At 35.1% G+C, this 71,480-nt stretch overlaps 5 protein-coding genes and 1 long non-coding RNA gene across 21 annotated transcripts in view; 1 reads left to right on the top strand and 5 right to left on the bottom strand.

The window, feature by feature from the left end:
* LOC127801881 (uncharacterized) overlaps window positions 1–8,260 on the bottom strand; it is an 11,439-nt gene extending 3,179 nt beyond the window's left edge. The window contains exons 1-2 of one of the 5 annotated variants that reach the window (XR_008023219.1): window positions 6,842–8,260; window positions 6,531–6,633 (exon numbers count right to left, since the gene is read on the bottom strand). This is a non-coding gene — a long non-coding RNA (uncharacterized LOC127801881). Of the gene's footprint in view, window positions 1–99; window positions 1,194–6,530; window positions 6,634–6,841 lie in introns of those variants that run through there. The other 4 variants (XR_008023220.1, XR_008023222.1, XR_008023221.1 and 1 more) reach the window with 4 other exon arrangements.
* Window positions 8,261–12,452: 4,192 nt separating this feature from the next.
* On the bottom strand, window positions 12,453–37,767 carry LOC127801876 (uncharacterized). Of its 11 annotated transcripts, none has more exons than XR_008023213.1 (6): window positions 37,617–37,767; window positions 37,209–37,259; window positions 32,190–32,277; window positions 26,212–26,542; window positions 25,867–25,923; window positions 12,453–12,465 (listed from the first exon to the last, which is right to left on the bottom strand). XR_008023213.1 is itself a non-coding variant. In XM_052337369.1 (6 exons), the coding sequence occupies exons 3-6, from the start codon at window positions 32,275–32,277 to the stop codon at window positions 25,755–25,757; spliced, it is 537 nt and encodes a 178-aa protein (XP_052193329.1). In that variant the 5' UTR covers window positions 37,209–37,259; window positions 37,617–37,767; the 3' UTR covers window positions 25,556–25,754. The 11 variants fall into 11 exon arrangements, 7 of the variants coding, with proteins under 7 accessions (XP_052193329.1, XP_052193328.1, XP_052193331.1 ...); XM_052337369.1 differs by lacking the exons at window positions 12,453–12,465; window positions 25,867–25,923; window positions 26,212–26,542 and adding exons at window positions 25,556–25,783; window positions 28,596–28,658; window positions 28,948–29,304; XR_008023215.1 differs by lacking the exons at window positions 12,453–12,465; window positions 25,867–25,923; window positions 26,212–26,542; window positions 37,209–37,259; window positions 37,617–37,767 and adding exons at window positions 27,741–28,512; window positions 28,596–28,658; window positions 28,948–29,264; window positions 32,355–32,402; window positions 32,698–32,907.
* A 4,201-nt stretch (window positions 37,768–41,968) lies between these two features.
* On the bottom strand, window positions 41,969–43,002 carry LOC127801873 (uncharacterized). Its single transcript, XM_052337365.1, has 2 exons — window positions 42,627–43,002; window positions 41,969–42,532 (listed from the first exon to the last, which is right to left on the bottom strand). Exons 1-2 carry the CDS (start codon window positions 42,849–42,851, stop codon window positions 42,278–42,280), a joined length of 480 nt encoding a protein of 159 aa, XP_052193325.1. The 5' UTR covers window positions 42,852–43,002; the 3' UTR covers window positions 41,969–42,277.
* A 3,739-nt stretch (window positions 43,003–46,741) lies between these two features.
* On the bottom strand, window positions 46,742–50,044 carry LOC127801872 (uncharacterized). 2 transcript variants are annotated; one of them, XM_052337362.1, is made up of 2 exons: window positions 49,839–50,044; window positions 46,742–49,724 (listed from the first exon to the last, which is right to left on the bottom strand). In XM_052337362.1, the coding sequence occupies exon 2, from the start codon at window positions 49,525–49,527 to the stop codon at window positions 48,214–48,216; it is 1,314 nt and encodes a 437-aa protein (XP_052193322.1). In that variant the 5' UTR covers window positions 49,528–49,724; window positions 49,839–50,044; the 3' UTR covers window positions 46,742–48,213. The 2 variants fall into 2 exon arrangements, with proteins under 2 accessions (XP_052193322.1, XP_052193323.1); XM_052337363.1 differs by having other exon boundaries at window positions 46,742–49,601.
* Window positions 50,045–52,820: 2,776 nt separating this feature from the next.
* Window positions 52,821–56,370, bottom strand: LOC127801871 (actin-7-like). Its single transcript, XM_052337361.1, has 5 exons — window positions 56,227–56,370; window positions 54,995–55,064; window positions 54,284–54,677; window positions 53,586–54,199; window positions 52,821–53,421 (listed from the first exon to the last, which is right to left on the bottom strand). Exons 2-5 carry the CDS (start codon window positions 55,052–55,054, stop codon window positions 53,356–53,358), a joined length of 1,134 nt encoding a protein of 377 aa, XP_052193321.1. The 5' UTR covers window positions 55,055–55,064; window positions 56,227–56,370; the 3' UTR covers window positions 52,821–53,355.
* A 1,925-nt stretch (window positions 56,371–58,295) lies between these two features.
* On the top strand, window positions 58,296–66,827 carry LOC127801870 (cytochrome b-c1 complex subunit 6-1, mitochondrial-like). Its single transcript, XM_052337360.1, has 5 exons — window positions 58,296–58,445; window positions 58,684–58,739; window positions 64,630–64,714; window positions 66,210–66,299; window positions 66,403–66,827. Coding segments are annotated over exons 2-5 (210 nt in total). The 5' UTR covers window positions 58,296–58,445; window positions 58,684–58,737; the 3' UTR covers window positions 66,436–66,827.
* The last annotated feature ends 4,653 nt before the right edge of the window (window positions 66,828–71,480 follow it).

The raw sequence follows: 71,480 nt of genomic DNA, 5'->3' as shown, positions 1-71,480 counted from the left end.
ACAAATCTAGATTAAATATTTCTAAAAATATTTTCTCGAATCTTTCACTACGAAAATTCATAAAATAATATTCTGGAATTTCTAGGAAATTTTACTTACCTTAACTTAGCATCTCTGACTTCCTCGGTATGTGTGCCTTGATCTCGAAAAGCGTGCCTGAGCCGTTTTCTCGCCAAAATCTTTAGGATGTTATCGAAATATAATTTCCTATCTTTTGAGATTTTTCTGGGATTTTTCTTTTTTTTTTCGATATTTTTCCCATTTTCTTTTCTTTTTCTTCCTTTTCTTTCTTTTTCTTTTTCTCTTTTCCTTTTTTTCTCTTATTTCTTCCTTCCTTCTTCTTCAACCTCTCGCTCCCCTGCTCCCGCGCACTGCTCCCTCTTCTATATATTTTTTTCTCCTTTCTTCTTCTTCTTCTTCTTCTTCTTCTTCCTTCTCTTCTTCTTCTTCCTCTTCTTCTTCTTCTTCTTCTTCTTCCTCCATTCCCTGGTTCTTTTCCTTCCGCCATGGGCGCACGGCCAGCTTCAGCCAGCCGCCGAACTGCCTTGCTGCCGGCCTATCACCGCCCTCGCCGGCTCCCGTTGGCCTCATTGACATTGCTGAAAGCTGCTCGCGCAGCATGCCGGCGCCGCGCCCAGTCGCTGCTCGCGGCTCTACTCACTGCGCGTCGGCCATGGCTGCGCTGAGCTTGCTGCCATGGCCGTTCGCTGCTGCAACGGTCACTTTTGTTGCTTCCTTGCACCGCCGCAAGCCGCCCGGACCTTGCCGCCATCCTCCGTTGCGCCTTCCCGCTGCTGCTTCTCCTTCCTTGACCACCATGGCCGAGCATCGAAGCTTTGCTTCTCGGCCATGGCTGCTGGAAATGGCCATTCCTCGGCCACTTACTCTCTCACCCGATCTCTCTCTCTCTCTCTCTCTCGCAAGCTCGAGCTCGAGCTTCCTATGCCTTTCCCTCAGCCGAATGCATCCCTTCTCTTCTTCCTTCCCTCCCGATCTCTCTCTTCCTACCTCTTGGATCCCTGCTTCCATTCGGCCAAGATTACTGCCCATTTATAGGCAAATGTGGCTTGGGCATTACTCAACTTGGCGTGCAAGATCTTCTAAACTTTTGCAGAGGTGAGCTTCGATTGCAGACGCGTGGCTGATTTGCGCAAATCGCGGATGCAAATGGCTGATTTACAAGGCATGGGTGGATTTGCAGGGAGCCTGCTACGCATATGCATATATGTACATAATTATATACTATTTTAATGTATAAAAATTGCATAATTAATTTACAAAATTATATATTAAACTTCAAATTTTATCCCTATTACACTAATACAATTCCCTAATTGCAACTACGGCCTTAAATCCCAATTTAATTTGCATTACAATACCGAAAACTCTAAATTAATAATTCAAAACTTAGTCAAAAAGGACGATTCGCCCCAGTGTCCTTACCGGGCTGTTGTTTCCTCCTGAAACCACTGAAGGGTTGTTCGTTACGCAAAACCAAGGCCCCCCTAAGGTTTCGTTGATTTTTCGGGAGCCTCCTACGATGATTCGGTTTTACAGTCTAAATAGCAGCTGTATTTTATCTGTACCGAAAATTATTCCTGATCCGATTTCTTTCGACTCCATAAATCCTAACTCGATATGCTCATCGAGACTATATACTTTTCCTTAGACAATTTCACTCCAAGACATTCCTTGCAGTTGATTTGGTACCTGAAATTGTTATCAAAATTACGTGGCATCCTCATACGAACATGGGGTATTACATTCTCCCCTCCTTACAAAAATTTCGTCCTCGAAATTTGCCACATATTCTAAATCTCAAAATTTCATCATTGAAATCAACACTTGACTGATCAAATAACTAGAGAAAATCTTACTCGAAACTTGTGAATGCCAATGCACATATCAAAATCTAAACCCTTGTGCTAACCATGCTCATCAACCAGTACACTCGGCAACCACGCATACCTTTCGAATTTCATTTTCCAAAAATCATAATCACATAACTCGGTCCTTGGGCCAAGAATCTCCGCTCGAGCTCCTATCTAAGTCGGTACTCACATCATCATAATGAGCCTACAACTCTCATATCATCAATTTTCAATCTACTTTTCACTAAGTCATCCATTCGTTATCACGACACTTTCCTAATTACCGATTTTTCATGACATTAATTCTCTTATACTAATCAATTATGCTTTGATAGTCTCCCAACCTTAGTATAAAAGTCCCTGATCTCGATACATCTTAATTTTTATCCACTGATCCTTCAAGAATTTATTTATTTATTTATTTATTTTTTTATTTTTTTTTGTTATCAAACGTTTTCATGAACCCTTGGATCCAAAAACATCACAGTTATACATTATCACCTATTCTTGAAACTAGTTATGCCTTAGTTTAGGTCATATCAAACCTAATCATTGCTTGATCCTTATACGAAATTTCTTATAACTGTTATTTTCTCATTCTCGTAGGAATTCATTACCTGATATAACCTCAAGTTTCTGACAATTGACTACAATCATCTTCTAATCATGTAATGTAACTTCAAGAAATCTTTGTTAATAGATTCTATCTATCTCCAAAACTTTGATCAAAATTTAACGTTGTCTTTTAAGTCTAGCAATACTAATATCCTTGCATGCTTGTTCCTTGTTACTTGGTCGCCAAACTTATACCCATTTATCCATATACCCATAACTTAAATAACTCCTCGAATTTTTCGAAGTGATCCTCAAATAACATTTTATATCATCAAATCAATCATTTAATCCTCAAATTACTCTTTTTATATCAACTAACTTTAATCATGCTCGATCCTTTTTCGGAACTACATACTCAAGTTACCGACCTTTGCTTGAACCAACCTCTACTCAAAACATTTGGCTCATCTCTCGAAATCTACTGGGTTATCTGACTTTTTGGAACTATCAATCCTCGACCTTGACTTCACAGAGCCTCGTGCTCTCATCGTTTCTTTCTCGATTGGCTCATGACCTAGCAAGCAAGTTTGACCTATCGCGACGTTCCCTAACATTATCCTCAATGTTTCTCATGCGTCTTCCCTATCTGAGGAGTACACCAATATATCCTCGATAAACACAATCACTAAAGCGTCTTTAATGCAGACTGTACTTGGTCAAATCATCTAATCATGACTCTATTGCCGATTTTCGAAATGCCTCATTCCTCAACCGCACATCAATCGTAATTATCCTAGCCTCTTGCAATTGTTTATAATTTATCAAATTTGAGGTAAAGATATCGACTCTTAATTATCACTTCATTGATAATTTACGTCCTCAATCAAGCTACTTATAACTAAGCGTCTAATAACCTCAAGCTATTTATTGGCAATTTCATCATTAAGAAATAATTCTATTAAATCTTCCGAGAAATCTTCCGAGAATATCTCATGGTATTTTTTGTTTTTTTTCTTATGACTTTTCACTAACAGTAAGTGCTTGTACAATAAATTAATAGGCTCCTTGTAATCATAACTTGCTAACATCACTTTAATGATTATCTAGTTATACATCCCCCAATTTGCCTACCAGGCTACTTAAACTAACCATTTAGTCATACGAGGGTTTTATTTTTCCAAAATTGAAAATCTCAGGTTTCTAATCGATCTAGGTCTGCAACTTTTCCTACTGTGACCCATTATCCTGGTACATTTGCCATCACTTGATTCTCTCAACCACATCTCAGTTTTTCACAATCTTCGAGACGACAATCCATAACTATATTGTCAGCTAGAGCAAGTGGGTACTTATGTTATCCACGGTACTTCAATCTTCGCTGGATTTTTTTTTTTTTTTTTTACTCATTGACATCATTTTAATCATCGCCCAACTACACATCTTCGATTTGCCCACCAGGGCTATCTTAGACTAATCGTCTATCCTAACAAGACCTTTATTTTTCAATAATCAAAAATTCTAGATTTCCAATAAATTTTGATCTATTAAGAACGCGACATTTCATATGGTAATCTGACACCCTGGCACATTTGCCATTACTTGTCTCTCTCAAGCATGCCAAAACTCTCAAAGACATCTATTCGTAACCATCCCGCTAACTGGAGTGGGTAAGTACCTATGTCTCCCATGGTACTCCAATCCCTTAGGAAATTCCTTGCAAATCTAAAATCGATTCATCTTTGAAGATCTCTATTTAGATCACGTTACCTGGTTCCAATTAAAAACAACTGAATCTTAAACTTGCAAGAACTCTTTACCGAATGATACTTTAAAGCTCAAATAACGATTTAGGTCCACATACTGATGCACAAGGCATAACTTATTCGCGAATCTTCTTTTACAGACTTTCGAATCCTTAAGCCCACTCGGCACACCAAACCGTAATCACAACCTCTATTGACTAGGTCTCCTTATCATTCCTTTAGGGTTGATATGACCTATTAAGAAACTCTTTCATTTTTTTTTTTTTTTTTTTTTTTTTTGATACCTGAACTCTACTCGAACCAATGTTGCTATCTCACTATTTATCGCCAAGGTCTTGAACTGGTCATAGTCTCGTTTACTGAGAATTTCATTGACTCTCACATTTCGATCTTTAGATCCAGCTGACTACCGGCACACGACCATTCATGACCCTATTGTCATACTAGATACCGAGGTATTCTACGTCTTGAGCTTCGCACCGTTCTTTGTGTCACTTACTCCCAAGATGACTGCGAACCCCGATACAATTCTTTAAATATGACACTCGATTTTATTTCGGGTTGACTCCCTAGGTTTCTGACCTCGATTAATCATAGCTAGTGGCACACATTGCATCCTAGGCCATTGGGACTTAGACTCCATACAAGGTACAGACCCTACTGGGCTGTCCTAGATTTTCATCATCTGATCGTCTCCCAGGCAGTCTGACATGATGCTTCGATCGACGGGCTTCCCGTACCTTATCGCAAGCCATTCCTCAACCATCTGCATGTGGGTCCCTAGATCTAGATCTGTCACTACGAACACCGAACCAGTAGTGTCGTTACGCTTGCTAGAGTTCCTTATCCCCTTTCTGCGAGTCACATCGGTTGCACTACAATCACTGATTAATTGTCACAACTCATACGCCATCATTTGACCATCTTTGGCCTCTTGCTTGACCTAATCCGTTGGATCCCTGATCTTTACATCTCATTACCAAGACACTAAATGACCCTCGAAAAATATTTATCATTTGATCCTAACTCTTTAGCTAGGCCATGTCACATTAGACTAATCATCCATGATTCGATAACCACAGTTATCCTATCATTTCTTGTAATGATTTTGACTGATGACCTCAAATCAATAGTCTCTAAATCTCTCAGATCCATAATCATGATTACCGAGTCAACCTTATACCCGAATCATATTATCGGCTTCTAACTTCAATAGCTAGATCATTGTATTAGCTTTCCACGAGGCTTTTACATTTCACCGAGAATAGGAATAATGTTTATACGTGAATAGTACACCAGGTAAGTTCCCAGGAAAGAGAGGTGGGTCACAAATGGACACACCAAGTCTTTCCTTAGCCAGAACTTGCCTAGACATGCACTTCCACTACTCAACACTGAAATCCAGTAACCTCTAAGCCTTCAACCGACAATCCCTGAATCTCCTAAATAGGGATTTCGTCTTACGAACCCTTGTCTCTTTTCCCTAAGCCTTCACTTGGGGTTCCTACTAACTGCTTCCATCAATACCGGATACCCTTAAGTCCTCAAATTGATATTTCCTAATCTTCAAATAGGATTTAACTCCGATATCAACTATATTCGAGTCACTTAGGGCTTCCAATACTCTTAAGCTCTGATACCAACTGTAACAGCCCACTTTCTCGGGCGTGTTATACCTTAGGAAAATTGGGTCTTTTTTTTTTTTTTTTTTATCTTTACATTATCCCGAAATTTCCTAAGGCCTATCTAGTGTTTAATTTACACACCAGAGATAAATATGATTTACAAAGCGGAAGCTGAATCGAACCTGGTCATAAGATAATAACTAGACATGATATTCATTACAAAGTTAATTCATAAGCGTCTGACAATACAATGTACATAATTCTTAAACTACTCATATTACAACATAACATGATACATTTACTCACTTCTTGACGTCTCACGTCACTACATATCACCATTCTCGGAATCATCTCTGCAAGTCCCGACTGGAACGTTGAATGTTCCAGGGGCGAACCCAAGTTAGATGATGAACCATCTAAGTAAGGGTACATAATGCTATGTCATGAGTGTATGCAATGTCTTTCATCGTAGGTGTCAACTGCACCCCTCATGCTACCTACCATTTTAGCGGCCACCTCTTTCGAAACCGGGGTGTATGGGTGCACCCTTGGTAAGGCAGTGGTGCCAGTTCGTACCCCCTACGGCCTCATATACGTGTGATCGATGATATCAACGTGTATTTATGCATTTCATAATCATGTATGCAGTCTACGTGATGGATACATATCAGGGCATGTCAATATGATGAAATCATTATCAAGGAAGTACCACTTACTTTCTAGAGCTTATCGAGCTACTTCGAAATTCGTGCCTTGCCTCGATTTGCGTGCCAACCTCAAAATTTGCACGAGTCTCTTCAACTTCAGCCTCGAAGTATCCTAATCACCATAATTATTTAAATAAACATTAAAACCTATTTTTTTTATAATTACTGGCATTTTCTATAATTTTCTCTCTATTTCTTCCTATTTTTCCTCAACAAATCTAGATTAAATATTTCTAAAAATATTTTCTCGAATCTTTCACTGCGAAAATTCATAAAATAATATTCTGGAATTTCTGGAATTTCTAGGAAATTTTACTTACCTTAACTTAGCATCTCTGACTTCCTCGGTATGTGTGTCTTGATCTCGAAAAGCGTGCCTGAGCCGTTTTCTCGCCAAAATCTTTAGGATGTTATCGAAATATAATTTCCTATCTTTTGAGATTTTTCTGGGATTTTTCTTTTTTTTTTTCGACATTTTTCCCATTTTCTTTTCTTTTTCTTCCTTTTCTTTCTTTTTCTTTTTCTTTTCTTTTTCTCTTTTCCTTTTTTTCTTTTATTTCTTCCTTCCTTCTTCTTCAACCTCTCGCTCCCCTGCTCCCGCGCACTGCTCCCTCTTCTATATATTTTTTTCTCCTTTCTTCTTCTTCTTCTTCTTCTTCTTCCTTCTCTTCTTCTTCTTCTTCCTCTTCTTCTTCTTCTTCTTCTTCTTCCTCCCTTCCCTGGTTCTTTTCCTTCCGCCATGGGCGCACGGCCAGCTTCAGCCAGCCGCCGAACTGCCTTGCTGCCGGCCTATCACCGCCCTCGCCGGCTCCCGTTGGCCTCATTGACATTGCTGAAAGCTGCTCGCGCAGCATGCCGGCGCCGCGCCCAGTCGCTGCTCGCGGCTCTGCTCACTGCGCGTCGGCCATGGCTGCGCTGAGCTTGCTACCATGGCCGTTCGCTGCTGCAACGGTCACTTCTGTTGCTTCCTTGCACCGCCGCAAGCCGCCCGGACCTTGCCGCCATCCTCCGTTGCGCCTTCCCGCTGCTGCTTCTCCTTCCTTGACCACCATGGCCGAGCATCGAAGCTTTGCTTCTCGGCCATGGCTGCTGGAAATGGCCATTCCTCGGCCACTTACTCTCTCACCCGATCTCTCTCTCTCTCTCTCTCTCTCTCTCTCGCAAGCTCGAGCTCGAGCTTCCTATGCCTTTCCCTCGGCCGAATGCATCCCTTCTCTTCTTCCTTCCCTCCCGATCTCTCTCTTCCTACCTCTTGGATCCCTGCTTCCATTCGGCCAAGATTACTGCCCATTTATAGGCAAATGTGGCTTGGGCATTACTCAACTTGGCGTGCAAGATCTTCTAAACTTTTGCAGAGGTGAGCTTCGATTGCAGACGCGTGGCTGATTTGCGCAAATCGCGGATGCAAATGGCTGATTTACAAGGCATGGGTGGATTTGCAGGGAGCCTGCTACGCATATGCATATATGTACATAATTATATACTATTTTAATGTATAAAAATTGCATAATTAATTTACAAAATTATATATTAAACTTCAAATTTTATCCCTATTACACTAATACAATTCCCTAATTGCAACTACGGCCTTAAATCCCAATTTAATTTGCATTACAATACCGAAAACTCAAAATTAATAATTCAAAACTTAGTCAAAAAGGACGATTCGCCCCAGTGTCCTTACCGGGCTGTTGTTTCCTCCTGAAACCACTGAAGGGTTGTTCGTTACGCAAAACCAAGGCCCCCCTAAGATTTCGTTGATTTTTCGGGAGCCTCCTACGATGATTCGGTTTTACAGTCTAAATAGCAGCTGTATTTTATCTGTACCGAAAATTATTCCTGATCCGATTTCTTTCGACTCCATAAATCCTAACTCGATATGCTCATCGAGACTATATACTTTTCCTTAGACAATTTCACTCCGAGACATTCCTTGCAGTTGATTTGGTACCTGAAATTGTTATCAAAATTACGTGGCATCCTCATACGAACATGGGGTATTACACAAATTATAAAAAAAAAAGTAGAAATGTTATTTAGTTGCTTAACTTTTTTAATGTAAAAATAGAGAAACCTCGCCATACAACTTTGGTTCGAAGCATCCCTTCCTTATAAAGCACGAATCTAGCCGTAACTCCTTATAAACCACGAATTTAGTTGGGTCACACATACATTGATAGAACAAATAATAGAACAAAGTGATATAAAATATCACCTCAAGTGTTTAATTTAAATTTGAGTATACAAGTAATATTTTTAAAAAATATATATATTTATACATAATTAAAATCAATACCATATCATTTTTCTTAGACATCTAAACTTCAAAACACTCCATGCAGTCGATTCGGTATTGATCAAGCCAATTTTTCGATATTCTAAATTTGCTTAAATTATGTGGCAACTTCAAGAAAATATGGGTTCTTACAATTAATATTTATTCTTAATCAACTAATGATACAAGTATAGAGACTTGTCTTTTTTTATCCAAATTTATTATTCGATTAAATGTTGTAGTCACTCGACTAATGTACCACTTAGTCGATCAACTCTTTGATTATTCAAGTAATATTTTTTTATCATATATTCAAATAAAATAAATATATAATCAATTAAATCCTTAAATGTTTAGATCTTAGTTGATTAAAAGAAAAAATTAATCGAGAACAATTCTTATTAGTTGTTACTCAACTAAACATTTCCTTACTCGATTAAAACAATAATTACTCTATTAAACTTATACATTAGTTAATTAATTTTGAATTCACAACATATTTTATTATCCACATATTCTAATAGAGAAAGTATAGTAAAGTTTTGCCTTTAATTTCTCATCGTCAAAAAATTATCAAAATTACACTCAACAAAATTTAATGATATTATTATAATAATTTTAAAATAAATAATATTTTTATAAAATTATAAATAAATTTATTAATATATTTATAAACGACCTACTCACGAGCCTATAACCGAACCTGCTCACAAGTCTTTAATCGAGTTTGCTCGCAAACTTTTAATTGAGCTAGTTCGCCAACTAACAAGTCGAATTTTACTAAACTCAATCTTGAATTGTTTACAAATTGAACTTTAAAATTAGACTTCAAATTCAATTTGTTTACTTTAACATATATATTTTTAATCAACCCAACATTGAGCGATTCGACTCATTTATAAAATAAAAAAAATCCAATTATATTAATTATTGACGGCTGTTGACAATTTCCAGCCTCCACTTTCATTGGAGGTCTTAACACACTAATTATTAAAATATATATATATATTATTTAGGTGCTTAAGTTATTTTAATGTAAAAATGGAAAAGCCCCGGCCCATCATACGACTTTCGTCCGAAGCATCCCTTCCTTATAAAGCACGAATCTAGCCGGTAACTCCTTATAAACCACGAATTTAGTCATCACCTATCCTTTCCAAAAGGAAGACAATACAACAAAAAAAATATCAGATTCAATGCAACCGAAAATAAAAAAAATAGATAAAAATATAACAATAGAATAGCACACATACATACACAAATACATATGTATATATACACACATATACATTAACAGTTGCATGAAATTAAGAAAACAAAAGCATAAAACTTTGACTCCACTCCAACTTATCATTAAAGCTTTTGACTGCATTTACATTTCCATTTCCATCGATCTCACATCAAACAAAATTCCTTAGAAACTACCCAATTCCTAATTCTACAACAAATGCATGACTTTAGATGCTTTCATGTTCACCAAATTGAACCTTACACACACACAAATGTCAAATGTCATAACTAGGGCCACACACACACAAATGTCAAATGTCGTAATATGGATCACCCTCTAGTGTATCGTAATGTCAAATGTCACTTAACAAATTTTTATCTAAATCTTTTTATTATTTTTACATGTGCACACTACAAAAAAAATTAAAAACCATCGCAAAATATGGGATTTTATTGCAATTTGTAAGCCGTCGCAAAATACGCTTTTTGAGGCGATTTTACAAAATCGTCTCAAAATTTAAAAAAAAATTAAATTTTACAATGATTTTTGAAAAATTTCCATTAAATTTAAAAAATAATTTAATAATTTAAACATTAAATTAAATTAACATTTGAGGCGATTTGAAAAATTGCTGCAAAATTTTAGAAAATAAACAAATATTCATATTAAAAATATATAAAATTTTGATAATTTATAAAAAGAAATTTTAAAAAAATATGTTAACTCTTCTTTTTATTTTTTAATCAATTAATTTATTTAATTTAATTCAATTAATATATTTTTAATTTATTCCATTATTCTTTTAAAAAAATACATATTTAATTTAATCAATTAATTTATTTTTGAATTTATATTAAAAAATATTAAATATAATTATGAAGAATAGTGATTGGATTAATATATAATTAATATGTACAGGTATATAATAAGGAGGCTTCGCAAATCAAATGGATTCGTGCGCGTACAGGAGGTCCTTTGTTTGAAATCGGGGAAGACATTTGGAATAAAATTCCAACATTGTCACATGGCGAGCGGACATGCGGGCAAGAGGCGTGCAGGGCAGCCAGGCGAGCACGCGCGGGGGAAACAGCTTTGGCATTTTTTAGCGACAATTCTAAAACTGCCCCTAAATATTTTAAAAATCACTACAAAAAAATATAATTTAAGGCGGTTACTTTAGCAGTTGCTCAAAATTGCCGTTAAATGCTCCGTGACAACTATATCTGCATTAATTTCTAAGTCCCAATTGAAGAAAGAGAGGAAGAAGAAGAATGCTCTCGAGCGAGCGAAAAAAGATTTTAGTGTAACAAGTCTAGTTATTATTGATCCAGGTTGATAGTGCTAATTTTTTATATATTTTTTATAAATATGTTGTTAGTTTAACATTGTGTGTTATATTATTTTAATTTTTTTATGTTTGCTCAAAAGATATTCCAACGTGAATTGTTGACGCTTTACGTTTATTTTTGTATAGCAACCAACAATACCCGTAAGCTTTAATTACTTAATATTTTAGATAAAACAATTCATAGAATACATGCATTACATTAGGGATGCATTCTGATTTGACTTGGGAAAGGGTTGCAAGCGGGCTCTTATATGGCACTTATAGTCCCTCTAGGCTATAGCATTTAAAGAACAAAAAGATTTACTGGGTAGAGTGGCGGAACAAAAAAAGAATTTTAGTCCAAGTTAAATTATAATTTTAGTTTTATCTAAATTATAAAAATTATAATTATCTATAATAATATATATAAAACATCAAAAAAATAAAAAAGTCAGCCATTGACTGGGTAGCTATGGTTTGAGTACATTTTTTTTTTTACCTCACATAATAAAAAATAAAATGATATGACAGATAGTGAATCACTACTCGAATTACTTTTTTTAAGTGAATAATATCTAGGGTCGGCTCAAGCCACAGACTGCCCCTAAAAAAAGAAAGGCCCAAAAAATAAGGTCTCATCTCCTTTAAAATTTTATTTCATGATAGTTTTTTGTTTGAATTTAGATTTTATTTATTTTGTTGTTTTATTTAGACAAGAAAACTCCAAACTCTCTAAGTTTATGAATTATTTTTTAATATTAAGTAATGAATAATGAGATGTAAATTTATAACACAAAAAAAAAAAAAAAACAAGAAGTGACGTTACTTTCTAAACTTGAATACAAAAATTTTATCAGTGATTTTGCATCTTAAAAGATAAAAAAAATAAATTTAAATAACTTTTAATATTTATTTATATTATTAAATAGCAACCTATATAAATCTTGTCTAGAATCACAAATATGCAGTGGTATTATCTTTTATTGTAGACATATATATATACGGTTGCTACAATTGCAAATGGAAGAACACCAAGCTGCTGCTGCTGAAGTTTCCATGCAATCCAAAGACTGGAATGGTCATCACTTATGGTGGCCTTTAGCTTGAAGATCTGCATCAGCAAGTTTAGAGAGATAAATGTGAAGCTCACGATGAAGCCACAGTGTTGTACTTTGATGAAGCTTCAAAACACTGCGTTTGGCATAGGGGTTGGAGGGTCATTTCAGCAACCCTCAAAGCCACCCAAAACGGCAGCATTTTGAGCCTCTGAGTGGATGGCTGAAATGGCAACCAGCTATGCCGTTTTGCTTGGCGTACTTCATTGTCGTCTTGCCTGTTGCTTGCCCGATCGTTGATGTTCTGTTGTGCCTTTATTCATCCCGATCGCCACCATTGGAGCCTTCTTTATATCTTCTACAGTGGCCTCGAGATCGGCAGCACGCATAGCCTCTGATTACCTTTCTTTTGTTTGGTTTGATCTGATTATTCTCTGTATTTTCTTTTCTCTCTCTGTATAGTTTATATATGTTTTCTCTCTAGGGTTTGGCCTCTGACCTTTAGTTTCTGTGGTTATGGGCCCGATTTAAAAGGTGAGAATCGTTTTTGTATAGTGTAGGTTGAGAATCAATCTGTGTAAACCGAGGTTGTAATCGTTTTTGATCCGATAGTGGAGTGAGCTTTCTTTGCCGGAGCTCAACGTGGATGTAGCCCTCATTAACGGGTGAACCACAGTAAATCTTTGGTGTTTGTGTATTTGATTTATTCTTAATTATCTGCATGCTTACAGTATTGAATATTATGTGTCTTCTGCTTTGAGTGTTTGGTCGAGGCTTATTTTTTGTAACACACAGAGATAAAGACACAGCGATAGTGGGAACTCACCTAGCCTGCATTTTGATGCGCAAATGAGATCGCATGGCGCGGACGGCGGGACCGGCGCTTGCGGCACCCGATTCGGTACGACTGAATGTAAATAGGATCGAGATTGTTAATATTGTCTTGAAGTTACAACATATCGGAGGACAATTGGGACATCAATTAAATTGCAGTCGAGAGTAAAAATTAGGTGAATTAGCTAGGGTTCGGAGACGAGAGTGCATTAATATTATTTATCTCTTCTGCACCTCTGATCTCTATATTCTCGTAACAATTATTTGTTTCTCATTCAAATATATAACTGAACAGAGATTTACACCACCTCGGTGGGGGCCTCCAATACAGTGTTCCACACAGATGTTGTACATAAGGGTCGTTGTAATTGTATAGAGTTTTAATACAAAAAGTTGTATATTTCTCTCTACGTTCATTTATCGATTTTCCCTTTCATTCTGCTTAGAAGCACTTAAGTAGTGCTTGTGTAAGGATGAGGTTGACTGTCTCTTGCGAATTTATGGAGGTAAGAAAATTTATGGATTTCAGAGAGCAGAAGGCCCTTCCGTGCTCTCTTGGATGTTGGTCTTATAAGGATAACAACCGAAAATCATGTTTTTGGTGCTCTCAAGATATTGTGATTCCTCTTTTATAATCCTAAGAGTAAAGTGTGAGAAAATTTAAGAAGCATCTTGATTGGGATGTTATTTTTTGTGTGTTTATAGTTTTTCTTTTTATCTGTCTTTCTATTTGTCTTTTCTCCTCCTTTGATACAAACAACATTTGGTCTCACTTTGAATGCATTTTCTATACCTTGAATTCATATGGTTTCATAAACATTTAATCTCAGAGAGCCTTAGATGGTGGGCTTGATATTCCTCATAGTGAAAAGAGGTTTGCTGGATTCAGTAAAAACAGTAAGCAACTCGATGCTGAGGTTCACCACAAATACATCTACAGGAGCCATGTTGCTGAATACACGAGGCTGAGTCTTGAAATTTGCTACTTGTTCATGGTCTTTTGAGTGCTTTCATTGCTAACATATTAGTTTGTTCTAAATGTAAAATATCACTAAATCATGTGAATGTTATTCCTTTCCAAGTTGGATTCTAGAGAATGTTTGTTCAATTTTGGTAATTTTCATGTTAACACCTAGTAATTTTATATCTTCCGTATTTGTTTTTCCTTTGTAGGTATAACCTGAAGAAAGCTAACCTATGAGAGGAGAGAGGAAGGCTAGGTTGATTGAGAGGTTAAATGCTCTCAATTCAACGGCTTGCAGTGACGATGATGATGAGGATGAAGACGACAAGTGAAAGGAGCAATAGAAATTTTTCTATAATTTCTATTTTTGGGGTCTAGTTTATTATTTAGTACTTAAGCAACTCAAGTTTTGTTTGTTTCTATGGTTTGTTTCTCGACATGACAGTATTGAGCCAACAGTTTGTAGCATTATAGAATTGAGGATCTATTCGTATTATACAAACCTGTTATGGTTTATCTTCTAAAAATTGCAGTATTTTGTATTTTATTCATACAATCTATTCCTGATCATATATAGTTTACTATTTTTGGTTTCTACAATCGTGTGTGGAGTGAGTGCCACGTGCATGTGTACCAATTAAAGGGTGAACTTTTTATTTGTTTGCTTTTGGCAGTCATAGATCCATAATATTTCTTATCTGTTTTCTTTGAAGTTGTAAAATTATAGCTAGGCTAATGAAATAAAATTTTCACTCTTTTTATGCCCCTCCCATGATGCTTTAACACATAAATCAATTTAGAGCATATACGTTGTTGTGTCTAATAAGCTTGGAGGAACTTTGTGATATTTCGAAAGCAATGTAAGTGGTTTAGTTCATTAGTTGACATACATATTCCTTAACTCTCATTCCTTCGAATGACTCGTGTAGTTCGAGAAAATATTAAATATAATTCATTATTGGTAGGTTGTTTATTATAATTTTTAATTTGTATACAATCATTAATTGATCCTATTTTTACAATATGAAAATGATTGGACTAAGAATCACCGGTCAACAGTATGATTTAGGATTTAAATTCAATTTGGACAATTTGTGAGATGCCAAATTTATAATGCAGGTAGAGGAGTAGAAGATTGGGGAAACGAACAAAGAGGTAATGTAATTGACAAACCAATGGCAACGGTATTCTGTATAACAATCAATCAACATAACTTTTTGAAATTTGAATCTCTCTAATGTAAATATATATACACATACACACAAAAGAGACAGAATCCAACTAAACTCCTAATTAGATGATAAGTATCCTTTTGATAAATCAAATCAGATAAAATATTAAATAGATTATAATTCCCAAAATATTAGGCTCCTTGCTTCCTCATTTTTCTGCTCTATAATATGTATGAAACTATAGCCATTGTCCCCATCAAAAAGCAATACATACACCGACTTGCTTAATGGCTCACCAACTCATTCTACGCTTCGTAAACTTCTCATATGGTGGGGCAATGCTCTTAATCAACTCTTGTAATACCTCAAGAGCCCAGAGAAGGGTTGTAATACCCGAGAACTTTTGGTTAATTAAAAAATAAATATTTTATTAGAAAAATGAGATTTGAGAAAAATAGGTATTAGAATAGCCTGATAGATAGACCGAATCGACTGCAGGGAGTACCCTGGAGCCGAGATGTCTAAAGAGAATGATATGAAAATGTCGAGTATATCAAGGAGTAATTTATGGTATTGAAAGAAATTGAATCGGAAACAATTTTCGGTATAGTTTCGATGCGGCTGAAAAATTGAATTATCGTAAGGGACTTTCGAAATGTCAACGAAACCCTTGAGAGACCTTGATTTTGTAAGTAAAACAACCTTTGAATGATTTCAGGTTGAATCGAGAGAGTTTGCAGTAGCACTACAAAAAAACGGGTTTTTTGCGGCGATTTTTTTGCAACGGTTTTCAAAATCGCCACAAAATATGTTTTCTACGGCGATTTATCTAATATTTTGCGGTGGTTTCCAAAAATAATCGCAAAATTAATTAATTAAAATTATAAAATTAAATTTAGCGACGGTTTTGTTGAAACTGCCGCAAAATTCAATAATAAAAAAAAATCAAAAATTAATTTTATCGGCGATTTTGTCAAAACCGCAGCAAAATTCAATAATAAAAAAATCAAAAACAGCTGCTAAATGTTGCGCGATGGCTGTATCAGTGGCGATTTTCAAGACTGCCGCTAAATCACTTTGCAGCGGTTAAAAACCACTGCTAAATGCCAAAAACATCGCCGCTAAAAATCAATTTTTTTGTAGTGTAGAAATGAAAATTTGGGCCTAAGTGTAATTTCTTAAAATTGCCTGAGGGAGGTCTAAAGGACAATTTTTCGGAGTCTTTGGGATTGAAATGAGGATTTTAGAACATGATCATCTTAATGGAAATAATAGAAAGTTTAGGGGATGATGTGAAGGGGCAAAGTGTAAAAAGTCAGGATTTGAGGGGTAAAAGTGCAAATCTACGAAAATGGAAGCTGTCATGGCCAACCATCACTGTCAGTCGCTGACCAGGGGAATCTGACCATTGGGGTCTCGAGAGCTCGGGTCGGGGAAGCTCAAGGACCAAGCCATGACCATCGGCGTGCATTGAGGTGGCCGAAAAATATAGAAATTCGATCGAGTTCGGTCGGTTGGTTGCGGCCTTTAAATGGCCTTTCGAGGTGTTTTTTCAGCGGATTTTGGTTGCCCAAAGGATGCTTGAGGCGTTTAAGGCATTAGGTTGATGTTTTGCAATTTGATATAATTTTGATGATAAAAAACAATTATATTTTGATGATGAAATAAAGTTATGAGATTTCAATGTTAAAGAATTTTATGATTCAAAATATTCTTTTTCATGTTATCATTTATCGTTTCAGTTTTTATAAAAAGAATAGTCGACTATGTGTTTATGTTCTGTTGACTATGTCTGTGGATAGTCGACTATGTGGTTTAGTGCTGTCGACTATGTCTGAAAATAATCGACTATGCTGGTTTGATCTGTTGACTATTTGAGACTTCTGTGGACTATTTTTGCATCTGTCGACTATGTTTATGTGTTTGTCGACTATGGAAAATTTGTGTTATAAGATAGTCGACTATGCCTTCTTGTCTGTCGACTATGTTTTGTTTTACTTATAAAGATAGTCAACTATACATTTTCTTTTGTCGACTATATCTTTTGCAAAAAGCTTCCAACGACTAGTTTTTCAAACTCCAATGGTCACAAACGGCTACATTTCTCTTCAATCTTTTGGGAAGCCTATATATACAACTCAAGCAAGATCAAGAGTCGACTAATGGATGGAAAGAAAATGAGTTGAGCTTACATCGTATACACATTTGTATTTATATTGTCTGTGCTTTAATTTTCTCTCTTCAAGGTTTTGATTTTAACTTGTATTATTTCATTCAAGCCTTGTATCATTTTTGAGAGACATTGTAACTAAGAGATTCATCTCTTAGATTCTCTCCAATTGTATACTTCTTGTATTTCCTAACTTGTATAGCTAGAGGGCCTACTTGGTTTAAGTAGGAGGTTGTATTTCCTAGCTTGTGTAGGTAGAGGGCCTACTTGTATAAATAGGAGGTTTTAGTGAATTGGTTTAAAATCCTTAGTGGGAGCTAAGGTAGTGGACTAGGCTTGGTTTAAGCCGAACCACTATAAATCATGTGTCATTTATTCTTCTTACTTTACATTTTTCATTTCATATGTTTTATGTTTTAAATCACTAAATCCTCAATTGGGTCAAAAAGTTTTCAAGTTCTATCAAGTTTTTTTAAAATATCCAATTCACCCCTCTCTTGGTGTGTGTCATAGCACCTCCCGTTCTAGCATAGGTAAGGCACTCATTGCCGTTTCGAGTTCCAATTTGGCTTATAAATAGAGTTAGGGCTCGGCCAAACACTTTGTATATTTGAGCTTCAAATCGAGGGTTCAAACGAACGAATTGAGGGATGAGACCATAGGGCTTTTGTTTCCCATAGCCTAAGGGTGATTTCTAGAGAATTTCATGCATTTTGGTTGAGGTTTTGAAGGGGTTTCAGGGCTGGCCGGAGTTAGGAGGCTGTAGCGATGACCGAGGATTTAAGCCTCCAGTTGGGGGTCTTCCAATCGTCATTTCGAGGCACAAGATATGCCATATTGATCGATTGAAGAAGGAGATCAAGGTGGTGTGGAGATCCAGCATCACCGGCTAACCGGCGTCGGAGAAGACGACCGGTGCGTGGCAAGCATGCACAGGGGCATGGCCGAACCCGTGGGTGGCGCGTGAGGGCACGTCCGGATGAGGAAAAATTGGGAAAAAATTTGTAAAATCCTGAAAAATCAAGATCTTGAGGTGTGTGCAATTAGTTTTGAAGTTGGGCTTTTTGGTGTCTTAATTTTAGCATCAAATAGCCTCGTTTTGAGTGAAAATGTAGCATCTTAGTAAGTTCAGTAATTTTCTCTTGATGTTCATAGCTTATTATGGTTTGTTGTGAAGAAATATTGGAGAAAATAGTTTGATAGCTATTTATTGGGAATTTTTAGAGAGAAAATGGAGAAAATAAAGAAATTGGGAGAAAAATAGATTTTTGATGGATGAAATGATGATTAGGATACTTTAAGGCTTGAGGTATAGCAACTTGTGCAAAGTTTGAGGTTGACATGAAAATCGAGGTTGGGCACGTAAATCGAGGCACTGTGCGTTTGTCAAGGTATCTTGAAAGTTGTCGAATATGAGTTTTCTACCCTCATAAAGACTTGGTTTTGATTCTCCTAAAACTCGATTTGTTTCCGTGCAAATGGTTTTGTTGCATGTGATCGATTTTTAACCTATGATGGTTTATTTCATGTAGGTTCGTCCCGAAATGTTTTAAGCATGCGCATTGAATTTTACGTGATAAATTATGTGCATGAGATGTGGTTTTATATGTTTATGGCAGTGGCATGGTCTTGTGGGATGTCAACTTAGGTTGTTACACCGATAGTGTAGCCGTAATTCCCCAAGGGTGTTAATGGAATAACGTGCAGGGGTATCTCGGCTGTGTGTTGGGATGACTACCTGGGGTTCCGTGCTGGGCTTGGTGGCCAAGGAAGTTACACTAGGGTGACGACTTATACATATGGGATGGGATGTCAACTTTTGATGTAGCACTTGAAGTGACAACACTAAGGAAACTTGCCAAGGGAAAATACCCATTTCCATCTTGGGCTGAGTGTGGGCACCACCTAGGTGAATCATCAAATGGCGGGGCTGAGAATGGACACCAACCCGGACTGACAAGAAGAGGCTGCGAGTGGTCACCACCCCAGATGCCTTGCGCAGTAGTATTGTTTTCAATGTGGACGTGGATTCCCATGATGGTGTTGATGATCATTTGGCCAGGATTGATGTTGACAGTGCTCCGTAAGCTTTTAAGTGGGGACATAATGATGACGGGGTGGTTCTCGAGTTGCCTTGATATTGCTCTCTCCTAAGCTAGGATTATGTTATGCCAATGTCTCGATGTCATTGTGTTGCCTTTAGAGAGATTGCATTTTCCCTAGTTAGGGTTAAGTGTTGTGTGGGATTCTCTTGAGCTAGGATTGTCGTGATGTTTCTGTTGTTTCATGTCTTGCATACATTCATGAAAATATTTTTGAATTCTCACTTAGATGATTCAGCATCTAATTTTGGACTATGTCCCTAGAATATTCAAACATTTCAGGTGAAAGCAGTGGTGCCAAAGGGAAAGGAATTGTCTAGGATTGACGGTAACTTGTAGGTGGGGTTCGTAGTATGTACTTTGGTTTATGATGTATTTTTATTTCTATGATGTAATGTTAAACAATGGTATGATTTTGAGGATATGTATAAGATGATTTCGGTTATGTACCATCTCAGATTTCGATCTAACTTCCGCATTTATGATGATATTACCTATCTTACCTTGATGATTTTAAGTTGATGTGCTGAGAAGGTAATCGGGATTGTTGGGGAAGTTATGGATTTAAGTGTTGTGTAGTGAAAGTACAAGTTTAGGAAAGTTCTGGCTAAGGAAAGACTTGATATTTAACTGTGTCTGTTTGTGACCCACATCTCTTTCTTGGGAGCTTACTTGGTGTACTATTCACGTACAAACGCTATTCCAGTATTATTCATGGAAAAAAAAATATAGCCCCGAAATCCTTGAGTTATTCATTTATTTATTATAACACGTGTTTTAGGAAAACGGGGCATTACAAGAGTAGTATATATCGAGGATAAGTAAATAAGAAAACAATACCAACTAGATATCTTTTAAGCTGAATGTTGACAAAGAACTCCCGGGTTAAACATGCTTGAGCTGGGGAAGCTCAAGGATAGGTGACCCCCCTAGGAAGTTCGCGTAGGCCCATCAGGATAAGTTGTTCCGGTCTTTCCTATCGCTCAATGCGAAACGTTACAGGTAGAATCATAACCGACCCTTGGTGAAGGTGGTCCGATGAGGGCAAGGAGTGGCGCTGGGGCTCGAGGGTCTGTTCAAGGAGCGATTTTTGATAGGCTTCTAGGATGGCAGCTCCCAAAGAGGAGAAAACTCAGAACCAGTTGTAAGGTCGCATAACAAGGACGTCATGTGCTTAAGGGGGGAGAATGTAATACTCCAAGAGTCCAGAGAAGGGCAGTATATATCGAGGACAAGTAAAGAAAGAAATAACACAAGTTGCATACATTTTGGCTTAATGTTGGCAAAAAACTCCCGAGTTAAGCGTGTTTGAGATGGGGAAGTTCAAGGATAGGTGACCCCCTGGGAAGTTTGCGTAAGCCATTAAGGTAATTTGTTTCGATCCTTCTTATCACTCAATACGGGACGTTACAACTCTGGGAGTAAAATTAGAGGTCGAGGCTTTTGATTTAAGTAGCTGGAAATGACAAAAGTCACCAAAAAAAAAAAAAAATCGGATGCAAATTAGATGAGAGCATACAAAATAGAGGGCAATTAAATGTCGTTGGTCTTATAGGCCACATTTGGATGGATGAGAGGCCAAATGACAACATAGCAAAGCAAAGTTATAGTGATGGCATCCCGCTGAGAACAAATTAAAGAACAACATAAATAACAAAAATCCAAAACCAGATCATCCGTTGTAGGAAGATATATAATTATGCCAACATGAAACACAAAACTTTAAGTAGATGGGAATATTCCGATTAATTAAATAATGCCTCAGCTTCCTAATTTCCACAATTAAGACAACAATTAATAGGCACAAATGAAATTCAATCAAAACTTTAAGTTTTGGAAACATCACAGAATGTTTTCAAGAATATTTCCTTCAAAATTTACTAGTTCTCTATCAATTTTGGGTATGAAAACAGATGAATCATTAGGTAAAGAGAGTTCTCTAATAAGTATAGCTCCATTCCTTGAGCTAGTCTAATACACCTTAAATAGATAGCACTAAATTTTCACATTGAATTGGTTAAAGTCATAATCACCTTTACCTTTTCACATATTTACTTGATAGGAAACCAAAATGCCCAGCTTCCAATTTCCCATCAATTAAAATAAACAAAACCTCCCAAACATGGCTCAAAATCTATGCCCCAAGAAAGGCTTGAACTCAATCAAGATAAGAGTTAATTGTGCCAAGTTAGAAACTAAAGCTTTCTATAGCTATGGTATCAGTTGATCCACCCGTTCTTTAAGTAATTTAAAATCTTCAATGTATCAGTTTATCTTACAAGCAAACTTGCTGTCAATTACTCACTATCCTTAAAGTGGTCAATTCCTCTGGGAAAATGCTCCACGAACCGAAGGTTAGACAACTTAGTGGACAATTCTATGCTAAGATTACAAATTTACCCCTTACTTTCCCCCCGCAAAGTTTGTTGCTTCCTCTCTTCTTCCTCATACTCTCACTCTCTCTCTCTCTTCCTCCACCATTGTTCGTCGTTGTGGCTATTCTCACTATCGCAGCCGCTTCCACCGTCGTTGAAGCCGCTGTTCACCTTCGCCTTTCCAGCCGCCACTGACACCTCCATCTCCTCTCTCTCTCTCTCTCTCTCATTGTTGTGGACAAAAATATATGTTAGTTTTAGCGAACGTCCGCTAGCTCTTCAGTCTTCTCTAACCTGCCGGACTCTGATTAACCCCCCAAATCCTCGTAACACTTTGATCAGTCTCACCTATGGGAGATTACAGATCAAAGTCATACATCGGTGGCAGGATGTAGATGGAGAGCCACTACGGGTCCAGACCCTACTTCAACCCTTACTATTTTCGCTCTTACAACGCTTCCTATCCGCAGCTGCCCCACCTGCCCAGATGGGTGGCCATGTGAGAGTCTTCAAGGTAAAGAAAGGCAAGGGCACCGAGGCGTCTTCTTCAAAATCTTGGAGCTTCAACGATCCTGAGTTCCAGAGGAAGAAGAGGGTTGCGAGCTACAAGGTTTACCCGGTCGAGGGGAAGGTCAAAGGGTCCCTCAAGAAGAGCTTCAGGTGGCTCAAGGATAGGTACACCCAGGTGGTCAATGGCTGGTGGTGATCTTTTGTGCTTTCCATCTCTTGTGCTTGCAAACTGGTTGATAAATTGCTTCTGTGGATTTAATTTCCAGAGAATAGAACTAGTTTCTTATTTTGTAGGTTTTGGGTTTTGTGATCCTTTTGGCTTTTACCATTCTTGATGCTGATGTATACGTATATGGTGTAATATGTGTGTGTGGATGATAAAACTCAAAATTCAAAGTCAAGGGCTTTCTTTCATCATGTATTCGTACAGTTGATTTTTCCAGTGATGAATTACTAGTTTTCACCTTTTATACCAATAAGCTGATCTAATTTATTACATTTTCCCAATTGTAATGTTTGCTGGATTGACTTGGATTAAGTATATTGGCTACATATTACTTCCACCCCCCATTTTGCTAGCAGTCTCATAGCTTTGCTTCTCAATGGAGTAAGATGGCGGAAACGGCTACGACAGTGTGAACAGCCACGACGACAAACAACAGTGGAGGAAAAGAGAGAGAAGAGAGGCAACTGCGTCCATGGCAAAAGACTGCGAAAATGGCTGTAGCGGTGAGAACAGCCACGACGTCAAACAACGGTGAAGGAAAAGAGAGAGAGACAGAGAGAAAGAGAGAATAGAATAAGAGTATATGAGGAAGAAGCAGAGGAAGTAGCAAATTTGGGGGGAAAAGTAAGGGATGAATTTGTAATTTTAGCATAGAGTTGTCCACCAAGTTGTCTAACCTTCGGTTCGTGTAACATTTTTCATTCCTCTGACTATGTAATACTTCGAGAGCCCAATGTTAGGTTTAAAAATGGACTCTAGAAAATATAATATATATATTAAGGAGAGTAAAAAATGAAAACAACACCAATTGAATACTATATACATGGCTTTTGACTTTGAGTATATTCATGGATTTTAATTGTGGCCATTCCTATCGAGTCAAATGAGGTGGAATCGTACATGGAAAATCGATTTAGTTCTCTCATAAAAGCATATCATTATGAGACATATATGAATGTGGAAAATAAGGGCAAAAGAGATTGTATGGAGGATTAGGACTCTGCATCTGATAGGACAAATGGCTTTGACTTTGAGTATATTCATGTGAAATTCAAGTTGCAATTGAAGAAGGAGATGAATAAGAAGAATGCCCTCAAGTTAGCAAAAAAGAATTTCAGTGCAACAGGTCTAGTTATTATTAATCCAGCTTGTGCTAGTTTTTTACATATTTGCTGTAAATATGTTGTTAGTTTAGCATTGTGTTAGATTATTTTGATTACTTTTGTGTATTTGCTGAAAAGATGCTCTAACGTAAGTTGTAAGTTGTAAGTTGTAAGTTGTAAGTTGTAGACTCTTTATATTTTTTCTATTAAAAAAAATCTAGCCAAACATATCCATTCATCACATTGCTATCGGACCTACCACCTTCCACGTGCAATGGAGGTCTAAGGCATCCACCGTGAAGACATTTAGACATAATAATTTAAGTCAAAACCTATTTTTGTATAGCAACCAACAATCCCCATAAGCTTTAACTATTTAATATTTTAGATGAAACAATTCATAGAATACATTACATTGGGGATGCATTCTGATATGACTTGTGAAAGGGTTGCAAGCAGGCCATTATATGGAACTTATAGTCCCTCTAGCTAGGCTCTAGCATTTAAAAAACAAAAAGATTACTGGGTAGCTATAGTTTGAGTTTTTTTTTTTCCCCTCATATAATAAGAAATGAATGATAAAGAGTGTAAAAAAATCTGAATATGTGACTAGGAGAGAGTCACTACTCGAATCAGTTCTTTAAGATAAGTATTATCTAGGGTTGGCCCAAGACATAAGCCACCTCTAGAAAAAGGAGAGGCTCGAAAAATGAGGTCTCATCTCTTTTGAAATTTTATTTCATGATAAATTTTTTTTTGAATTTATATTTTGTTATTTTGTTTAGATAAGAATACCTACAACTCTTCAAATTCACGGATTAAAATAGTGAAATGTAAAACAGTAACACAATAAAAAAAAAGAAGACAAAAAGTGGTGTTACTTTTTAAATTTGATTACACAAATTTAATTAATAATTTTGTATCTCAAAAAATAATAAAAATAAATTTTTAATATTTATGTTAATATATTGCAACCCTATTCAATCGGTCAAACCAACCAAGAGCAATCGTAGTAAAATAGAAATACAATAACACAAAGCTTTACGTGTTCAGATCCAAATGAATCATACTCACGGCAAAGGCTTTGCCTTTAGTCAATTCACTATGAATGGTTTCGATTACAAGAGATTACATCGGCTTACAATAAAGAAATCAAGATCAATATACAAGTACAACGGTATTGAATACAAACTAAAAACAAATACACTTTCAAAAATAAGAGAGAATCTATTTAACCTGATCTCGCAATCAAAACAAATATTTGTGTTCTTATCAGTTTCAATCCTTCACGCCTCAAGCGATTTCTAACGGAGATTAAACAATACCAACACTTATGAATAGATCTTACCAACAAGTTGATCAATCGAACAACGGATTCACCAGAGAAGTGTCTCCCTTCAAAGAGGCACTGATTAAGGTTTTAGATGTGCGAAATGGGAAGAAAGCAATCTCATAACATTAGGGCAACACAAGTCCTTATATAGCAGCAGGCAAAATCGGGCTAGCAAGAGGTATACGCATGAGTCAAGAGACATGGGCTTTCAACCCACATTAAGAAACACACAGTCCAATCAAGAATGAAACATGTGGCCTACATAAATTCAGCCTGCTTAATAACAACTTTATAACATATTATATACACATTTAAATATCACATGGATAAAATAAAGCAACCCATTTGAGACACATAAACCTAACAATTTATTTATATTATTAAAAAGCCAACCATATAAATCTTGTCTAGAGTAACAAATATCTATAAGCGGCAGTGGTATTATATTTTATTGTAGACATATATATATATATATGCGGTTGCTACAATTGCAAATGGAAGAACACCAAGCTGCTGCTGCCGAAGTTTCCATGCAATCCAAAGACTGGAATCCTCTTCACTTATGGTGGCCCTTAGCTTGAAGATCTGCATCAGCAAGTTCAGAGAGATATATGTGAAGCTCAGGATGAAGCCACAGAGACAGAGACACAGCGATGGTGGGAACTCACCTGGCCCGCATTGTGATGCGCATTTGCGTTGGCATTGGACCGTCGGTTTTTTTGGGACTGAATGCAAATAGGATCGAGATTGTTAATACTGTCTTGAAGTTACAACATATCGGAGGACAATTGGGACATCAATTAAATTGAAGTCGAGAGTAATTAGAATTAGGTGAATAATTAGCTAGGGTTCGGAGAAGAGAGTGCATGCAGTAATATTATTTATCTCTTCTGCACCTCTGATCTCTATATTCTCGTAACAATTATTTGTTTCTCATTCAATTCAATCGTCACTGTAACAAGTGATATTAAGCGGAGATTATATATATACAACTGAACAGAGATTTACACCACCTTGTTGAGGGCCGCCGCCGATACAGTGGGGCAGACAGTTTCTGTAGCAGTCAGAAGCGGATTGAACTTCGGCGTTCACCGAAAACGACGACGAGATTATGAACAAAACCAGAGTTAAGGAGATCATCATCTTCTTCGTCTGCTCCATCGTCGGCCAGCCACCTATGTGTGTGTGTGTGTGTCTCTCTCTCTCTTTTAATTTGTGGATTGGTTTTCTGTGCATTTGCTGCTTCGTTTTTATAGACTTTGTTCCTGATGGAACCATCGACATGCCGTGATCGCATTAACCACCCAAACGCCCGCCGAGTTTGATCCTTTCTGACATATCTATCTACATTAAGATTGTTAAAGACAGAAGGGACCCACCTGTTAGATGGAGCATGCTCGTAAGCCTTTAAATAATTCAACTCACGAGTCTATAACTAAATCTGCTCACAAGCCTTAGTTTATTCGCAAGCTTCTAATTGAATCAGCTCATGAACTAATGACTCAAATTTTACTCAACTCAATCTCAGATTGCGTTTTGGGCATGTGAAAACACAAATTATAAAACAAATTCAAATTTTACTCAATTCAATCTCAGATTGCGTTTTGGGCAATCTCCAATTACATTAATTATTGACTGCTGTTGAGAATCTCCAGTCTCCACTTTCATTGGAGGTCTAACACACTAATTATAAAAAAATTCGGGCATGTGAAAACGCGTTTTGGGCATTAGGAGAGAGAGAGAGAGTTCGGTTTTAGTCAAAAAAATGAAAACCCTTAATTCCGCTGGAATTAGCACTTTGTTGTCCCAAAGCCCTTCATCACGACCCTACACACCATTATCCCTTTCTCTGTACTTGACTAATCAACTCTCGGGTCTCTCACTCATTACTACAGACATCTTACGCTACCTCAACTAAGGGATGATTTGTCTTTGTATTTGTGTGTGTGTGTATATATATATATAATATCACAATTTTGCAACATGATATTTGAAAAAATAGTAGACAACCCTTTGTATAAATTTAGTCCAATTAATACAATATAAAAATCTATAGAAAAAGAATCTGAGTTTACATCTAAATAAATTCTAAGAACAGCAATAAGAGGGCACATGGATTTTAATTTTGGCTATAATTACTATCAAGTCAAATGAGGTGGAGTCGTTCGTGGAAAATCGATTTAGTTCTCTCATGGAAAGCATATCATTATGAGATAGAGATGAATGTGAAAAACAAGGGCAAAAGAGATTGTGTGAAGGATGAGGACTTTGCATCTGATAGGACAAATGGCTTTGACTCGTATATTTTTGTAAAATTCAAGTCCCAATTGAAGAAGGAGATGAAGAAGAAGAATGCCCTCGAGCGAGTAAAAAAGAATTCCAGTGCAACAGGTCTAGTTATTACTGATTCAATTTGATAGTGCTAGTTTTTTACATATTTTTTGTAGATATGTTGTTAGTTTGGCATTGTGTATTTGCTCGAAAAGAGATTATTTTAATTTCTTTTTTTTTTTTTTGTATTTGCTCGAAAGATGCTCTAACGTAAATTATAAGTCGTATATTTTTTTTATTAAAAAAAATCTAACCAAACATATCTATTTATCACATTGCTATCGCACCTACCACCTTCTACATGCAATGGAGGTCTAACACATCCACCGTCAAAGACATTTAGACATAATAATTTAAGTCAAAACCTATTTTTGTATAGCAACCAAACAATGCCCATAAGCTTTAATTATTTAATATTTTAGATAAAATAATTCATAGAATACATTACATTGGGGATGCATTCTGATATGACTTGCGAAAGGGTTGCAAGCAGGCTCATATATGGCACTTATAGTCCCTCTAGGCTCTAGCATTTAAAAAACAAAAAGATTACTGGGTACGTAGCTATAGTTTGAGTACTTTTTTTTTTTACCTTATATAATAAGAAATGATATGATAAGGGGTGTAAAAGAATCCGAACATGTGACTACTGAGAGAGAGTCACTACTCAAATCACTTTTTTTAAGATGAGTATTATCTAGGGTTGGCTCAAGACATAGACGACCCCTAAAAAAAGAGAGGCTTAGAAAATGAGATCTCATCTCTTTTAAAACTTTATTCCATGATAATTTTTTGTTTGAATTTATATTTTGTTGTTTAGTTTAGATGAGAAGGGCAGTGTATTATCTTTTATTGTAGACACATATATATACGGTTGCTACAATTGCAAATGGAAGAACACCAAGCTGCTGCTGCTGCTGAAGTTTCCATGCAATCCAAAGACTGGAATCCTCTTCACTTATGGTGGCCCTTAGCTTGAAGATCTGCATCAGCAAGTTCAGAGAGATATACGTGAAGCTCACGATGAAGCCACAGGGACAGAGACACAGCGATAGTGGGAACTCACCTAGCCCGCATTGTGATGCGCAATTTCGATCGCATGCCGCGGCCATCCCGGGCTTCACTGGGACTGAATGCAAATAGGATCGAGATTGTTAATATTGTCTTGAAGTTACAACATATATACCGGAGGACGAGAGTGCATGCAGTAATATTAGAGTAATTAGAATTAGGTGAATAATTAGCTAGGGTTCGGAGACGAGAGTGCATGCAGTAATATTATTTATCTCTTCTGCACCTCTCTCTATATTCTTGTAACAATTATTTGTTTCTCATTTAATCGTGACTGTAACAAGTGATATTAAGCGGAGATAATATATATATATATATATATACAACTGAACAGAGAATTACACCACCTCGGGGAGGGCCGCCGATACAGTGGGTCTGACAGGATCTGTAGCAGTCAGAAGCGGAAGCTTGGGCGTTCACCGAATGCGACGACGAGATTATGAACAAAACCAGAGATAAGGCGATCATCATCTTCTTCGTCTGCCCCATCGTCGGCCAGCCACCTCTGTGTGTGTGTCTCTCTCTCTCTCTTTTAATTTCAGGATTGGTTTTCTGTGCATTTGCTGCTTCGTTTTTATAGACTTTGTTTCTGATGGAACCATCGACATGCCGTGAGCGCGTTAACCACCCAAACGCCCGCCGAGTTTGATCCTTTCTGACATATCTATCTACATTAAAATTGTTAGATAGAAGGGACCCTCCTGCTAAAACAACCGGTGCGAATGGTAGTTGAATAACATGCAAGGGGTTTTTAATGTCATAAAAGTCTAACATACAATTAAAATTGTTTGATTTAAACAATTGATTAAAATAATTGTAGGTGTGCAAAAGTTTGATTTAAAGTTTTAAACCGAGACAATCCAATCAAATTGATTAAACTTGTTGGTTTGGTTCGGTTTTAATTAATGGTTGGTTTGGTTCAGTTTAGTTATTAAATTTGACAATTTCAGTTATTTCGATTCGGTTTAATTTTTGTATTGGAAAAAATCGAAGTAATCAAATCAACCGAAATTTTTATTTATTTATTTTTGGTTTTTTTAGTTTGTTCGGTTCGTTTTTTTTATATTTTTTTTGATCTATTTGATTTTTTCGTGTTTGTTAAATTTTTCCAGTTTTTGATTTTTTTTAACTTCTTTTTGGTTTGTTCGTTCGGTTTGGTTCAATTTTTTTCATAATTTTAGTTTTTTCAATTTTAGTATTTTGATTGATTTTGTAACTCAACCGACCGAATGCTCACCTCCTATGTACAATACAAATTTTACTTTTTTATAGAGTTTTTGTGTATAATATAAAATATTATTTATGTTGTACAAAGTATTGATTTTTTGAATATTATAAAATACTAGATATTTATTTAACATTCGACTAGGTCTGTCTTTAGTCTAAGGTAAACGCAACAAGAAATTAATTGAGCCTAAGACTTAGATTCATAATTAAATTAAAAGTGAAAAAAAAAAAATACAAACCAAAACTAGGGTTGCAATCCAACTGAGTTTCGTTGAGTTTAGATTCGGTTTAGCAAACTTGAGCTTAGGCTCAAGCTTGATTTGAGTCGAAAGCTTAGTTTGAACTCGATCTCGATTAACATGAATTGAGCTCGAGCTTGGGCTAGCCACTGGGCTCAAGCTTGTCAGAGCCTAAAGAGCTTGATGTCACGCCCCACAGATGACACTACTGAAGGCAATCGCAATATAGTCGAAAGAGGCACAGAGATATGCACAAGAGGTGTGGAATGCTGTAGACCAGAGATGCAAGTAGGCCAACATCGAAGGAACGCACTGGAGGTTCATGGAAAATTCCAAAAGCTTATAGGACATGGTGGATTTGGCAAGATCCAAAAAACTCTATGGCCAAGCATTGAAGGAATTCTCTAGAAAGATAAGGAATATTGCAGGCATTCTAGAGAATTTCATGGGATGATTCTAGCTAGGGGCTTAATCTAGAATCCTCCATTGTAAATATTTAAGATATTTTGTATGTAATGTTGTAGAGAATTAACCATGTCATGTCAACGCTCACGCTCCCAACACATACAAAGCTTGACCCCCTAATGAATGCAACCCAGGAGCTAACATCAAATTCAAAGCAATATAATAGCGTAATGCAATGCATGCAGGCACAAGCAATGTTAACAAATAAAATTCACACACCCTCAATTTTTGCCCATTAAGATTCTTGGATATTTCACATAATTCAACATTTAAATAGGTTCCACCACATCAATTAAGTGCAATTATTTGATAATATTGGTAATCGAGTCAAGGTGAAAGTATTTGATTTTACAATTTAAGATTGAACGAATTTTAAAGAAGGAGAAATCTACAAATCAAACATATATTTTCGAGGAATTCCACAAGATCAATAGTTTCCCAAATGGCTCAAATCCTATAGCAAATAGAATCTTATCAAGTTAGGGTTGCAACAAAAAAAATGGATCTTAATTCCGATATTGGGACAAAAAGTTATGGCTCAAAGAGTATAAGATGCATAGTTAAAAAAAAGGGAATCTTGTTTGATGGTACTAATTTTTTACATATATATTTTCTGTAAATATGTTGTTAGTTTAGCATTGTGTTAGATTATTTTAAATTTTTTTTTTGTGTTTGCTCTAAAGATGCTCCAACGTAAATTGTAAGTTGCAGAGGCTTTACGTTTTTTCTATTAAAATAAATGTAGCCAAACATATCTATTCATGACATTGCTATCGCACCTACCACCTTCCACAAGCAATGGAGGTCTAACACATCCACCGTCAAATACATTTGGACATAATAATTTCAGTCAAAACCTATTTTTGTATAGCAGCCAACAATACCCATAAGCTTTATTAATTATTTAATATTTTAGATGAAACAATTCATAGAATACATTACAATAGGGATGCATTCTTATATGACTTGACTTGTGAAAGGGTTGCAAGCAGGCTCTTATATATATGGCACTTTTAGTCCCTCTAGGCTCTAGCATTTAAAAAACAAAAAGATTACTGGGTAGCTATATATGGTTTGAGTACTTTTTTTTTTTTTTTTATCTTACATAATAAGAAATGATATGATAAGGGGTGTAACAGAATTCGAATTCATGATGGTAAATGAGTCACTACTTGAATCACTTTTTTAAGATAAGTATTATTTAGGGTCGGCTCAAGGCATAAGGCTATCCCTTAAAAAAGAGACGACCCAAAAAATAAGATCTACTCTCCTTTGAAATTTTATTTCATGATAATTTTTTGTTTGATTTCATATTTTGTTTATTTTGTTGTTTTGTTTAGATGAGAAGGTTCCCAACTCTTAGTGTATGGATCATTTTTTAATGTTAAATAATAAATAGTGAAATGTAAATCAGTAACACAATGAAAAAAAATAAAAAAAGAAGTGGCATTATTTTTTAAACTTGAATATAAAAATTTAATTAGTAATTTTGTATCTCAAAAAGTAAGAAAAATAAATTTTAATATTTATTTATATTATTAAATAGCCAACGATATAAATCTTGTCTAGAGTAACAAATATCTATAAGCGGCAGTGGTATTATCTTTTATTGTAGACATATATATATGCGGTTGCTACAATTGCAAATGGAAGAATACCAAGCTGCTGCTGCTCCTGAAGTTTCCATGCAATCCAAAGACTGGAATCCTCTTCACTTATGGTGGCCTTTAGCTTGAAGATCTGCATCTGCAAGTTCACAGAGATAAATGTGAAGCTCACGATGAAGCCACAGAGACAGAGACACAGCGATGGTGGGAACTCACCTAGCCTGCATTGTGATGCGCATTTGCGATCGCATGACGCGCCCTTCCCTGGGACAGAATGCAAATAGGATCGAGATTGTTAATATTGTCTTGAAGTTACAACATATATATCGGAGGACAATTGGGACATCAATTAATTAATTGCAGTGGAGAGTAATTAGAATTAGGTGAATAATTAGCAAGGGTTCGGAGACGAGAGTGCAGTAATATTATTTATCTCTTCTGCACCTCTCTATTATTCTCTCGTAACAATTATTTGTTTCTCATTCCATTCAATCGTGACTGTAACAAGTGATATTAAGCGGAGATAATATATATACAGCTGAACAGAGATTTACACCACCTGGGCGGCGGCCTCCACCAATACAGTGTTCCACACAGTTGGTGTAGCAGTCAGAATCGGAATGAGCTTCGGGGTTCACCGAATGCGACGACGAGATTATGAACAAAACCAGAGTTAAGGCGATCATCATCTTCTTCGTCTGCTCCATCGTCGGCCAGCCACCTGTGTGTGTGTTTGTGTCTCTCTCTCTCTCTCTGTTAATTTGTGGATTGGTTTTCAGTGCATTTGCTGCTTCGTTTTTATAGACTTTGTTTCTGATGGAACCATCGACATGCCGTGAGCGCGTTAACCACCCAAACGCCCGCGGAGTTTGATCCTTTCTGACATAACTATCTACATTAAAATTGTTAGATAGAAGGGACCCTCCTGCTAAAGCAACCATAAAAGTATAATATACAATTAGTGGGGTGCAAAAGTTTGATTTAAACCGAGACAATCGAATCAAATCAATTAAAATTGTTGATTTGGTTCGGTTTTAATTAATGGTTGGTTCGATTCGGTCTAGTTATTAAATTTTACAATTTCAGTTATTTTGATTCGACTTAATTTTGTATTGAAAAAAATTAAACCAACAGTAATTTTCAATTTTTTTTTTTTTGGGGTTTTTTTAGTTTGTTCGATTTTTTCAATTTTTGATTTTTAAAACTTTTTTTTGGTTTGTTCATTCAGTTTGATTCGATTTTTTTCATAACTTCAATTTTTTCAATGTTAATATTTCAGTCGATTATGTAACTCAACTAACTGAATACTCAAACTCCTATATACAACACAAAATTTATTTTTTTATAGGATTTTTGTGTATAATATAAAATATTATTTATGTTGGACAATGTATTGATTTTTTGAATATTATAAAATACTAGATATTTATATAGCATTCGATTAGGTTCGTCCTTAGTCTAAAGTAAACGCAATAAGAAATTAATAGAGCCTAAGATTTAGACTCATAATTAAATCAAAAGTAAATAAAAAAATACAAACCAAAACAAGGGTTGCAATCTAATTGAGTGTAGTCAAGTTTCGTTAAGTTCAGACTCGACTCAACAAATTTGAGCTTAGGCTCAAGCTCGATTCGAACCGAAAACTCATCAATTTGAGCTTGATCCAGTCAATATAAATTGAGCTCGAGCTTGGGTTAGCCACCAAGCTCAAGCTTGTTAGAGCCTAGAAAGCCCGATATCACGCCCAGCTCATGGCACTATTAATCAAGCCAAAAGTGGGGCATAGAGATATGCGCAAGGCAAGGACTAGAGACGTAAGTGAGTCAACATCAAAGATATTTTATATCTAAGATATTTTATATGTAATGTTGTAGAGAATTCTAGATGGTGATTGTAGGCCATTAGATCAAGTCAATCTCCACTGTCCATTATAAAGAAGTGGTAGTATATATAAATTGGGGTTAGGCCTTCATTTGTATCGAACCAAGAATCCAACATTCAAGTGAGGTGTTTAAGAGTGTAAAGCTAGAAAGCTAGAGTCAAGCACTTGTGCAAGGGCAAGTGAGCACTTATAGTCACAAGTGTTGTACATAAAGGGTGGTTGTAATTATAGAGTTCTAACACAATAAGAAATATATTTTTCTCTACATTCATTTGCCAATTTTCCCTTTCATTCCGCGTAGCACAACTTATAAGTAGTGCTTGTGTGAGGATCAAGCTAATTTTGCTGAACTTAAGCTCGAATTGCCTATAGATCGAAATTTAAAATTAAACTCAATCTCAACTCGTTACTTTAATAAATAAACTTTTAACGAGCCAAAAACTGAGTGGCCCGACTCATTTAAATTTGCGACCCTAACCCGCCCAAAAAAAAAAAAAAATCCAACTACATTAATTATTGACTGCTATTGACAATCTCCAGCCTCCACTTTCATTGGAGGTCCAACACACAAATTATAAAAAAAAATTAGGTGCTTAATTTTTTTAATGTAAAAATGGAGAAACCCCGCCACACAACTTTGGTTCGAAGCATCCCTTCCTTATAAAGCACGAACCTAGCCGTAACTCCTTATAAACCATGAATTTAGTCGGGTCACACTTACATTCATAGAACAAATAATATAACAAAGTGAGATAAAATATCACCTCAAGTGTTTAATTTAAATTTGAGTATACAAGTAATTTAATTTAGACTTTGTTCCTGATCGATGGAACCATAGACATGCCGTGATCGCATTAACCACCCAAACGCCCGCCAAGTTTGATCCTTTGTGACATATCTATCTACATTAAAAATTTTAGATAGAAGGGACCCTCCTGCTAAAAGCAACCGGTGCGAATGGTAGTTGTATAACATGCAAGGGGTTTTTAATGTCATAAAAGTCTAATATACAATCAGAGGTGTGCAAAAGTTTGATTTAAACCGAGACAATCGAATCAAATTAATTAAAATTGTTTGTTTGGTTCGGTTTTAATTAATGGTTGATTCGATTCAGTCCAGTTATTAAATCTTACAATTTTAATTATTTTTTATTCGACTTAATTTCTGTATTGAAAAAAATCAAATCAACAGTAATTTTCAATTCTTTTTTTGGTTTTTTTAGTTTGTTCGGTTTGATTTTTTCATGTTTGTTCTGTTTTTTCAATTTTTGATTTTTTTAACTTTTTTTGATTTATTCGTTCAATTTGGTTCGATTTTTTTCATAACTTCAGTTTTTTCAATGTTAATATTTCAGTCGATTATGTAACTCAACTGACTGAATACTCACCTCTTATGTACAGCACAAAATTTACTTTTTTATAGGGTTTTTGTGTATAATATAAAATATTATTTATATTGGACAATGTATTGATTTTTTGAATATTATAAAATACTAGATATTTATATAACATTTGGTTAGGTCCGTCCATAGTCTAAGATAAACATGCAACAAGAAATTAATTGAGCCTAAGACTTAGACTCATAATTAAATCAAAATCAAAAGTAAAACAAAAAATACAAACCAAAACAAGGGTTGCAATCTAACTGAGTGTAGTCGAGTTTCGTTAAGTTCAGACTCAACGCAACAAATTTGAGCTTAGGCTCAAGCTCGATTCGAACCGAAAGCTCAATTTGAGCTCGATCCAATCAATATGAATCGAGTTCAAGTTTAGGCTAGCCACCAAGGTCAAGCTTGTTAGAGCCTAGAAAGCCCGATGTCACACCCCGTGCATGGCACTACTAAAGGCAATCGCAATCAACCAAAAGAGGCATAGAGATATGCGCAAGAGATGCGAAAGACTAGGGACTAGAGACGCAAATGGATCGACATCAGAGATATTTTATATGTAATGTTGTAGAGAATTCTAGATGGTGATTATAGGCCATTAGATCAAGTCAATCTCCATGTCCACTATAAAGAAGTGGTAGTATATATAAATTGGGGTTAGGCCTTCATTTGTATCGAACCAAGAATCCAACATTCAAGTGAGGTGTTTAAGAGTGTAAAGCTAGAAAGCTAGAGTCAAGCACTTAAGGGCAAGTGAGCACTTATGGTCACAATTGTTGTACATAAGGGTCATTGTAATTATAGAGTTTTAATATAATAAGAAGTATATTTTTCTTTACATTCATTTACTAGTTTTCCCTTTCATTCCGCTTAGCACAACTTTAAGTAGTGCTTGTGTGAGGATCAAGCTTATTTTATTGAACTTAGGCTTGAATTACCTATAGATCGAAATTTAAAATTAAGTTCAATCTCAACTCATTATTTTAACGAATAAACTTTTAACGAGTCAAACACCGAGTGACTTGCCTCATTTAAATTTGCGACCCTAACCCCAAAAAAAAATCCAACTACATTAATTATTGACTGCTATTGACAATCTCCAGCCTCCACTTTCATTGGAGGTCCAACACACAAATTAAAAAAAAAATAAAAAATGTTATTTAGGTGCTTAATTTTTTTAATGTAAAAATGGAGAAAACCCGCCATACAACTTCCTTATAAACCACGAATTTAGTCGGGTCACACTTACAATGATAGAACAAATAATATAACAAAGTGAGATAAAATATCACCTCAAGTGTTTAATTTAAATTTTGAGTATACAAGTAATATTTTAAAAAAAATATTTATACATAATTAAAATCAGAGTGGCATTAAGTCAGTTTTGTATTATCACAACAATCACCCGTTTTAATTATGATGGGTAGGACTAAACATAAAATATATTATTATAGATGCATTCATAGATGACTAGCGACTAGTGAAAGGGCTCAAACAGGCTCTTATGTCCTATAGTCCCTTAACATTAAAAATAGGGGGGGGTGGGGGGGGGGGGGGGAAGAAGAAAAAAGAACAGATTGGGTTTGAGTACATATTTTATTCATGTGGTAGCCTCAAGCTGTTGATGTTTTCATCCAGTCCAGAGACTGGATCTTCTTCACCTCTGGTGCCCCGTAGCTTGAAGATCTGCATCTGCAAGTTCACAGCAAGCTCAAGCTCGTGATGAAGCCACCGAGAGACAAAGGAAGCAAGAGAAGGCAATTGTTTTCTTTTCAATCGGAGGGCGGATTTAGGAACTCACCTGGACCGCATTTTATGGTGCACTTGCGATCGCATCGCTGCTGCTCCCTCGCTGAGAAAGAACGCAAATATAATTGAAATTTTAGAACCAAACTAATGTACGCTGCTCGTTTGATAAGTTGTTCGACTAAACAAACATCAAAATTGTTTGAATACAACCAGTCGTCAATGTTTCGATAAAGACAACAAATCGCAGTCTCCGGAAAACCTAAAACCAAAACTAATGCAGGTATCGTCGAAACATTGAAACCAAACTAATGCCGACCACTTGTTTGATAAATTGCTCGTGAGAATGAACACCAAATCGGCCGGAAACTCATCGTCCTCGAAGGAAAACAAACATCGAATTGCTCAAAAAACAACCATTTGGCAGTGTTTCAAACAAAGTCGCGGTCTTAGGAAAACTTACTTTTCAGTCCAACACAGGCAGTGGAGCAAGCATCGTTGCAGTCAGTGGCGTCCGATTCGACGCCTTCCAAATGCGACGACGAGATTATGAACAGAACCAAAGCTAAGACTACGATCTTCTTCAGCTCCATCGTAGTCTCCGATTGCAGCTGTGTTTTTCTCTCGATATCTGCTTTCTGTGAGAGGCGGTGGATCTTATCCTCTGGATTTAGTTTAATTATTATACAGAGGCATTGTTTGTAATCAAACTATCCACATGTCGCGTGCAAATTGCAAACGCGCATTAACTTTCCCTTTATCCAAACGACCGACAAGTTTGACCACGGGCGCCCCCTCACGTGGGAAATCAAGACCTTACAAATAATTTAGATAGGTTAATATTTTAGTTAAATTAAAATAAATGAATTGAAATTATTAATTTAATTTAGTTTAATTTTTAAGTTTGTTAATTTTACTTATTTTATATTTTAAAAAATTTAAATAATTGAATTGATCAAAATATTAAAAACGATGTTGTTTTTACACTTTACTATTTTTGTTTGTTTCGATTTTTTCATGTCAATTAGGTTATTTTTGTTATTATTTTTGTTTTTTTGGTTTGTTAAATGTGAAAATCTATTTGAGGTCGGTTCGTTTCAATTTTTAACATAAATTTAATTTATTTAATTTGAATAATTCGATCCGTTTTAAAACCAAACCAATCAAATGCTCACTACTAATGTATATTTATTATACCTTATTTTTTATACGTCTAAATAATTATATTAATTGATTAAAAGATGTTGTAATTGTCATCGATTAATACTTTTTTTAAGTGTCTAAAAATAAAATACAATAAAATAACTTTATCCAAAAATAATATGCATTTATTAGTTAATATTACCTCTTAAAAGAGAATTGTTTGAGTACTAAAAAATATATGAAAATGGTATTTATACACACAATACGACACCTCTTACATTGATATATTGTATATTTATATTGATTATACACACAATATAGCATATCTGTGTGACACCAAATATGGTAATTACTAAGGGTGAGCATTCGATTGATTTGATAATTGGTTAAATTGAATAGACCAAACTTGTATAAAAATCAAATCGAACTGACTAAATAAATGTTCAAATTAAACAAATTTAAAAAATTAAAAAAAAACAAATTAATTGAAAAATCCAAAAAAAACATAAAAAAATAAAAAATTTATTAAAAGATGATGTTATTTTTGACATTTCGATCGATTCTATTACTTTAATTTTTTTTTCAATATAAAGACTAAATTGAATCGAAATAACATGAATTGTCAAATTTAAAAATTGAACTAAACTGAATTACAATTTAAATCGAATTAAACCTTCGACTGATATGATTTTATTATTCCGATTTAAGAGAAAAGTTGCTCACCGTAATAATTACTAATATGATGACAATAATTATATTCTTGTTCATGAGTGTCTGAATAATTAGGTTTCAAATAATTATGTTCCCCAAATATTATTTTCAATGGGCCTACGGGCTATGCTTCTTGGTCTGTTGGGCCAGATCGCAAGCCTGGACTGGGCGCTTAAGCCGGCCAGCAAATTATTTGATCGAATAGTTAAAAACACTACGAGTTTATCATCAGTCAATCAAATTATTTAGAGGTTAAAATTAAGATACAATAAATGTATGTGCTTTAAAAAAAAAAATTATTTATTATAATTTAGTTATTTTTATTAAAGTAACGTTTGTTAAAATTATCAAGATAAATTTATCATACTTTTATGATCAATATATGAAATGGTCAAAATAAGATTGAAAAATATTTTAAAATTTTTATCGAACTGTTTGTTAAATTTTTTATAATGCACCAGAGGACATATGGGTAATTTTTTTTCTTATTTGTAAAGTTCAAGATATGCTTATTTGAAAGAAAAGAGATAAATATATATTGAAAATGTTAGATGAGAAGTCACGTAACTTCTTTTTTAATAGTCGTCAAAAAAGTTTAACAAATATATTGGAAATGATAAAAATCAAGAATATTTTTCATATCTTACTTTTTTCGATATATATCTTGATTAACAAACACTACTTTAAGCTGTATCTTGATTACCATCAAATTTGCACAAAAATAGAAATGAAAAATGAATATAATATGTAGCGAACATCGAAAAAAAGTATTTTTTCAAGAAAGTAGAAAATGAAAATGCGGGGAAATACATAAAAAAAAATCTAGGAATTTTTTATAAATATAATTTTTAATATAAAAATAATTATTCAATTTAAAAATAAATATAAATTTTGAGTTAGAGACTAAATTAAAATAGTTAGAGACAGATACGAGTTTCTTAATCGAAAAAGTGTTTTTGATATTTCTCTAATATTACAAAACGATCCTGAAATATTTTCAATATTATAGAAACAATTAAGAACATTTTTTTTTTTAATATTTCTCAGAGTTTCAGTAGCTAGAAGAAACATTATAGATATGTCCAAATGGCACCTCTAAGGCATTTCCATAAAAATGATTTCAAAAATCTTAATCTTAATGATTCATTAATAAAATTAAAAGTTCATAAACCAATCCAAAATTTTGCATTTTTCAATCATTTACCCTAAATATATGTTTGAATGTCTTTATAAATTTTATTTAGACATTAAGTTGTAATATTTTTGATGATATTCACGTATTAATGTGTTATTATTTATATTAATCTTTAAACTTTGAGGCATACTTCTAAGAGTTATACGATTTGCATGCAAAACAAGAAGAATTAATCGGAGCTAAGCTACCGATGATAATAGCTTCTTCAGCTAGCTCTCTTTTCTGGATGTCGCCGGCGGCGGGTTCAGCCACTACTTTGTTGGCCCGGCCGCTGCTATCATTGTTCTCTTCGGCCGAAGAAGGAGCCGCGACGACTTCGACTTCTCTGGATATCTCGCCGCCGTTGTTAGAGGGCGGCGCCAGGGAAGATCTCGTCTTCAACTCTAGGCTTTTTCCCCCACAAGACCACGTATAATCCCCCACTATGATCACAGCTCCGAGCACACTCTTTTCCACCAAATATACAGTAAATAAGCATGAATTAATTACTATCAAACGTGGCCGGAGAGTGTTTATTCCGTCAAATTCATATTTTTATTTTTATATTTTTTATATAATTACTCAAATTTTTATTATTTTAATTATACTATTAAATTTAATTTTTGAGTTAATTTAATTACTGTACTTTAATATTTTTTTATTATAATAACTTGAACCTTTTATTATTTCAATTATATTCTTAAATCTATATTTTTGAATTAATTTAACTTTCATATTTTATATATAAAAAAATAAAATAATAAATTATATGTCACACTCTATTTATATTAAAATATATAAATTAAATTAATTTAAAAATATAAGTTCAGGGTAATTGAAACAGTTTTAATTGTCAAGTAAAAAAAAAAATATGAAGATTAATTTAATTAAAAAATATAAATTTAAAAATATAATTAAAATAATAAAAAATTAAATGACTGTACAGAAAAATAAATAAAGATGTAATTGAATATTATGTGAGAGAGAGAAGGCACACGAGCGAGTGAGCTTCTCGTTCAAAAGGAGTGAGGCAACAATGGCCACAAACACAAATATGAGAGGTTTAACGAGCAACTTCTATATTTTATAAATTGAGTTTTAAAATTAATTTTTAAATTAATTTATTAGTGAATTTTTGTTAAATTGAATACCGAATGTTCATGAACAACTTGATTTATTTAGTGTGTCACAACTTCAAATTTTATTAATAAAATTAATCTTTATTGACAAATTTGATAAAAATAAAATATATATTAATATAATCAAATAGCGGCAATGCTATGTTATCCACTCTTGGACAAAATATAGGATGGGTAACATAACATTTGCTCGACAATGAGGCACAGGCATAACTGTCATGCGATGCCCGTACCCCCTCACTGTCGAGCAAACGCTATATTGCCGGCAACGTAACAAAGCCCACTCGAATAGATAGATAATGGAGACCGTGTATGCCACGGAGATAAGCCCAAAGTTCCGTCCCAACTTCCACCGGTTCCAATCTCTATCCATGCAGACAGCAAGATCTGTAGCTTGAAAGCCACCGGTCAGTAGCATCAGGGCGGTGCTGGTGTAGGGATAAGGTTAGATCTGCAGCAGCTTGGTCTGCCCCCAATAAATTAAACATAAATTCAATAATATAAAAATATCATTCTTCATCCAATTGCATTATTTTTCACCTCCCAAACACACCCTTATGGTTGATTTTATTTTTATTGATTTATAAATTAAAAGCAAAATACTAAAAAACTAAAAAAGAATATATATATATATATATATATCACCTGTAAGATGTAGCCGGTTGATACAAACACATAGCAGTACAATGAGAAATGAATATGATATAAAATGGAAATAAAAAAAATAATATTTTTTAAAAATATAAAAAAAACATATAAATAAAAAAATTTAAGGGTCTTTTGTAAATGAATCAATCAATTACCAATGACTAATTAACAAATTAAACTAATAGATCGATCTGAATAGAAATCCCCGAACCAGATGATGATCGGTAGTTCATTCCTCCCGGCATCGCCGTCCACGTTGCCGGCACAATATTCCACCACCACAGCTTGAGTCTGATCGCTCGGCTCCTTCTACTGATCTTTTGCTACCTTCTCCTCACCGGCAATGTAGGCGGCCGGCGCCTTCTCGCCGTCGTCCGGGTATGGTACGGCAACTGCTGCCCCGGCTTTTACAGTCTCCATCGGAGTGGTTTGTGTCTCCGAGGCCTTGTCAGTCTCCTTCGACTCCTTTGCCTGCGAAGATGACTCGGCAACTGCCTCGGCTTTTCCCTCAGATTCCGGTGACGGATTTACCGTATCCGGCAGAGCGGTTTGTGTTTCCGATGCCTTGTCATTTTAAATGGAGTCTTATTGTTATGAAATTCTATATATATATATTAAAAATAAGTAAAAAATATTTTCCACTATTTAGATGGGTTACCTTGTATAGCAAGGAGCCAAGAGATTGACTTTTGTCGGTCACATCCTCCCCGGCCGTGTTCTCTTCTTCTCCTTCCACTGCCACCTCCCTGACGGCAGCGGCCTTCTCCTCCGCCACGTCGGAGGTAGCGGCAGTGGCAATATCCTCCTCCTTTTCGGCCTCCGGCGGTGGCCCCACAGGAGCGCCACCCTTCATGCCCTTGGGAAAGCTAGCACAGGCACCCATCTCTCTCTATGTGCGTGTGTGTGTGTATGCAGTGAGAGGAAGATGAGAAAGAGAAGAAGAGCAGAAGATGGAATAGGGTTTTGAAAATATATATATATATATATATAGTTGACAGACTCTATATAACTGGCAATAATAATATTCAAACTCCATTGACAGTTGGATGAATAATTCTTTGCCAACTGGCCATATCTATATCCCTGTGTTCACGCCTTGATTGCCCGCCACTTCGGACAAAGTTTGAAACTCACTGTGTTCAAAACCCTATTTAGATATTAGTATTTTGGTTTTCTTTTGGGGCATTTAAATTTCGATCTGAACCGAAAAATTTAGATGCTCGAGACTAAATAAATTTGTTTAGAAAAATTTTAAAAATCAGTCTTTGATTTTTTATATAACCTAGTCTTTGATTCAAAATTTTATATAATTCAAAATTTTATTTAGATCGACTTGATCTAATTCGATCTCACTTTTATATAACATAGTCTTTGATTCAAAATTTTTACTTCTTTCAATTTTAAAACGGTCTGATCTAAGATTTGGTTAATTTGGTTCGGACCGATTAAACACCTTTGTAAAACTATACTCCTCTTGTAATACTGAGAGTATATGTATGGTTAAATGAATATTAATACTTTAATTTTGTGTTTAGTATCAAACACAAATAATAAAAAAGTTTGAATAATTCTAAGTTAGTGGGCGAATATGTTTTTTTTTTTTCAACTTAAAAATTTTGAAAGGTCTCTTGTACACAATAGCTTTCGGCCCAACTTATTTGACTGTATAAATCTATGGTCCATCTATACCCTCGCATGTATTATGATAACAAACAAGTTAGATGCGAGTCGAAATCCAAGATATCGCCTCTTAGATAAATATAAGTGATTATATAGTTTTGTACATAGATAAAATCGAACCAACAACCTTATAATATCTAAGTTTTCAAATGCGTACCATAGGTCATCTACGCTATTCAAAAAAAATTCTAATATATTATTAGTTAGAGTTAATATTTAATATTTTATTCAATCAAAATTTGACAACTCACTTAAATTTAAAAACCCACAACATTTCCCATCACTATCCTTCCATTTCTTTTGCCACTGAATCCACCTTTTAATATCTTATATTATTTATCAATAATTGATCATCTTACATGCATGCATGTCTTCATATATATAGTTATGCTTTTCATTATCTTTCTCTTTATAATAATGTGAGATGTGTAGATATAATTGTATATATCAATCTATATGTGCAAATGAGAAGTTTGTATATGGGGAGAGTAAAAGTTTTATTTATTAAAATAAATCGAATTAAATTGATCAAATTTGTTGGTTTGATTCGATTTTATTTTTTTTTACATCAGTTCAATTCAATTAATTTTTTTTAAAAGTTTAGACTGCGTTCTCTTTACTTTTCAATTTTCAGTTTTGAGTTTTGAATTCATTTTCAGTTTTCTATTTTGATAGTGTGTTTTTAGAAAATTAAAAATGTGTTCTTTTTGTTATTTTGAAAAATTACTTTTTAAAACAGAAAATTAGAAAATGCGTTATCTTTGAAATTTTGAAAATATTTTTTTAATAATATTTTATTCAATAAATTTGATTATTAAGTAAATTATAAATATTTAATGTTAATATATTATTAAAAAAATATGTACATTGAATTTTGTAATATTTTTTTCCATTACAATAATAAAATATAAATAAATAAATATATTTTGAGTTTAGAGTTTATTTTGCATGAAAACACTCAAAACAATATTTTGTTGTTTTGAGTTTTTTTTACAAATTTATTTTTGTTTTCAAAAATATATTTTTAAAAACAGTAAAGAGAATGCGTTTTCATTATTTTATAAAATTGAAAACTAAAAATGACTTGAAAACAATAAAAAGAACGCAACCTTAGTTTTCGATTTTTGATTCAATTTTTTAGTTGAAAGAACCGAACTAACTAAACCAATCAAAGTTTAAAATGATATTATTTTATAAAATAATATTATTTTCTTCAATTCTGTGTATTTTTTATAAGTTATTTTTATTTTTTATTTTTCTTCAGTTTAATCAATTTATACGGTTTGAGTTCTATTTGTTCAATTATCAGTTAGTTCAGTTATTAGGGTTAATTGGTTGGTTCGGTTCGATTTTACTCCTCAATTCAGTTTAATTGGTTAGTAAATTTAAGTTAATTTAATAATTAAACTGATCGTTTACACACTCGTCACACCTTTAGTATATATATCTATACCTATATTATTATTTTTAAATTTTTCTTATATGTCTTGTTTAAAGACAAAAATTAAGCACGAAAACAAGATTTAAATTCATAAAGTCTAAGTAATAATAAACTTCTGAAACAATTTTACCATTGCACAAAACTTATTTTGTTTAAAATTTTGTCAAAAAAATTAAAATTTTATAAATATTGTCTCTTTTTTTTTTGTTTTTCAATATTTGAGTAAAAAAAAAAAGTTTTGAAAATTCTAAAATGACACCCTAAAGATTTTTTCGTGGATCATAAGTGTCATCCAATAAATTTTTATTTTTTTCACATACTAGAAATGAAAAATGGACGGGCCGGGCCCGGCGAGCCCGCCTCCTGCTTGGCCTACCAATTTTGTGGGTTGAGGTGTCTTTGGCTCGCAAGGGAGACAGGCTAAGCCAGGCAATAGAAAATGAAGGCCTAACACGACTCCATGGCCCTTAATAAACGGGCCAAAATGGATTGGGCTGGGCCATTTTGGTGGACCACCTCTATTTTTGTGAGCCACCCCATTTTTGATGGGTCGGACCAAGTCGCGGGCCACAAAACACTAGCACGACATGGCCCATTGCTACATTACCGAGCCAAGGTAGGTTGGGCTTGAAGGCGGGCTGCGTGACCCATTTGTCAACTCTACTTAATAGAGACCATCCCCTTTAACATATATATATAATGGAAATTTGGCGAAAAATTGTAGAGGTTTAGTTTTAGATAACTAACAACATTTTTGCTATAATATATGAGAGATAGAAACAATGAAACAAAACCGTTTAAAAAGAAATTTTAATTTTGTATTTTATTTTGAATAAAATAGAAAAGAAATCACCCAAAAATAAATACAATATTTATCGACTTTTAATTTTATTAACAGATATATGAAGTCTAACTAATTAATTATATTTATTTAAAACCCACATCTAACCTAAAATTTTCCTACTAAATGTTCATTTTTATTATATATCCACTCTCATAAATATAGGTGAGCATTTCACAGATTCAGTTATAAAATTGATTGAATTGCTCAAATTAAATAGATTGAATTTGTGTAAAAAATCAAACTAAACTAATTGAATAAATTCTCAAATTGAAAAAATTAAAAAGATCAAAAAAATCAAACTAATTGAAAAAACCAAAAACTGAAAAAAAGAAGAAGCAAAATTAACATTATTTTTGACATTTTGATTATTTCAATTTTTTTCAATATGAAGATTAATCCAAATTAAAATTATCTAACTTAAAAATTGAATTAAACCGAACCAACAATTTCAACTAAATCGGTTCAGTTATTTTGATTTAATCGAAGTGTTGCTCACTCCTCCTAATAAATGCCTTAAAAACGTCTCTCTCACAATTTCTTTTCAAGAAGCATACTCTAATTTTAATTTTAATTCAAATTTTCTTGTAAGTTTTGCACATCTACAATAATGCTTATTTATAATAGGCTCCTTAATTATAATGGAATTTCATATTAGGCGTCTCAATTATTAGGAGTTGAAGCATTCCCATTAAGAATAACAAAACAAAAAAAAAGTAAATTACACTAAGCATCATGAAGTTCAGAAAAATTACAGTATTTATTTTATATTAATTATAATAATAACTCCTTTTTCATAACTTATAATAACCTTCCTCGTTAAGGAATGTTCAATTTAGATCAATAACTATTACCCAAAAAACAAGACAGTATCCTAATCTCACCAGAGTGTACAGCGTTACAAGTCCTACATCACTCGTTTTGACACCTCGAGTCTAGGTCATCTCGTGAGTAAGATAAATTTAAAATTCGAATCCCAGACTTAAAAAACATTGGAGAACTCACAAACCACTAAACTATCACTGCAACAGTATATAGTGGGTACTTCATAGGAAGGACACTAAGTTCATCTTTGTAGAATGACAGCCTATGCAAGTAAACAAGAATATGCCCATTTATGGGCATAAAATGGTGCATTCATGGCACTGAAGAATCATTTTTGTAAGCACAAGAAGGCATCGAATGAAGCAGCTAAGAAGATGGAAGTCCTGATTTTCCACTCCAACCAGAGCCAACAAAGGAACAAGTACTTGTGGCATAACATGATCTGGCTAGTTAAACAGCCAATCCCTCTTGCTCAAGCCAGAGTAGCAATCTTGCTAATAGCTCAAACTTTAATAATGATGATAAAATCAGTCATTTATGATCAAAAAGTCATGAGTTCAGATCATAGAAATAGTCTCTTTACCAAGAGATAGAGGCTATCTATAGATAAAACCCTTCTGGCCTAATCACAGATATTGTGGCAAGATCCTGGAAAGAGATAGGAAGGAGATCAGCACAAATATCCTCATCCAGGCACAAACCCAAATGACAGATTTGGTCACTCGTTCTAATGGTTCTTCTTTCCTTGCTCTCAATACACTTCCTGTTTAACCTCATATCTAACTCCAAGAAGGGTCCAAGTAGTCCTCCTAGCAGGTTTATTCTATGTCAGCCAGAGACATCGACAGGCAGCTCCCCAGTCCCTCTTCTGCTGATTCAACTTGATGTCTTGGTGGCTCCCTGTCCCGGAGACCACCAGTTTTACTAATTTACTTATATTCCAAATGAAATTTTCCATATGAACCTCACTATATGCATTGGAACCTAAACAAATCTGCAAGCAGTGGATAGTGATGAAATTCAAATTCAAGCTTGATGACATGAACAAGAAAGGAAAGCTCATCATCTGTGGAATGATAAACGAAAGTCAGCTCCTATATGTGCAATCTTGCATCTTAATGAAACAAGCGAGCACAACTCTCTTTGTGCCACAAACAAAATGCATCGCTTCAAGAGCAACATTTTTGCAATAATTTGTTTCCTTTTGATATCCACACACTTTCTTAGCAGTATATCAAATAGGTGTTCTAGTCTCTGCATTCATCAAATAGAGAAACATCTACTGATGACTTGAAGCAGCACTAGTAGCCATAGGAGAAAAACAAAGCACTAACCTATCAAATACCTTTTTGTCTATATTACTCTAATAGTCTGATTTAGATGGGAGACCGAAAATTTTAGGTGGTCAGCATGCCGCTGATACGAAAACGGCAACATGCTCACAAGCACGCAAATCATTCAGTTATATTCAGAACCCATTTCTCTGCGCTTAAGTTCGAACGCCAAGCGCTGATTTTCAAGCTTCAAGCACTCATTTTCCAGCCTCATCTTTTCCAGTTCCCTGTCATCTTGCTGGGTAATTCTCTGCCACTTGAACCGCTGCTTTTCCAGCTCCAGCATCTGGGCCTGAATCTGTAGTTTCTGCTCTTCCAACTGCAGTGAGCGAGAGATTAGCCACTCATTCTGAAACCATTCTGCATCTGTGCCTTCAGCAAGAGCAGGATTTGCATTGGTGTGACTGGTCTGACCATGATGATCTGGTCTCAGTAAGTCCAAGGCGCTACCAGAACTCGAGGCCTTGTGTTCTTCCCCTTGTCTCCTCCTCTTTGTGGGATGTCCTGGAACAACAAATGCCGCACCATCACTTCTATAACTAGCTTGGCCTTCTTCGGTTTCATAATGCACCAGACGAGCATCTTCAGTTTCAGCATTTTGATCATCACTTGCAGCATCTTGATCATCCTCATCAAGGTCATCAGGTTTGGGAAGAGTGGACTCCCGAGACTCCAAATTGTCTCTATTCTTAAGTGCTAACCTCAGTGAATGTTGAAGAGCCCGATCATGAGGAAGGTACAACCTATTCCCATTGTGATACGAACACATTTCTTCATAAAACAATTGTTTTGAGCTCAAAATCTTCCTCACATCATCCTTTGCCTTATCAGATAGGTCCATCAAGTCCAAAAGTGAAGGATTTTCAACAACTTTGCAAGAAGTACCTTTCCCGAGTATGTCATTCAGTCGCTTGTACCTCTTATTCAGATCATTAAATTTATCCTCACATTGCTGAGGCGAAACTTTATGGCCCCTCTCAGCCATCACCTTTGAAATGGACTTCCACTTACCTTTCTTTTGTATAAGTGCCGACCTCCTTCCACCAACAATACAATCCAAGGTTGCCTCCTCCCCTATGTAGGACACGGCAGTTATTAAGAGCTTCACCATTTTATCCGTCCATTTCACTCGCTGCCAAGGGAAATCCTTTTTCCTTGTACCAGCTTCTTCAAAAACATTCGACTCGTCATCATCATCACTGCCAGAATTCTTCGCCCTCTCAACCTTGTTATCATAGTTCAGAAATGAAACCGATTGATCACATTCTTGGGTGTTCTTAAGCCTAAAAGGAAAAGCATCTTGAACTTGTTGGGGAAGGGCCATAAAGCTTTGATAAGCTTGTGGGCTCTCTTGTTGATTTGATCCTTGTAACCCTAGAAAACTAAAAGACCCACCACCCGGCCCCAAATTACAACTAGCTGGTGATTTCCCTTCCATTACAACCTCAAAACCTAGCTAAGGGGAGAAACCTTTCCAGCACAATTTCAGTTAAATCCAACCATTTACTTCACCTATTCAACACAAGACAACCAAACAGACATTCAACCTTCAGTTCTACCTCTCCAAATGCTAGCAGCTAGAGTTGACACAAATGAAAGGCTCCAAACTATTCAAATGAGAAATACGGATCATATCTGTACAAGATTAACGAAAAAATGGGACAGATTGATTCAAATATTAACAGTTCCCAAATGCAGAATCAAGAAAATAAAGAAAACCCACCCCGAGAGCTTTGAAAAAAACATTACCTCGAAAAGATTGAAAACCCAGAAACCCATTTGCAAGATTTCGTCTCGAATCAAATTAGATAAAGCCAGGGAACGAGGAAATTCCAAAATCTTTGGTTTACATGGGATTTGGGAATGGAGTTGAGAAGAGCAGGAAGGTTTAGGCTGGCACTGTTACTGATTGTTCCGAGGTGTCCCTTCAGTTTCAGCCCTTTGTTCAATCCGGGCCATCCCGGGTCAAGTAGATAGATGGAGCCCGCCGTGAACCGCCTCTCTTGGGCCGCTCTCTTCCAGAAACTATTATTCACTACCATCAGAAGTTATGTATATGTCATCAATCTTTAGTCAACATGGAACAAATCTACAAGTCTTAAGTTAGGCGTCCCGTAGGATTAGCCTACGTATGATAGTTAAGTTGGTTATGGCTGTCAAAACAAGAGTGTTTTTAAGTTCAAGAAGTAAAAGAAGAAAATTTAAGTTCTAAAAATGAATTATAATGATTAAGTTAACATTCGATATTAAAAGGGTATATTAAGAAGGTGAATACAAAGTAATAAGTAAATTCGAGAGTGTGTTCGTGTGTATTTTTTGAGCATTGTACTATTATCTTGTTTGACTACTTAACAAACAAACAAGGTCCTTAACGAGATTAGATTATCTTTTGAGATTATCAGATAAAATTCTTGTCAATGATCAACTCGAGATCTTAAAATTGAAAATTTAATTTGTTCATCACGACCTTTTTATATATACACTTATATTCGAAGGGTGGCTCGTGTTATTTATTTAAAAAAAAAATAAAGATTCATTATGTGGTATTTAACAATTATAATTTATTTTTTTAATATTTTTAAACAAAATAATCCTTGGTATAGTAGTAAAATTATTTGGAAAAATTAATTATTATTTAGGAATTATAAGTTTAAATCTTGCTAGTGTAATTAATTTTGTTAATCAATATACATAAAGGGTATTTTAAGAAAATATTTTATTGACAAATTAGTGTAATTAATTTTTATTTTTTAATCAAAATTCAAGAACGATAGTCTTAAAAAATCCTCGCATCACCAAAAATGAATATTTATTTATATAATAATATAAAAATATTTTTTTATGTTTATTTAAAGTTTACATCATGTGTGTCAATTACTTCACAATTTACACACGCCCTAATCTCAAGTCTTTGATCATTTATATGTCAAGGATTCAAACTCCCAAACAAACTTTATGATGCAATTCAGGTCAATTTGTTGTGGGATTTAGCAAAAAATGAGAGTGTAATTTAATAGAATTCTAAGTAACTCAAGTAATTTGACGTTTAGTTGAGCAACAAATAAAACTTAATTGAGTAATGATGCAAAATAGTTGACCGTCAAAAAAGAAAAAAATTCTTGAGAGTCAGACAGATTTATAGAATAGAGGGTAAAAGATTGAAATGCCCTCACTTACATTGTATTGTACTTTTTCTAATGCAATGTGAATGAAGACATTTTAATCTTTTAACTATCATTCTATAAGTCTGTCTGTCTGACTCTGTAGAAGAACCCATCAAAAAAGATAGTCAAGTATTGGATAGTTAAGTTATAAGAATAAATTAGTTAATTAATAAAAGCAAGGCAGTGGAGTAACGAGGGAATTAGTCAAGTAACAAGGGGAGTTAGCCAATTAATTAAGGAGAGCAATAAGAAATGATACAACTCACCACTAAGTGATAATGCAGGCAATCAGACCTAAATAAGAGTTAAGAATTCACCATAGTTGCACAATTTTTTATGTCTAAAATAAATCAAGGTTACAAATGGCTGGTAACATCTCCCCTTCTACTGGAGAAAAGCCCATGATCACATTGATTGTACTTGGAAATTACAGCGAACACCTTGGAAGCTTAGATTATTTAAATGCTTAGTATTTTGAGAATTCATGGGAAATATAGGCTAATAATTACTTGGTGACATGAGAAATATGAGAACTTGATAATAATAGGATTTTTAGAATAATATGTTTTTCGAGTTCTACTCTTAGTACTGATGATCTAGCGTTCACTGGAGTAGGGAAAAACAAAAGTTCAATTTTCTCGAACTAATATAATCGAATTGATCGAACATGTTGGTTCAGTTTAATTAGTTTTTTTCAAAAGTTCAATTTTTAATTTTCGATTCGATTTTTTGATTAAAAGAATCAAACTAATCAAATCGATCAAACTTTAAAATAATATTATTTTGATGTTTATAAAATGATATCGTTTTTTTCGATTTTGTATGTTTTGTATTAATTATTTTAATTTCTTTAATTTTTTTATATTTTTTCAGTTTAATCAGTTGAATTCATTTTAGACAATTTAGGTTTAATTTTTTCGATCATCAATTAGTTTAAATTTTTGAGTTAATTGATAAATTTAATTTAATTTAACTCATCAATTTAATTTAATCAATTCATAAATTTCAATCAATTCGTTAATTGATCAACCGATTGCAGACCCTTACACTGAAGGGAGGCATGCTGATGGGCCTTGGGCTTCTGACAGCTTGATTCAGGGAAATGGTTTTGGAGATGGACCGGGAAACTGGGCCAAGATACGTATCATTTTATATTTAAAATTCAAAAATAAAAACTAATTAAACAATAAATATATTTTTTTTCATTTTTTTAGCAAAAACAAAAACAATTCATTAAGCCTTAATTGTACTAAATATAATAATCAATATAAGAATTCTAACTTAATTCAATTTTTTATTTTCCTTTTGTTAAAGATGAAAATTGAACACAAGAAACAAGAGTTACACACTACAAAGTATTTTGAGCTATTTCATTGCATGTTCCAATGCTTCTTTTTGAAAACAAAAACAAAAATTACAAAAATTGGTCGGGTCGGATGGTAATAACCCACAAATAACAAACTGTATACATCAAGTATATCAAAACTTGTATAAATCCATACCCAAAAAGATTTAAACTCTAATCAAAGAAGACGTCACTACAACCACCTCTTGCCACCCGGCGGGGTAACCCTTGAAATAAGAACATTTTAATTCCTCTTTTCTTCCATAAATCCTCAGTCCAAATATAGGGTAATAGACAGAGGTAGAGAATGAAAAATCTCAATATCCTAAGCATAGAAAGGTAACTCAATGATACATTAACTGATGGAGAAGCGACATCAAAGTAAAAAATTCATACAGTACATATCAACAAGAAGACCCTAACTCTCAAATGGAAGGGGGGGGGGGGGGGTGTTCTAAAACTTGCCTTCTCTCCCAAGACAAGGCCCTAAAAACTCATGCTTCAGACATGGTGAAACGTAAACTTGCAAACTCAGTAAAGATGAATCATCTCCAGCCAGCCAACCCATTTCCCAGTAATGGGTAAGGCTGCTATGAACTACTTGGAACTGCATCTTCTGATAGCCCAAACTTTCGACACAAGCATCTCTATTGACATCCCAAGCTTCAAAACCCGACCAAACTTGAATATGACACAATCCACACAGGACCCTGCAAGATGAAGACAGCGAGAGCTTACCAACAATCCCTGACCCGGCTCAGAAGCACTTCCGGTGGACAATAGCAGGACCAGATTCATCGTATTCACCCTTGGATATCCACATCTGTAACATGTTGGAGTGAATGAGCAAGGGAGCCAAACCACAATACCGACTAAAAAATAATTTGACAATCATCATTGTGAGAAGATTAAAGACATCATTTATATCCCCATGGATTGTCTTACAAATGTATAGAGAGAGCATCATATTGAAAGCGTAAAAGTTACCTGCTGGAAGGTGCTGAGAGATGCGAGGATTGAGCCTCCGATCCAGACACTGTACTTTCTCTCGGGTGGTGCCACCACTTTGATCTTCATGCTGCTAGGAGCAAGGGCGGTGATTTCCTTGCTCATCCGGTCAGCAATGCCGGGGAACATGGTTGATCCACCACTAAGAACGATGTTCCCATATAGATCCTTTCTGATATCAACATCACACTTCATGATGGAGTTGTAGGTGGTCTCATGGATCCCTGCAGCTTCCATTCCAATGAGTGATGGCTGGAAGAGCACTTCAGGGCAGCGGAATCTCTCTGCTCCAATAGTGATTACTTGCCCGTCTGGCAATTCGTAGCTTTTCTCCACTGTAGAACTGCTCTTGGCAGTTTCCAATTCCTGGTCATAATCAAGGGCAATATATGCAAGTTTCTCCTTTATGTCACGGACAATTTCCCGTTCAGCAGTTGTTGTGAAGGAGTACCCTCGCTCGGTGAGGATCTTCATTAATGCATCCGTTAGATCACGACCAGCAAGATCCAACCGGAGGATCGCATGGGGGAGGGCATAACCTTCGTATATTGGCACTGTGTGGCTAACACCATCACCAGAGTCCAGGACGATACCTTTTCAATATCCCAGGAATAGAGTTAGCAAAAGCAAGCAATTGGGAGAAGCACTACAAACTACATTAGTACATTAATACAGACCTGTTGTTCGACCACTGGCATAAAGAGACAGAACTGCCTGGATAGCAACGTACATAGCGGGAACGTTGAAGGTCTCAAACATTATCTGGGTCATCTTCTCCCTGTTTGCCTTTGGGTTGAGTGGTGCTTCAGTAAGAAGTACTGGGTGCTCTTCAGGGGCAACACGTAGTTCATTATAGAACGTATGATGCCAGATCTTCTCCATGTCATCCCAATTGCTGACGATGCCATGCTCGATCGGGTATTTCAAAGTGAGGATACCTCTTTTTGACTGAGCTTCATCTCCAACATAAGCATCCTTCTGACCCATGCCAACCATGACACCAGTGTGTCGAGGTCGGCCAACAATACTGGGGAACACTGCTCGGGGGGCATCATCACCAGCAAATCCAGCCTGTAAATATAAACAGAAAGATGATTCACTCATCAGCATTCGTGTAATCAAAACAATAGCAGCAAATTTAACTTTCAAGAGCCTATTTCTTACACCATGACATTTCAATGGATATTGGAATAAAAAGGGAAAACAATTAAATCTAACAATAACCACCAAGAAGACAATAGGGAATGTGAAACTAGCAAAATATCTTCTGAGTGTTTAAAAATACTTAAAACAACATTAATAAAAATCCTTAAATATGCACTCAGACAAAATAATTGACTAACAAGAAACAAACAGATGCTCCAGATGCCAGCAGATAACTCACTAACCTTGACCATTCCAGTTCCATTGTCACAAACAAGAGGCTGAATTTCCTCTGCGTCAGCCATGTCTTATAACCTTTCACAAGGAAGATGATATTAGAATAAAAGAAAAACCATGAGAACAATAAACAGTGTCTGGAATCAACAAAATGTAACCAACATATAAGGGATTCTAACAAAAAAAAGTATAAAGTTTATACATCATGCATGATGTGGCTTGGCACCCATTCCCCTTTAGTTTAAAGCAAAAGATTTCATCCTTAGCTCATTAATTTCAAAAGCGGCCTTACACAATTGTGTTGATATATATACAAATATACACTCAATTTTAAAGAATAACGCATTTAAAGAAAAAAATATGTACTAATCATTTGCTGACTTATGCAAAATATGTATGCATATTTATATCACCAACGGAACATATTTGACAAGGGAACCTGGGAAATTAAAAACAAACTTGTGGTTGTTCTGTTTCTAAGCTAAATAAAAGTCCACGCCATGTGAATAGTTTCAACAACATTATGCAAATCAGCTAGAAATGCACAAAATATGCATATAAAGGTTAGTCCACTTCTGCAATGTTTCAATGCAGTTTTGGGCCCTGAAATTTCTCAACTGACCAAACCGATTCATTTCTGGGGTCATATATCTTCAACATGTCTCATTGTTCAGGATTATTTACATAATCATGGTATATAATAGGCATTGTCATTGTGGATTATGGTAATACTAAATGAAAAATGTCAAGTTGATAGTGTTAGATTGTTTCTAAACCTTGTTTAGCTTGCAGGATCATAGATTTCTATGATTAGTTTTCAGTTGGATTGCCTCTAAACCCATATTTTGAGCTGGATTATGGTAATACTAAAACCTCGTTTATTTTAAGGTTGTGTCACGATCTACCCTAACAAGTAGTTATCAAGGGCGATCCTAACAAGTGGTATCAGAGCGATCCTAATAGATTTCCAGGGACTAAATCAAAACCCTAAAAAATCTTACAATAGCTTGGTGTTCTTCCACTACTGATGGATTTTCAAGCTTTATTTTCAGTTTCTTGAAAACAAAACAAGAGGCATAGATATTAAACAAGTATATTTCAGCCCAAAACAAAGAACAAAACCTTCTTATGAGCAATAAAATTAGAAACAAATCAAGGGTCTCATCGATCTGGAACACTCGAGAAAAAAGGGTGAACTTTTCCCGAGAATCTAACAGAGCAAGCGAAGATTGTAACACACCTCTCGACTGTGGAGAAAGACGACGAATCCAATGCCAAAGCTCACTTTTTCTCCCCTCTCTCTCTCTCTCACACACAGAGAGAGCTTCTGTGGCAGCGATGAAAATGAAAAAATCAAGAAAATGGGGAGGCTATATATAGGCGGGACGAGTGTCTAAGCTGGAACTAGGAAAGCTAAATGAAAATGAAATTCAAATGAAATGAAATAAAATGCCACGTTTCGCTTGTTGCGCCTCAGTCATTCCAATGAAAGCTAAAAATAAATGTATTTATATTTATTATATTATAATCATTATTAATTAATAATAAATGTATAAAATTTGAACGATTTAATTAATTAGTAAATTTATTTAAATATAATCAATAATTTATAAAAAATAGTGTTAATTATTTAAGAATATACTTATAATTTTGCAAATATAAAAAATTAATCTCTGAATAGCATTAGCTAAATGAAATTTAAGTGGGCATGTGAGCCGTTTGGATGGCGAGAAAAGGAGGAGAAATGGACAGCTTTGGCTGAGGGGAAAATTGGAATTTTCATGTAAAGGGCATGCTTTTCCAGGCTGTGCATTTTTTTATTTTCTCGGGAAAATTCAATGGGTTTGGTGGAATCCAACTAAGGCTAGGGTGTGTGTGGGAGAGGTCCAGTTCAGAATTTTAGTCCTTTTTGGTGGGGGCATTATTAAAATTCCACGTCAGCGGGGCGGCCGTGGTGGGCCGCCGGGCGGGCGGGCAGGCTACCGCTGGTCAAGCTGAGTGCCGACCATGTCTTGGAAAAAAAAATTAAAAGTTCGTTTGCCTGGTTGTTGGGTATGGCCCACGTTATGGACAAAATATTCCGATCACGTTATCGATTACACGGGTAAGGGTGCTCCGAATTTTGATTTTAATTCGAGTCCGTTATCGTGATCCTGTCCTCGATCTTAATGTTAATGATAATTATTTGATTCCGTTATGGAATTATTAGTCCAACACTAAAGGCTAGGGGTGAATATATGGTGAAAAATGTTACAATTGAATGGGGCAAACTTTTTATAAAAAATCGAATTGAATTAATTAAATAAATATAAAAAAATTGAATTGATCAAAAAAATACTCAAAAATTTGAATAAACAAACAAAATTAAATAAACCAACAAAATCAAAAAATGGAACCTACTTTTTGTGAGTTGATGATTGGAGGAAAAAAGATTGAAAATAATAGGCAAATCGCCAATCATAAAAGATGAATGGTAAATTGTTAATGACTCACAGATTGCTAATAAGAGCAAAGAGAGAGAGTCAAACTTAAGATCAGCCGAGATGATGACGGACAATAAGAGATTGATTTTTTTTTTTTTTTATTTGGATCAATGGGAATAAAAATGATGACCAAACACAAAGGAAAAAGCAAATGGAATGATTGGTTTAGTCGATTATTCTTCTATTCTTCATTTATTATGTTCTTCTTTTATTCTTCTATACAATAGTGTGGGTAAAAAAAATATGAAGTTTGATTAGTTTGGTTATTTTAGTTTTTATCAACACAAACATCGAATAAACCAATATTGTCAAAAATTAAATCAAATTGAACTGACTATTAGCAAAAATAGAATTGAACCGAATTGAATCAAATTGAACCAAAATAACAAAAAAAATTCAAATTTAAAAACCGAACCGATCTACAAATTAAACAACCAAATCATCAATTTAAATCAATTTAATTCAATTATTTCGAGTTAATCAAATTTTCACTTACCCTTAATCCCAATTTAGGGTATAGGATTTTAATCTCATTAATTTTAATAACGAAAATGCCCTTGCACTAGATGGAGGAAAGCCATAATTAATAAATGAGGTGCGTTATGGTATATTTTAAAATAAGTTCAGATTTATATGTTTAAACCAAACAAGAGACAATTATTATCTTAATTAACATATTTCTAATCCTATCACTAATTTATCTCATTTTTAACTTATTTTATACTAGAAAGGAAATAAATATTAAATATGGGCCGGGCAAAGGGAATTCGATCCGTTTTATGTGGGCCTCGAAACCTGTTCCGATTGGCCCAATCCAAGCACAAGGGCACATCCTGCACACCCGGCGTAAGATAGCACCAACCCGAGCCGAGCGATCAGGTCGCCAAGCCAAACGACAGCCTCGAGCTCGACTCTCGATTCTCTTTTATACCTTCTCCGCCGCAGCCGCCAGATTGCCGCAGAGCCCCGACGTCAGGTAAATCTGAATGTAGTCTATATCAATCTCTGTTTTTACCGATCTATTCGCCTTCTATGTGGGGGCATTCCGTCCACACGCACACGTAGATCGATCGCCGTTCGTTTGTAGATCTGAATCTGGAACGCACGACTTCGATTGTCTTCGCTGCGGATAGGAATCGAAAAACTCGAATTCATTCGTTGTTTAGGATTTATCTCAATCATGACATGCTTATTTGTTCTGTGGTTGCTTTCAGGAACTTCGTTATAGCATCTTTGCAGCGAACAAGATTTGTCTGTCTTTAATAGCTATGTGAGTATGAAGTTTGTTTCTTTATGCATTTATTTGTATATTAGAACAAATAGCACTTATTACTTGCGTTTCTTTTTGGTGTTTACACGCCCTATGTTTGGTGGTAGAAGAATGTGGTAATTTCATTGGACATAGAAGTTGTACATGAATTGAGTAAGCACGAAAGCTTCATGACTAACTTAATAGGGATCATTGCTTTCGTAGCTTATCAGAGCACGTGGCAGCTTGTATTTCAGGCAGTGACACTTTATGAATTTGTCTTTCTTAAATTTCCCTAAAGGTAGAACTTTGCTGAAAACTGTCAGTTGAATGAAAACAGATATTGGTGAGAGGTCTGTCACGACTGTTGAGTTTGCCTAGAGTTTATGCGGTAGAAGATCAGTAAAGTGTTGAAGAATCATCAGCTGGAAGTTTAGAACAATTAGGGCTAAAATACCAAGTGTAATTACTTAGTAAATTATAGGGCCTAATTGTAATATCCCAATAGTAATAATTAGTTATATTGGGATGTCCGCCCTTTCTATAAATAAGAGGGCAGGGGAGGCAGTCAGGATTCATTATGAGAGAGCTTCTAATATTGTTTATGATCGAGTGCTGGGTTTTCATTCTTGAGAAGAGAAAGGCTGAGTTTAGTCTTGTGTATTTTTGGGAGAATGTGTGTATGTACTTGGGGATATACATGAGGGTTTAGAGACTTGATGTACTGATTGTTTTCATCATAATAAAAGGCTGCTCTGTGTGGGTGTTGATTGCTGGATGTAGGTTTGCCAAAGGCATTCTGAACCAGGATAATTACCGTCTCCGTGTTGGTTTCTGTATTTTCATTTCCATTTTTGCTTTGTCTGTTTTCTTAATTGGTTTCTAAGATTCTGTGAATGTGCAAGAATTCGAGTGGAATTCTCTTTGAGTTTGATCTTCGATTGACAGTCCTAAATAACAACAACGACCCCAGGGGCATATTAGTTAAATAGATTACATGCATTTTTTCCTTTGTTGTAATTTAGGCTGCTGTAGTATTGTACCTTCAATTTGTTACTAACTGAAAGGATATAACAGCCTATAAATAGGCTAAAGTAGGAGAGAATAAGGCATTGATGAGTGAATTGAATTCTGTTTCCTTCTCAAGCTCTCTCCCTCTCTGTTTCCTCTGAATTCTGCCTCATTTCTTCTGATTTCTCCCTTCTTTTCTACTATCTCATTCCCGATTTCTTCCATAAGTCCATTTTGAACCCTAGGCAAACCCTAGGAGCATGACAATTGGTATTAGAGCCGATCCATCCTCGGTTGTGATTTTGGAAAATTCGTAGCAGTTCAGTTCGGATTTTTGAAGGCAAATTCCAGCCATTGAATCGGACCAACATTCCTCGGTTGCTGCGATTTAGGAAGGTGAATTCTAGTAGCCAGTTTCGGATCAAAGGCGCTGAATTCAGGTTGGTTATCAAGAGGCTGTTCAGAGCTGATTGAGTCATGGAAGGATGAGAAGTTAGGTGATCTAGAGTCGAGGTTGAAGATGAAGCAGATCTAGTGAAGCCAATCAAAGAGGCAATACCTTTAGGTCGATTCTCGGCTGGAACTCTGGCAATTCTTGTATGACCTTTGAAGGCGAAGCAGTCCAGGCGAGTTCCGACTGTGATTAGAGATAAGTTTCATAGCTGCAACAAAGTGGACCAAATTATCAGCAGGTGGTCTTTGTAGATCTCGATGACTCCTACTCAGGTTCCTAAATTGAGTACTAGACGACTGTCCTTGGAAGTAGATCAGCAACGAATTGTTTGAGGTAAGTGACCTGAGGAGATGGCTGGAGGGCTTTGTGAAAGTATACAGTCATGGGAGAAAACATTAAAGGAAAAATGCGCTGAAGAACGCTATCAAATCGTTAACCTCAAGCCACAAGCTGGATGATATACTCATTCTAATGTCTAAGACACTCCAGATCTGACTACCAGTGGATATTCCTTCAAAATCCACTGCTGAACCAATTATAGCGGAAGCTGAAATCCTACCGACTACCTTTGGTTTGCAGCAAGAAGTCGATGAATTGCCCGCAATGCATCAGGAAATTCAAGAAGTAAAAGATACTCCAATGGACGAGATCTCTACTGAAGATGAAGAAGTAAAATATGCTGTGAAGATGGGAGAGGATACGACCACACCAACCTTGGAGTTCGAAGATTTTAAGTTTGTTTTTCTTGAAGGCATAGAAAATCAATCACCAGGACTGAAAGAAGTTGCTGAATTTCCTACATTGGATCAGGTAGCTCCGACTGGAAAATCAGACAATTGTGAGGAAATCTGTGCCTTAATCAAAGTGAATGACCAACGGAGTACAGTTCAATGTTGGTTAGAGATTGACGGAGGATGCTCATGTTTGGAAGAAATTGATCACATTGAAACCTTCCAACAATATATTCGTGATTTGGAGCAGAGGAGGATGCAGAGGAAAAATTGAAATGATATGAAAGGAAGATGGTGGAAGAGTTTTTTGTTGATGGGAACGAGACACTTGTTGTTTTGCCTTTTCATATTCTAGTTGGAGAGCAGCAACATCGAATTAGGTATTGGCTTGTAGAGAAGTTTGAATTCCTCTCTACTATTGGAGATGATATGGTTGAAGGTATGATAGGTCAATTGGAATTAGTTTCGATAACAATAAGGAATGAGTGGATCGCTAGACTTGGTGTTGCAACAAATTATAGTACTGCTGCTTTTGGAGAAAAAGAAAAGGAAAGGAAAAAGAAAAGGAAAGTAAGAGAAAAGAATAAGAAAATGTGAAGAAGAAACTAGATCATGAAAATGAGAATTGGATGAAGAAACAACAGCTCGGTTGTAATAAGTTTCTTGGGGACAAGAAACCTGTCAAGGAGGGGAGATTGTTACAACCCCAAGGGCATATTAGTAATAATAGATTACATGTATTTTTTCCTTTGTTGCACCTTAGGCTATTGTTGTATTATACCTTCAGGTTATTATTAACTGAAAGGCATTGATGAATGAATTGAATTTTGTTTCCCTATCAAGCTCTCTCTCCCTCTCTGTTTGTTCCCTTTGAATTCTCCTTTTTTTTTTTTTTTGATTTCTCCCTCCCTGTCTACTCTCTTTCCCGATTTCTTCCATAAGTCCATTTTTAACCCTAGGAGTGTGACAAGGTTGAAAGTTGGAACCTTTGTCATTTTTGTGCTGGTATATTTGCACCAAGAAGTTTTTTTTCTGCTTCTTTTACTTGGGTTTGTTACATAATTTTCGGTGCATGTTACAATAGAAACAACAATCATAAGCTTTAATCTTACTAGATGGGATGAGGTCCATGAATTCTAAACCTCCAATATTCTCTATCCATGGACATATTATTTTGTAAGGTCGTTATATCCTATGTCATGTTTAAGGATTTGCCAAGGAGTTTCATTGGCGTTCTTTTGACTTATTTGGTATAGAATTTCTCTGTTTCATCCAATCGTCTCGAAAGTCTCTGTTTTCTTCTAGTATGTCAAAACTATCTTAATCATGCTTCCTGCATCTGATCTTTAATAGGTGTCACTTCATCTTATTACGTATAAGCTTGTTTCTTATTTTATCTTTTCTTGTATGGTTGCACATTCACCATGACATACATTTTCATATTAAGTGTGCTCAAATATTTCGTATCTTGGGATTTAACTATCCAATGTTATGGGTCATGTGACAAATTTGCAGTGCATCACATTTATCAAAGAAGAAAAATAGCAACTGCATGTTCAAGTCCCTTTTTCAGTAATAGTAATTAGTAATAATAAATAGAAATCTTAATCCTATTACATGGGTTCAGCTATACAAATTATACCTTTCCAACCATTTTTTGGATGTTTTTACCCTCCAATTTTCAACAAAATGGTCTTGTATCTTGCCACCTTCCAAGAAAGTGACATCAAAAATTGCCATATTAGAGCACAAGATTTGGGATAGGTTCTAGAGTCATAAAGGTGTTAAAAGTCACCACAATAGAGCCACACAGATTAGACAAGCAGAATTATTTTGGAGATGATGGCTGTAAATCAAGAAAGTCGTCTGTCTTGGTGAGAGATTCAGAACACTTACTGTTTTCACACTTGAAAATGTTTGATTTTTGAGGAGTTGATTACAGCATGCCAGAATGGTTGCAAATGAAAAGAAGGAAAATAATTTGCAATTTTGGCAAAGGCAATGATTAAGTGACTTGGAAGGACATTGCAAGGAAAGCAAGCCCAAGTTGTGTTTGGAAGTCGCTCTCTCCTAATGTCTTGTAACAAAAAATTAGGTACAACAGTTTGACTAATATAATTTTTTACTAGAAAGGATGATAATTTGGAACATATTAGGGAGAATAGCAACGAGTTCTGCAAGGGAGGGAATCACATTGATGATGAAAAAGAAAATGAAAGCACAAAAATTGAAGAATAAATTGATATTTAAGGAAATCAAAGAAGAAATTTTTAGTGACAAAGTTGTAAAATGATTTTGAAGTTATTGGCAAACAAAATTTTAGCAGACGAAAAGTTGGATGTGATGGGAAGGATGTGGGAATTGAGAAAATTGAAGAAGGAGAAGGTGAAAGGAGGCTTGTAACCAAATGGATGGATTTAAGATTAGCATCCACTTAAATTGTTTTACTTTATATTTTCAATCTCTATTAGCAATTAGCATTTGTGAAATTAAAAAGATATCGGGTTTGGAAAAAGAAATGGATATGTTCAATATGATCAAAATTGGCAGAGGTGGGCTTTAGGAAGGTGTTTTCTTGATAGATTTGTTCCATTATAGGGGAAACTTAAAATGATGAGATCTACATTGGTTGTTTGCAAATTGTTTTGGATAATCATACTTTTGATGTATGTTGGATGGATGAATATGCGAAAGAACATGAACAGAAACCACAAGTTCGTATACAGAATGAATCTCTCTAGACATATGTGCATATTATGAGAGCATGGGGAAATTGATTTATATTGATTACCATATTATAAATGAATGTGGTAATTCATGCATGAAAGTTCGGAATGTGTGAGTTGTCCTAGTACATGTAAAAAATTGGTGCATGTCACTGGGAGCCTAAAAATTTCCTTGTAGGCTTTAGCCATTTGATGTGGTGAAAAGTGATATGTGGTGAAATGGAAGAAAAGTAAAATCAATATAGTCATTTCCTTGTCCTTTATTCCTCTTCCTAATGCTTCTGGAGTTCGTTTGCCTTCTAATTTCCAACAATTTGGTATCAAAACTTGTCACTTACAAATGTAATGGTTCTCAATTTTATCCTACACTTTTCTGTTCATTTTGTGGTATGCTATTGTTGTGTGGAACTTCTACATTTATATGTGTTTTAGTCCCTTAAGTGACATCTTAGCAGGTTAGGCTGCATTTCCTAGTAAAACATACTGGACAATTCTCGTCAATTAAGAAAATCTGATTCTTTCTTTCTTTCTTTATCTGTTTTTACTTTTTTTTTTTGGCTGCGAGTGTCAATATTTCCAAATTTCATTACTTGTACGTAGCTAAGCACTAGGAAACTATCCTTCCTATTTATTAAGCATATAAGACAAAAGTGGGTGAATAGGCTTTGTTTATTATGCTGTATATTCCTGCATACAAAGGTTGCATTCTTTTAGCTTTTTGTATACAGAAAGAATGAAATATAGGCTAAGGCTTAGTTGCGTTGCTCAAAACTTAAAATTGTGGCTGATTCATATGCTTATATAGTTATATTCTATAATAACTGATTCATTTGACTTTTGTCCTTACATGGAAATCGGGTTCTTTATTTTATAACTATCTACAGATAACCTACAGTTTTTCCTTTACTTGTTTTCCTTCCTACTTAATACAATTAATTGATCAGATCAAGTGGGGTTAATTTTTTATATTTTTTGTCTCTTCATATTAGGGCGGACGAGGAGCCTGTTGATCAGAAAAAGTATCTGGAAGAGTCTTGCAAGCCCAAGTGTGTGAGACCTTTACTAGAATATCAGGTGCTTTCCATACCATGTATATCAAAACTGTGCGTTTTTAAAGATCACAGTATTTCCAGTATGGTACCTTTCAAATTCCTTATTGTATTGATCTTCTCTTGCATTGAGCTTGTCTGAATGAATCAGAAGTCATAAGAATACTCTAACTGCATAGACCTGGCCAATGGTTATATAATTGGCTTACAGTTGCAGGTTTTTGATGTACGTGTTACAATTAAAATAGGCAGTAATTATCTTATCTAACCTAATTAGGAAATTATGTTTATTCAATGTGCATAACAGGGAAGTTATTAACCAGAACCCTAGAATGTTCAAATACTTCATGCAAGTCTCAACAATTATAATCATGCAGTTTGTGAATTACCAACAAAAAGAGAAGGAAAGAAAAAGAAAAGAGTACATGTAAATGACGGTAGAAAGAGCAAGCTTTGGTAGCAACAATAAGGTTTTGGGTTCAAGTTATGGAAACAACCTCTTGCGAATTAAGGGTAAGGTTATGTATAAGAGCAACCCTCCCCTAGCCCTCTCAAAGCACAGAGAGTCTTGTGCAGTAAGGACAGTCTTTATGTAAGTGACAATGGAGTTCATGTTAATATCTTCATGGAACCTACTCCTATACTCAGATTTATATCATGTAAAAACTCTTATATATCTCACAAAAATTTAGTACTGCATGGCTTCTGCGGAGTTCCTTGTTCTGCTAATAAGCTAAACTTTATTGAAGAGTTCCTGGGCACAGGAGCTTCACCAATTGGTTTAATTTTGCTTTGTTTCTCATACAGTATGTTGGTTGTGTTGCCTGTGTATTGTTGATGCAATTACTAGGTGATGTGAAGGCATTAAGAGAATCTTATGTAGTCATGAATCTCGTAGAAATTTATAACTACTGGCATCACCAAGACATTCTGAAGGCTATGCGGTCATGATGTCTTAGCAATCACACTATCACCTATTAGCCAATATTGCCAAGCCATGTGGATGTCCATCCAATCCGTGCATCCAGGGTGTGTCTCACCAGTGGCGACCACATGTCCAAAGGATAGAAAAATCAGTTAGCCGCTGACTTTAACACATGGTAGGCTTCAAGTTGTGGATGAACTGTTCTCTATGTTATAGGCCCCTTAAGGAGATATTTCATTCTGTGGAAGGGAAAATAATCCTAAGGCCCAGAGGTAGATGGCCTACAGGCCTGATTAATGGGAAACAGGCATACTAAATGGAGTTTCTCATAGGTGAGGCCTACGTAGGAATAAAATGGAGTAATTGTCTATATAAGATACTTTCTTTCTTCACATTTGAAATGAAGTGAGAACTTGTGGATGCAACCGAGAAGATAAATGAAAAGGAAATTTGGGGAAGAGTACTCGTTGGCCTTGCTGTTTCTGTAAATCATATCTGCAAGATAGGCTTTACCTGTGCATTTGTATTCTTTATACACCAGGCAAAGTAGGTCGACACAGCTATTCCTGATGTTAAATTACTTCATTTTCTCCAGGCGTGCATTAAAAGGATCCAAGGTGATGAAACTGGAAACAAGCACTGCACCGGGCAATACTTCGATTATTGGTCTTGTGTTGACAAATGCGTAAGCCTTATTCTTATTCTGTTTGGATCGATTTTTGATATACTCGTTTTAAGTTGGAGTTCTTGTGTTTGATATTGTGCTGAAGCCGATATATGCGATGCAGGTTGCACTCAAGCTGTTTTCAAAACTGAAATGATAGCAGAGAGCTTTACGGCACGTTGACATGATTTTGCCGTTTAGTTCTTCAGCAAGATATCTCATTGATGGTGTCTTCATTGCAAATTACGGATGTTTGCATATGATACTTGTCGTTGGCCACATATGGACTTGTTTTGAATGGAGACCTGAGTGAGTCAAGTCAATAATAGAGCATTTGCAGACAGATTAAATTATATTTGTTTGGGTTTGATGTGTTCTCTGGTGAGAATGTTATCTTGACTTAAGACGTAAAAAATGCTTTAGACTTGAGAGATCTATTTAGCAGGCTGATTATGAATAAAACTGAAAAACCTAATATGGTAGTTGGCACTGACATTGTTTCTCATCATGTAATGCGATGCTAAAGTATACTCTGTTCTCTTTGTTTCTTTTTCTTTTTCTTTTTTGAGCCGAACAAATATCCTCTGTTTTCACCCAAGCAATCGAATCAACAAAACATGTTTGTTAAATTGTGAGTAGTGTAGTTAGAGATGTTACATGATAGCCAGCACAGTCCGATATTGTCACTAGAGGGTTACGTTGATCTAACCCACGCATGTAGGAGTGCATTTTTGTGCACTTTCATTTAAGGGGGGTGACCTAAACCCCCCCTTAGCCTTTATTTTTTAGGTTTTGGTGGGGGTGGGGGAACGCACTTTGTTTTTTTTTTTTTCTCTTTCTTTCTCTTTCTCTTGCTCTAGCTGTTGCCTTTTTGTTGCATCCTCACCAACTATCATTACATCCTCTCTCTTCGCTGTGGTCAACGAGGATACAACGACGATAGATAAGCTTAACGACCCATTAGTGGGTCTAGACATTTATTTATATTTTATTTTTGAGCATTAGAAATTGTCCCTATTAAATTAAATGTTAGGGTAATCTATGTACATAAATTATAAATGTTATTATCATATTTGGTGAAAATAGATGAAATAAAGAAAATGAAGAAAAGAAATGAAAATGGTTGAAAAGTTCAACTTAGTGGGTTAAATTGGATTGGGCTACTAAAATTGGGTTAAGCTTAAATGCAAATTGTGTGATATTTTATTTAAGTTAAATGAAATGGGTTGGAACTAAGTTGAAGAGTTAGCCCATTGGGCTTAATGAATATATTGGGTCATTGATTTGGGCTTGAGTACATATGTATAAAAGGTGGCATTATAATTAAATGAAAATGAGAAATGTGACAAATGACCAACAAGGGTTTAATGCTCATGTTGTGTTAAAAAAAAAATGAGGGCAAATGGGGAATTTTATAATTTGAGAGAATAAAGAAAAAAATAAAGAAAAAACAAATGATGCAAAATGACCAAAATGGGCATGAAATATTATGTGCATGTGTGCATAAAATAGGGGCAAAAGGGTAAAAGCAAGGGGGTGGTTGGTAGCCTACTCATTCCCTCTCACTTCTTTATGCTTTCTTGCTTTCTTCTTCATTCTTTCATTCCCAAACTCTCTCTTTCTCGTTGCTCTTTTTTCTTCTTCTTCTTTGTTCCTTTTTCATTTGCATATTTTCTTCCTCCATTCTTCTTCTTGCTTGGAGCTTTAAAGAGTAAGGATTTCAGCTTCAACAGAAGGCCTTTCTTCTTCTTCTTCTTATTTTCTTCGATTTTCATCAATAAGCCAAGTTCTTCTTGCACTTTTTCTTTGTATATTGTGCAAGTTTTCCCTTCTTTCGATTGGAATGTCAAAATATGTCTTTGTTCTTCATTTCTTTGTTGTTAAAACCATTTTTGTATTGGTTTTGTAATTATCTTCATTTTTTCCTTAAATCTTGTGGCTTGTCTAAATTTCTTGTTGGGTCTTGTTGTTGGTCTCGTTGGGCTTGTTCATCCCATATTTTTTTTTAAGGAATGACAACTTGGGGGTTAGGAAATCATCCATGGGAGTTTTTGTGTGTTGTTGTTCGTATTTCTCATTTTTAGGTTCTTCAAAGTCGACTTCGTAAGGGTAGGAGTCGACTGTTTTGTGTAAAAGTCGATTCTATAGGTCAAGCTCTTAGCCAGGTCGACTAAGTTGATGTAGAAGTTGATTTTTCCTTTCAAAAGTTGACTTTCCAATTCTAAGAGTTAACTTTCCAAAAGTCGACTTTTTGATTTTAAAAGTCGACTTTCCATTTTAGATTGCGCATTTTGTATTTTTTATACCATAACTTTTTGTCCCAATATAAGAATTAAGTTATTTTATTTATTTTTTTTGCGACCCTAACTTGATAAGCTTCAATCTGGTATAGGATTTGAGCCATTTGGTTATCTATTGAGCCTGTGGGCTTTCTTTCAAAATGTATGCTTGATTCATAGCTTTCTTCTTCCTTAAAATTCATTCAATCTTAAATTCTGGAAACAAATGCTTTCATTTTGATCTGGTTATCAATATTATCAAATAATTTTACTTAATTAATGCGGTGGAACCTATTTAAAGGTTGAATTGAGTGAAATAGCCAAAAACCTTAATGGGTAGAAATTAAGGGTGTGTAAATGTTACTCGTTATAATTGTGCTTGTGGTTGCATTGCATTGCATTGTGTTTCTATATTGTTTTGCATTATGATGTTGGGTCATGAGTTGCATATATTGGGGGTCATGCTTTATGTGTTGGGAGTGTGAGCATTGGCATAACACAGTTGGTCTGTGAGTGTTGTGTGTGAATTCCTACATGGGCATAACATAGCCTGATGTTTGGTTTATGGGGGCCTTGCTATCATGTTAATGTTGTAAGAGCCATTACATTCCTTGTATGCTGCATTGCATGGTGGTAATGGTGGTGAAAATTGGTTTGTGATTGTGATACGTAAGTCTGTGGGCGAAGGCCCACAATAGCTAGATCCTGTAATGCGTGAGTCAGTGAGTGAAGGCCCACAACAGTTGGATCTTGTGATGCGTAAGTCTAGGGATTTGAGTCCCACAACAGCTTGTGCTCGTGATGAGTTTGTGAGTACTTTGGCACATGATGATGGTGGTGATGGATATGATATCTATGGAGGTAGCATGAGAGCCTTGGGCTCATGTGATTGTCTTGGTAGTCAGCTCTTGGTTACAACAGGTTTGTATACCGGTTCTTGAGTGCCAGTGTCTGCATTTTATGTGGGCCCCAAGAATCCTATGTATGCATTTATACATTTATGTTATGCCTGGATATTGTGTTATATAACCACACGGCATGGAATTGTGTGTCGTTTATGTATATGAGATTAGTGTGTGTGTGTTTTTATATACGGCATAATATGCATGATATTCAAAGAAAGTTCGATCATATCCATTTTTTCGTTGTTTCTATACACTTGCTGAACCTTATGACTCATCTTGAAAAATGTGTTTTAATAAAATGTATGAAATTATATTTTCTTTGAGGATATTGTTGTCAAGTGCAGAAGGCACGAACCCAATTGTTGTCTAGATGTCGGGAAGTGATTTTTCTTGCCTCTGAGTTATTCATGCCTACATATATCAATCTGTTGATGTTTCTATTTGCTATATGCTTCCTAAGTCTTGTGGCTCACCCTTACTTCTTTTGTCATTTTAGGAAAGAGAAAGATAGTTATTTGGGACGAGTTCCGATTAAATGTGTATAGAGATGTCTCAGCCTCAAGATTCATGGATGTAATTTTGAGGGCATGAATAGAGGGCTTCAGTATGTATCTAAAGTTAGTGCCCTTTTATTTTGAAAATGTATGGATGGTAAGTCGAGATGATGATGTAATGAATATTGTAATATTTATTTTGGCTCTTATTGATAGTGAGCAAATATGAAAATGAAAAGAAATTTTGGCGATTTTGAGTGATTTTTGTGTTTGTATTTAGTTTGAATGGTCATTCTCTCCGACTTTCTATGATAGTGGGAAAATTCGAGAGTGGGTCTTGACACAAACGAGAGGCGACGAGGCAAGGCAACCACAGTGAGAGGGTTGCTAGAGAAGAAGAGTGAAGGAGAAAGGAAAGGAGATAAGAGAAATAGGGGCTCTACAAAATTGAAGTAGAGATTACGTGCATCATCCTTAAAGTAGGTGCACAAAATCTCACTTGGCATGTAGGGTCATGTTAGGGTAAGGGAATGTGCCTCGCGACTCATCACGGCACGACTTGACATGTCACTTTAGCACAATTCAACACAACCCATTAGCTTGGCTTGGCACACCCGTGGGCTAGCTTTTGTGAAATGGTCAAATCTATATTTGTGCTTGTGCTTCTACATTTTTTCTATCACTATTTGAATTTTTCTTTATTTTAATTACCCAATTTTTCTTTACATTTTTGAGTCAATTTAATCTCTATATTTTACATTTTATTCATGCAGTAACTTTAATTTTTCGTTGTTATATTTGATTATATTCATGTATTTGTATTCTTTTATTTAATTTAACTATTGTATTTTAACATGTAAAAAAAAGAGTTAAAATAACTTATGTCACTTTATCTTTTTTTACATATTAAAGTATGTTAGTTAAATTAATTAAAAAATACAAGTACATAGATATAATTGAAATAACAAAAGTTTGAATTATTACACGAAAAATATCAAAATACAAAATTTAAATTGACTCAAAAATGTAAGTCAAATGGTATAATTGAAATAGAAAAAAATTTAAATAATTTTACAAAAGAAAATATAAAAGTATATGAAAAAAAAAATGAATTTGACCTTTGTGGGATAACTCAACATGGCTTATTTGATCCGTTGAAATTTTGTTTTAAAAAATATAAAAATATAAAAATTAATTATTTTTATAATAATTTAAGTTTTAAAGTTAATATTTTATTTACTCATTATTCATCAAAGCAATAAATATTAGTTTTATTAGCAGTACTATTTTTAATTAAAATAAATTTAAACTATACTTTTGAAACTAGGGTTCTAATTTAAAAGTTCAAAAATATCTTTAGGTGAGCTTAAGTCATATGAGTTTAAATTTTAGTTCTATTAATATTTGAATGATTTTACATTATAAAATTTGTAAGTTTAATTAGGTGAAATTCAAGCAAGAGAAAATTTGGATGGTTTTACATTATAAAATTTGCAAACTTAACTAGGTGAAATTCAAGCAAGA

The sequence above is a fragment of the Diospyros lotus genome, chromosome 5 (assembly GCF_014633365.1).
Source record: "Diospyros lotus cultivar Yz01 chromosome 5, ASM1463336v1, whole genome shotgun sequence".
NCBI classification, from domain to species: Eukaryota; Viridiplantae; Streptophyta; class Magnoliopsida; order Ericales; family Ebenaceae; genus Diospyros; species Diospyros lotus.
Note: the sequence above shows the minus strand (reverse complement) of the source record. Positions and strands in the feature narration are given on the sequence as shown.

Excerpts from the sequence above, each read along its gene's own strand:
- LOC127801876 (XM_052337369.1), bottom strand. The coding sequence starts at position 32,277 with ATGCAGATCTTCAAGCTAAAGGCCACCATAAGTGAAGAGGATTCCAGT. Across the intron at positions 29,305-32,189 it reads TCAGGAGCAGCAGCAGCTTG|CAGGAGGGTCCCTTCTATCT; the intron begins GTATTCTTCCAT and ends CGGTTGTTTTAG. Across the intron at positions 25,784-28,595 it reads CGCATCACAATGCGGGCTAG|ATCTTCAAGCTAAGGGCCAC; the intron begins GTGAGTTCCCAC and ends TTGCTGATGCAG.
- LOC127801873 (XM_052337365.1), bottom strand. The coding sequence starts at position 42,851 with ATGGGTGCCTGTGCTAGCTTTCCCAAGGGCATGAAGGGTGGCGCTCCT. Across the intron at positions 42,533-42,626 it reads TTGGCTCCTTGCTATACAAG|GCATCGGAAACACAAACCGC; the intron begins GTAACCCATCTA and ends TAAAATGACAAG.
- LOC127801872 (XM_052337362.1), bottom strand. The coding sequence starts at position 49,527 with ATGGAAGGGAAATCACCAGCTAGTTGTAATTTGGGGCCGGGTGGTGGG.
- LOC127801871 (XM_052337361.1), bottom strand. The coding sequence starts at position 55,054 with ATGGCTGACGCAGAGGAAATTCAGCCTCTTGTTTGTGACAATGGAACT. Across the intron at positions 54,678-54,994 it reads ATGGAACTGGAATGGTCAAG|GCTGGATTTGCTGGTGATGA; the intron begins GTTAGTGAGTTA and ends TTATATTTACAG. Across the intron at positions 53,422-53,585 it reads CTCTCAGCACCTTCCAGCAG|ATGTGGATATCCAAGGGTGA; the intron begins GTAACTTTTACG and ends AACATGTTACAG.
- LOC127801870 (XM_052337360.1), top strand. Across the intron at positions 64,715-66,209 it reads GACCTTTACTAGAATATCAG|GCGTGCATTAAAAGGATCCA; the intron begins GTGCTTTCCATA and ends CATTTTCTCCAG. Across the intron at positions 66,300-66,402 it reads GGTCTTGTGTTGACAAATGC|GTTGCACTCAAGCTGTTTTC; the intron begins GTAAGCCTTATT and ends TATGCGATGCAG.